Here is a 61279-nt window from a genome sequence, read left to right as displayed (position 1 = left end):
GACCAGCTGAATGCTCTTGCAGAGAGCTGACACGGACACAAAGGGTCAAATGGCCTCCTTCTGTGCTATAACCATTCTAATCCTTCTATGATTCTGTGATAAACAAATATTCATTAGTTGCGATGTAATTGTTCTATTGTAAGAGAATTCAGGGTTGCAGTGTCCCAACTACAGCATCATCAAGGAAATAAACTCGTAGGGCAGAGTCCTTATATAGTTTGGCCTGATGATATGGCCTATGGAAGGAGACTTGTTAGCTTTGAGCTTAATACTGACCAGTTATATTCCACAAGTGGCTCATTTATAGTTTCACTAGCTCACAGATGGAATTCAATGTAGAAATGTGTGAAGTGATACCTTTTGTTGGGATGAATGAGGAGAGGCAATAAAGCTGAATGGTACAATTAAAGGGAATGAAAGAGAAAACTGGGAGTGCAAATCTTTCAAGGTCGCAGGATAGATTAACAAAGCAGTTCATCAAGTTTATCAGATCCTGGACTTTATGAACAAAAATATAGAATATAAATGCCAGGGAGTTATGCTAAACCTTTAAAAAAAATCATTAGGTCAGATAAAGCTTCAGTATTGTGCCGAATTCTGGGCACCAGATTTTAGGAAGGACACAAAGGCTTTGTGGTCGAGGATACAGAAGAGATTTACTAGAATGCTTCCAAGGATGTGGGATAACAGTAATGTGGATAGAAAGAAGCTGGTTTTGTTCTCCTTACAGAACAGAGAAAGCTAACAAGTGATTTGATAAAGGTGTTTAAAGTCCTGAAGGATTTAATTAAAGTAAATAAGGAGAAAATGTTTCCCATGGCTGAAGGGTTGATAACCAGAGGGCACAGATTTAAGATGAATGGCAAAACAACCAGAGACGCCATGTGGAAAAGCTTTTTCATGAAACAAGTTGTTGGGATTTAGAATGAACATATGAATATATAAACATATGAAATAGGAGCAGAAGTAGGCCATTCGGCCCTTCGAGCCTGCTCTGCCATTCAATAAGATCATGGCTGATCTGCTTGTGTTTCGAATTCCACATTCCCATCTACCCCCAATAACCTTTGATTCACTTGCCTAACAAGAATCTATCTACCTCCACCACCTTCTGAGGCAGAGAGTTCCAAAGTCGCACAACCCTCAGAGAAAAAAAAAAATCTCCTCAGCTCTGTCCTAAAAGGGTGACTCCTAATTTTAAAACAGTGCCCCCTCGTTCTGGACTTGCCCACAAGAGGAAACATCCTTTCTATGTCCACCCTGTTGAGACTGTTCGGGATCTCATATACTTGAATGAAGTCACTGCTCAGTCTTCTAAACTCGAGCAGAAACAAACCCTATCCGTCCAACCTTTCCTCATATGACAATTCGCTCATTCCAGGTATCAATCTAGTAAACTTCCTCGGGAACGCCTCCAATGTATTTGCATCTTTCCTTAAACAAGGAGACCAAAACTGCACACAGTATTTGAGATATGGTTTCACCAATGCCCTGTATAACTGAAGCATAACATCCTGACTTTATGTTCAATTCCTCTTGTAATAAAGGATTCCATTAGCCTTCTTAATTACTTGCTGTACCTACATACTAACTTTTTGTGACCCATGCACTAGAATACCTAGATCCCTCTGCATCTCGGAATTCTGCTGCCATTCTTTATTTAAATAACACTCTACATTTTTATTCTTCCTGCCAAAGTGAACAACTTCACATTTTCCCACATTATACTTCATCTGTCAGATTTTTGGCCATGCATTCAACCTATCTATATCCAGCTGCAACCTCCTTGTGTCCACTTCACAATGGTACTTTCCTACCTATCTTTGTGTCATCTGCAAATTTAGCTATGCCTTCACTCCCCTCATCTAAGTCATTGATATAAATTGTAAAATGTTGAGGCCCCAGCATGGGCTCTTGCGGGGCACCACTCATCGCATCCTGCCAATCGATAAAAAACCCATATACGCATATTCTGTTTTCTGCAGCCAACCAATCTTCTATCCATGCTAATATGTTACCCCTACACCATGAGCTTTTATTTTCTGCAATAACTTTTAGTGTGGCAGCTTATCAATTGCCTTCTGGAAATCTAAGTACAGTACATCTACAGGCTCCCCTTTATCCACAGTGCTTGTTACTCCTTCAAAGGACTCCAAAACGTTGGTTAAACTATGCTGAGTCTACCCAATTACCTTGAACTTTTCTAAGTGACTAGCTATAGCCTCCTTAATGATCCATTCTAACACCTTCCCCATGACAGACGTCAAGCTAACTGGCCTATAGTTTCCTGTTTTCTGCTTCACTCCCTTCTTGAATAGAGGGTTTATAATTGCTAGTCTTATGGAATCTGTCTAGAATTTACCGAATTTTGGAAAATTAACACTAATGTATCTACTACCTTGTTAGCCACCTTTTAGACCCTAGAATGAAGACCATCGAGTCCCAGAAACTTATCAGCCTGCAGCCCTATCAGTTTGCTCAGTACTGCTTCCCTAGAGATTGTAGTTTCACCAAATTCCCCTCTCCCTTCCACCTCCTGATTTACAGCTATTGCTGGAATGTTTTTTGTGTCCTCTGTAGTGAAGACAGAAGCAAAATATTTGTTCATTTCATCTGCCATTTCCTTCTTATCTACAACTAACTCCCCATTGTCACTCTTTCAAAAGCTAAAACTCACTTTACTTATTCTTTTCCTTTTTAAATACCTGTAGAAACTTGTGCTATCCATTTTTACATCTCTAGCTAGCTTCCTCTCATACTCTAATTTCTTTCCCCGATTAACCTTTCAGTAATTCTCTGCCATTCTTTATATTCTGATCAAACATCTGACCTGTCACTCATCTTTGCACAGTTGTGTTTTTTCCTTAAGTTTGGTGTTTTCCTTAACTGCTTTAAATAACCACAGATAGTGGGTCCTCCCCTTAGAATTTTTCTTTACAGTAGGAATATATTTATTCTGAGGATTTTGAAATATCCCCTTATCTGTCGGCCACTGCTTCTCTATTGAGCTATCCTCTTGCGTAATATCCCAGTCCACTTCAGCTAGCTCAGCTTTCATGTGCACATAGTTGCCCCTATTTAAATTTAAAATACGAGTCTTAGACTCACTCTCCTCCTTTCAAATTGGATGTAAAATTCAATCATAATGTGATTGCTTCTACCTAGAGGTGCCTTTACTCTGAAGTCATTAATTAATCCTGTCACATTACACAATACCAAGTCTAAAATAGCCTGCTCTCTGGTTGGTTCCAGAACGTGCTGCTCTAAGAAGCTATCTCAAAAGCATTCAATGAACTCCTCATCCAGGCTTCTACTGCCAATCTGTTTTTCCAATTTATATGTAGATTAAAATCATCCATGATTATTGCCTTCACTTTATCACAAGCACCTAATATTTCTTCTTGTATACTTTGTCCTACACTGTGGCTATTGTTAGGGGGCCTGTAGACCACTCCCACAAGTGAACTTTTTCCTCTACTCTCCCTCATCTCCGCCCAGACCGATTCTACATCTTGATCTCCTGAACCAATTTCATCTCTAGCTATTGCACCAATGCCATCTTTGATTAACAGTGCTACCTCTCCACCATTACCTAACTTCCCATTCTTCTTGAATGTCATATACTCCTCAATATTCCAGACCCAATCTTAGTCATCCTGCAACCACATCTCTGTAATGGCTATCAGATCATATTTCTTTACTTCAATGCGCGCTATCAATTCATTTACTTTGTTATGAATGCTACACACATTCAGATATTCAGCCTTTAGTTTTGTCTTTTTGTTATCTTTATAACATCTAGTCTTGACTTGGTATATTCCTAGGTTTTTTTTTCTCTGTCCCTTCCTGCCATTCTCTGACCCACATTTCCCATATTACTATTTTGCTCTCCTGCCTTGACTCTACCAATTGATTTGCCACATCTGCCCAAGCTTGCTCCCTCACCATCCCACCTTATTTAATTTAAAGCCCTCTCTACTTCCCTGGTTATGTGGCTCACTAGAACACTGGTCCCAGCATGGTTCAGAACTGATGCCAGAACCCACTTCTCCCACACCAATCTTTGAGTCACATATTCATTTCTCTAATCTTATTTGCCCTTTGCCAATTTGCACGTGGCTCAGGTAATAATCCAAAGATTATGACCTTTGAGGTTCTACTTTTTAATTTAGTGCCTAACTCCTCATACTGACTATACAGAATCTCATTCCTTGTGCTGCCTATGTTGTTGGTACCTACATGGACCATGACAACTATATCCTCCCTCTCCCACTGCAAATTCCTCTCCAGCCCTGGGCAAATGTCCCGAACCCTGACACTGGGCAGGCAGCACAGCCGTCTAGACTATTGCTCCTCGCTGCAGAGAACAGTGTCAATCCCCCTCGCTACACTATCCCCACTACATTCCTTTTTGCTCTCCTCACTTGAATGGCTTCCTGTACCATGGTGCCATGGTCATTCAGCTCATCCACCCTGCAGTCCTCCTTCTCATCCAAACAAGCTGAAAGAGCCTCAAGCCTGTTGGACAGCTCAGAAGCTGACACTCTTACACTCCTGCCCTCTAGATCCCCTTTCCTGCCTCAACTGCAGTCTCATCCTCCTGTCCCTGACCACCTTCCAAATCATAAAACTCTATCCTAACGGTTGTGACTCTCTCCTGGTACAAAGCATCCAGGTGACCTTCCCCTTCCCTGATGTGTTGCAGTATCTGCAGCTTGAACTCCAGCCCAATGACTCTGAGCTGAAGCTCCTCAAGCCGCAGACACTTACTGCAGACATCTTGGCATTACACTGGCATTCAGGAGCTCCCACATATTACAGCCATGATATATCACCTGTTCAGCCATCCTTACGTGCCCCCCAGGATCGGATTGTGGGGGTACCCCAAAGATGTGCTGGGCACTCTCCTCACAAGTAAGGCTTACATGGCAATTTCCCAGAACTGCACATTTCCCCTGGCCAATTGCCCTGCACTGGGAGTCATCTGAAAATGCAATTTAAATTGCAAACCTTGGATGGTTCCAACTGGGTTACACCAATAGTTACCCAGAAAAGGTTAGAAGAAGCAAAACCACTTCTAACTTCTATGTAAAGATTGTACAGGCCCAGACCAATCCCCATGGGACTCTCCCCCAACTCCTGAGGAGACTCCCACAACCCCTGATTACCCCCACCCCCGCCCCCGCACAGGGCTTCCCCACTTCTCTGACCCCATCCAGGGATCAACTTCCATACCTCTACTTTACCACCCTGGAACTCACCCACACCCCCAGGAGTTTCCCACTACCCCCCCTCCTACAAGACTCCCCCCACTTGCACGGGACTCTTCTCCCTCCCAGCGGGCCCAACATCCACCCCCCCACACCTCCTGCAGGCCCAACCTGATCTGAGACCCGACCCACCCGCCCAGCACCAAGCCCGACACCCCCCCCAACTCCATCCTCCCTAACCCCCTCAATGCCCAACTTCCCTGAGGCCCAACACCCTGCCCCTGACCTCTGACCCCATGACCTCCAACCCTCGACCTCCTCCACCCCAACCTCCCCCAAACCTCCGATTTCCCCCCTGACCTCTAATCCGCTCCTACTTGCGATCCCTCCCAGCCTCCAAAATTCTATCCACCTACCTGAGACACCTACCTTCTCTCTGGTCTGCCAAGCACCTTTAAATTTGAACGAACCTTTAAATTTACCTGGTTCACGGCAGCTAGTGCCATAAAAAGGGGGCATGGCCTCCGTCCCTTTGACTCAGCTGCACTTTGATGCTGGGCCTTGGGGACACACTGCGCTGTGTGGATCTTGCCCAGCCTCAATTGGAACGTAGGGCGAAATAGGATTGAAAAAAATTTTACATAAGTAATTGGGCATGGAGTGGCAAGCTGACGCTGAATACCACTCCAAGGAAGTTCAGGCCCAATAATACTTCACCGATGGACTCGGCATTTTAATCCATGTAGGGACATGAAGTTGCTGTACTTCGCCACTCATTACCCCACTAAATACAGCGGAACTATAATCTGATGTAATCACATCAGATAAAAGATTTTCATGCAGCGATATCTTCTACCTCAGCAAAACAACAAAAGTATCACAAATGTTAATTGCAGGGGCACAACTTAATGGCCCAAATCTTCCAATCAGGATTGGAATCCCTATTTCTGATTCTGATCAGCCAAAGAAAATACCCACTTACCTTCCTCTGATTTTTCTGAGTAAACTTCCGATGAAGGGTCCTTCCAAACTGACTCAGCGCAGGAAACCTCAAAGACATCAGCAAAGAGAATTCACACAGAAGCCATGTCCCTTTTTATGGCACTGGCTGCATACTCTGGTAAGTAAAGAGTTAAAATGCCCACCAGCTTCTTTGAAAAGCTATAGGGAGAAGGCAAAACAAAAACAGAATTACCTGGAAAAACTCAGCAGGTCTGGCAGCATCGGCGGAGAAGAAAAGAGTTGACGTTTCGAAGGGTCATGAGGACTCGAAACGTCAACTCTTTTCTTCTCCGCCGATGCTGCCAGACCTGCTGAGTTTTTCCAGGTAATTCTGTTTTTGTTTTGGATTTCCAGCATCCGCAGTTTTTTGTTTTTATCTATAGGGAGAAGGCATGTGGGTAAGGGGGTACGTGGGTGAGGGGATAGGGTGGGCAAAGGTAAGTGGGTAAGGTTGGTTAGGTGACGCTGGGTCGGGTGGTAGCGGGGAATGGTGGTAGGTGGATGGGGCAGCAAGTCAGTAGGGTGGCAGCTGCGTGGCAGGTTGGTTGGATGGCAGGCAGGTGAGGTGGTGGGGAGCAGATGGGTGGGATGGGGTCGTCGGGTGGGGTTAGGAGGGTTGCCAGATTGGATGGTGGGGACTAGTCAGCTCAGGTCAGGGAGTCAAGTGGGATCAGGGAGGGAGTTTGGGGGGCGGTTAGTTGTTTGGTTACCCAGGAGTTACATCAGGATTTTTCTGTATAACATTTCCTGCGTAACTATCCAGGTAAATAAGTTGGAACTGTCCAAAGTCTCTGACTCGAACTCAGAGTTGGAAATTTTCACAGAGGGTCCCAGGGAACAGGGGAATTGACCACCAGAAGTTCAACTTCCCGGGCAATTTACAAGGAGTCACTGCATTGGGACTTCTGATGGGGCATCTTGGAGGGGTACGTCCGCTGTCTGGCATTTGGAGACCAGAAGATTTGAGCCAATATTCCAAAATATGTCTGCAATATTATGGGAATGTTTGAACAAGTGCTACTGCTTGTGGCCAGCAAGTGGCACTGATGTTCTTTAGAAACACAACTTGGCCCACAGAATACTAAGTTTGCATCTCAAATGTACCATTAAACTGTTTTTTATGGATGGATTAGTTACAAGATATTTCAAAGTGAAAAAATACTGCTCCAGCAGTGAAGCAGATGCACTCCAAACACATGATTTCAGCTGACCAGCAACTGCGTAAACAGCAGTAAACATAATTTTGAGATAATCCTGAATGCATTTCAGGTGTAGAAATCATTAAAATAAATCTATGGATAATTGTAATTCAACAGCAGCATCATTCTTTATCAGAAGTAAAATGTTTTGAAATGTGGCATCTACAAATTATAAAATATTTCAGGTATTTGTCTCCTCTCTAAATGACAATTCATTTTGTAATGCTGGTTAACATTGGGCTTTCTCCACTGAGCTGAATTGAATGTTGCAGGCCGCATTCTTTCCTTTACAAAATCCTGCACTACTAACACCTCCACCCTCCCCAACTTCACCGGCTCCATTTGCCTTGCCAATCCCTCGGTTCGAATCCCTCCCCTCCACACACTTCAGTGATGTATCTCCTCTAGCTCTTTGTTGCTCATATATCCTCTGTTCCTCCACTACCACTCTACTCTTTGTAGCTCAGGCTCTCAATTTTACCAGCAGTGACCAATGTTTCACCCACAATTGCCCCTCCAACAGGAATTCCCTTCCTAAATCACTCTGTCACCTTGACCTCTGGTTTCAAAAGCCTTTTCAAATTATTCACTCTATAACTGTATTCCTCCAATGCCCACTGCCATCGGGCGATTTCCTACTTCCTTTATTATTTGCTGGCCAGTGACCACATTTCTTCTATCCAGCAAACTGATCAGAGACATTTTCCTTACATAAGGTATGCCAAGAAATACAAGTGTTCTTAAAGTTACTTTTCAGAATATTGCAGCCAGTCAGGTGCGAAGGTACACAGTATTTAACTAACAAACATCTGAGCTAAACTTAATGTTGAATTTGACTTAAAACAACCCCCACTAGCAGTATGTCTCATAAGCTTAATTAAAATTGCACAGTGAAATCCAATATACTCAAATATATTAAATCCAAAACACAGTTTATCATAACATTCAAAAAATCTGCTTACTCTTGTCAAACTGTTTCCAGTATTACTTATTTGTTTTGAGTTCTGTATATGTAACTCCCAATACTTGAAAGGAATTATAACTGAATTGCTGTCTGAAAAGTTTTAATTTCAAACACTATTATTGTTTTAAAAGGAAGTTTCAACAGTGTTGAAGCAGATATAGGACTATGAATATCCAATATATATTAACCATCATGTGAAAAGAACACACTTTCTGTCATGTAATGTAAACCACTTGGCAAATTACATAATGGGTGTGATAACTGTTGTGGTTACAAACTCGACTGGTAAAGCTCACCAATATGTTAACATACGTGATCACAGTTTGTGAGTATCTTACAGGGTGTAATGCAATGTTAAGGAGACAATAAATATATTAAATGTCAAACCTTTTCCCTTGAAGTTTATGATCTTGTCAGACTCTCTTACATATTACAATCTCAGTCTCATTTACCAGAATAATTATTTCATTGCTGGCTGTCACAAAGGCAGTGACAATTTTATGTATTTGTTGCTATTTTGTGCCTTAAATATTGTTCTTCAGAAATCTGAAGGAATCACATTAAAGCTGAATATTGGATTACAGAGGTGAAAGTATATTATTCTGATACACACTATTACCCAATCTTCCACTAAAGGAACTTTGCACCTCCTCTAGCTGGGCTGAAGTTAAACTTGAGTCATAAAGATGAAAGAGTAATGATAATCAAGTCCCACTCGAACCACAAACAACCCGGTTTCATATCATTAAGCTTTGGGCTTTGAGCAGAATTGAGCTTACAAAATGTATCTATGCTTCACACAGTGGCTGTGCTCCAGCAAAAAACAATAACTCACATTTGTACAGCAGTCTTGACACAAAAAAATCCTGAAGGACTTAAAGGTGATATGAGGAAACATGATGCTGAGCCAAAGAAGAGGAGATTTAGAGAGGTGACCAAAAGATACAGATTTTGAAGAATGTTTTAAAGGAAGAGAGGGAGGCAGAGGGACTTGCAGAGACAACAGCCTCCAAAGTGGGCTTAACAGTGCTGTCAGTGCTGAAGTTAAAAGAGATCAGGTAAAGAACATTTAAACGTCAACAAGAAGAGAATTATTCCTCAAACAGGCATACTTCAATAGTTATTGCATTATGAAATAGAGGTTATTCGCTATATTCTAATTTGTTTATTTGCCTTGGTTACAGTGTTTTTCAATTAGGTCCAAATTTGTCCAAAACGATCTTTTCTTTCTAGATATATTGATCTTCCAGTGATGCTGCCCCAAACTCAGATGTGGTACTTAATTTCATTTCAGGAATCATTCTAAAGCTTGGAGAACTGAACAAGGTTCCTGTTGATCTCAGAGATATTTCTGCAACCTGCATCAGAGATAGAACATTGGTGACATTAGGTAAAACCCAAGTGCATAAAATTGCTGCTACCACACACTAAATAATGATAAAAAAAACTTTATGTCTTATAAAAAGCACAAACCATCAAATGGTTTCTGGCAGAACTAAGAAGAGAATTCTCTGAAAGGAAGATGCACCATTCATTATTGACTCACAACTGCTGTCAGAAGATGCATTTCAGAAGACATGTCTAAAGACATGTTTGCAAATCATTTCAAACTTTGTGCATTAGATTTATACTATCAATGCTAATCTTGCAAAGCACTTTACCAGGTTACACATGGAAGATTCCACACACACCTATGCAGTACATAGTACAAGATGTTTATAATGTACCTGTGTAACTTGAAACTTTAATACATTTGGATATACGCATGATGGAAGCAAACAGTAAAAGTCATATGAAAACATAATTCATAAAATTTACTGTTAATATTGTTAAAGTTGCTGTTAATGGTGTATTGTATTCAATGAAACCACTCAGCAGAAACTGGAAAATGTTTTGAATAAGTTAGAAAAACAGTTTAAACAATGTATGGTCAAAGAAAATTGATGATTGTGTTGAAACCTTGACATTTAGACTGTATTGTGTTAAATGGCTTATTCAGAGAGCAAGTACAGACACAATGGGCCAAACGGCCTCCTTCTGCACTGTAATAATTCTGTGATTCTAGGAAAACTGTGTTATGCTTTCATATGCTGTTTGCTTTTTGCTTCTATCATGTTTACATCCAAAGTTAATAAAGATTAACTTTGCACACAGACTTTATAAACACCGAGGAAATTAGGCATATTCACATTATTACTTTAAGAAAGAACAAAATGCCCACCTCTTACTCATGTGGAATCAAGAGTATGTTATGTACACCTATATTTTACTATTTCCCAGCTAACTTACAAGTGAGGATTAAACATTGTCTGTTATGTTCAGTCCTCATCAACGTATCTGCTATGTGCTTATACAAATCAGTTAAGTTTTCCACTTTGTGCTTGCCAGCATGCAACTCTCTGTGCAGCCATTTTAATGAACAGGTAAATTGTGAATAATTTTTCACCTTTCCCCTTGCACTCTATAGTCTGTCTGGTTTTCAATTGTATTCTTCACCTAACATTTGTTATAAACCTATTTCCTTTGTCACCCAGGGACCTCCTGAATACATTGTAGCCAGGAATGTTTAGTTCCATTCTTGCCCAAATCATAATCCAGTGTGATAACTTGTGTCTGCAGCTCATCAGCCTCATTTGTAACAGTCCTCGCATTAACACATGTGAATTCCAACAGCATTTTAGTCTGTTTCTTCTGCTAAACCTGTTTTATCTACACTTCTATTCTGTTGCTATTTTTTCTCCAGTTTCCTAGTTTTCTATGAATCTTGTCTCTCCTCTCTGCTGCAATATCCTGGTTCCCCTCCTCTGCTAAATTAGTCGATGGTGCCTACATTAATTGACAGTCACAAGAGAACGAACAGACGGCTTTTGTGAGACCACAGCTGATGACCCCAATTCCAAACCTCCACACAGCAGAGCACAGATTCTGTGAGATACATGCCATCATCCAATCACCATATGGTTGCTGAGGCAACGGTTCCATTTTTTGGACTGTTCAGGCAGAATTGTTTACGGTATTCCAGGCAAAATCTTCAAAATCATCATCACCTACTGAATACAATCAGACATGGTGGCATAGTGGTTATGTTACTGGACTAGTAATCCAGAGGTCTGGACTAATAATCCCAAGACATGAGTTCAAATCCCAACACAGATCTGGGACATTTAAATTCAGTTAATTACATAAATCTGGGAAAAGAAGCTAGTATCAACAATAATAACAATGGCCAAAATTTTCCAGCCCCTCCTGCCAGCGGGATCTTCCGGTCCTGCTGAAGTCAATGGATGTTTGAATGGCTCACCGAACCCAGCGCAATGGGGCCGGAAATTTCGGCCAATGAAACCGCTGCAATCCATGTGGTGTAGGTATCCTCACAATGCTGTTAGGGGCACTAAGAGATCTCATTTCTTTTGCAGAGAATTTATAGCATTGAAAGATGTCATTAGGTCTTATTTTTTCCATGCTTGTCTTTATGCTCCATAGGTGCCTCCTCCCATCTTACTTCATCTAACCTTATCAACATATCCTTCCCTTCCTTTCCATGTACTTGTCTAGCTTCTCTTGAAATGCGTCTTTACTACTCAATTTTACTTTCTATTTCATTGTTGATGAAGAACAATTGATGCCACGATGTGCAGCAATCACACACAGCAGAATGCCATGTGAATCAATGCTAACCAATGCAAGTATCGTAGAGTCGGCGATCTCTTCAGCTGGGCACCCCAGAATGTAATCCATTCCTAACTCAAGACAAGTAATGCATAAAGGATATCCTTTTGCACAAAACAATGACACTACAAAGTAGATAATCTTCATATATTTGGATGCACTGACATTTTAATAGGTTGGACTTTCATTTAACTTCATGGGCAGGGTGCTCCTGCCTGGGCAAGCTTTGGAAAACTTCCCAGTTCTCTGTACTGGCAAAGTGCATGGTTTTAACTTTGTTAAACTCTAGGATTATCCCTGCGCATAATCAGAGTCTTGGTTCTATGCCTAAACTCTCCAAGTTCATTTAAGATGTATCCCTAGAGGAAGACATTATGCACCAAATCAGACAAACAGAATCACTACCTGCGTGAAATTCATAGTTTGGTGTCTCTTAACTATAGTGATGGGGTTGCGTGCGTGTCAGACTTCAAAATAGTGCCATAGGATCTTTCACATCCACCTGGTTTAACATTTGATCTGAAAGACAGTGCAGCAATTTCTCCATAATTCATTGAATTGCCAGCCTAGATCATGTGCTTGGGTCTCTGGGGTAGGACTTGAGCTTCTAACTCAGGGGTCACTCCAACCAAGGGTGGGAGGAGATTTTTAGTTTTGGATACTCTGAGGTTGTGTGCTCTGAGGACCTTTAACTATCACTCAAGAGAGCAAAAACTATGTTTGATCTAGCCGGAGCTGTTTTTCAAGCCACATTCCATTGTGGGTTAACCCATTTTGTTGTACAGTCAGAAAAGACTGAAAGTTCTTACCAGCCAAAGCCATTGACAAACGAAATTCATCATTCAAAATCTGCAAAATTTCTTTGACTCCCTCTTCTCCCTAAAGATAAAATATATTTATGTTTTCAAATTGATTTGTCAAAATTTTGTAATTCCAAATGTTAAACCCACCAGTTATGTATAAGCACAATTTTGAGTATACTACAAGGCTTTAATATATAGAAGCTGTGCTATTTGGCTGTACAATTACTTAAAGGAATCCTGGTATTAAAAAGTACAATATTCTGAGTTTGCCATGTAATTCTCACTCTTTATGGCACTAGTGCTGGTCAAAATAAGCAAAAAAAATGTTCAGTGGCAATGTGAGAATTCGAAAGATTGTAATACTGCAGAATAACATCCAACCTGTTGAAATCCTGTAGCATATCATGGGATTGACATAACATTCATAAACCCCTACAGTCTTTTTCTTCAGTTTTAACCTACTTGTTCAATCCTTCAATCTGTTAATATTTAGGTTGGTACACTTATTTAATGCAGAAAAAGGTTATTTTTGAATAATACAAGAAAAACCTGCTGCCTGAGATATGACTCCATCAGAGAATCGTCCTGCCTTACATCCAGTAGATTGTGGTTCTCCACAATCATTTTTACATTGGAAGTCTGTAACAGACTCATCTTGTCTTATCTCAGACAGACTGTTACCTGGCTCAGAGCCCCCAGTAAACCCCTTTTCAACCTGCCTGGACTTGGTGGTGCTTTCCAGAGTAATATTCTTGCAACTTGGCTCTCAGGATTACAGGACTATGGAAGCCTTCTTAACACATCAAGGTGCAGTTGCTAGGAAGGCTATTTATCCATTTGGAGCGCGCGCGCCGGGGGTTGGGGGGGTGGGGGAGGGAGGGTTGGATTCTGTCACTCCTGCGTAAAAGTTACAAAAGTAAGTCAGGAGAAAGTCTGTAGAAATTCCAGGTGCTGGTACCTTTAGCGATCTTGATTAGCTAGAAATTTCCATGGGCACAATAACTGCTGTGTCCGTGACTTTATCTATGAGATAACTTGAGTAATTTCTACCCATAGATTATTTATTTCACATCAGAAGAAGTACACTTTGTACCAGCTGAAGACTCAGCAACGTTTGTGTAATTGTAATGAAAATTTCCACTGTCCCTTTTGTCAAACTTTTCCAATTTATCTTGTAAGAGCTTGAAATTATTACGGTATTGCAGTGGGAAGATCTCATTGGCTCCCTGACTTGCGCTGGGTCTTGCCGGTTGCCATAGTGGCTGTCAGCCAGATCCCCAACAGCAGGGTTTCCCAGGGTTCCCTTGGGCTGGGAGAGCAGTTTCTTTGGCGAGTCTGTGGGAGGCGAAGCCAGAGGCCATGAGTAGGGGGAGAGTAAAGAGCTTCCAAAGGAGGCTGGGTATTGAGTGGAACAACTTTAGGCGGAGTCCTGGACTGGCTGGGCTGGAGGCTGGTGCCGCTGCTTTTAACAGGAATGGGGAGTGGTGAGTCAGAAACCTTCAGCAGAGTGGGCCAGCATCCATTGCATGTCCAACTGGCAGCTGTTCATTCCGTGAGGCTTGTGTTTTGAAGAGCAACAGCAGGAGGAAAATTCAGTCATGAGATTTCCAGCAGGTCAGCACAAGACTTGAAGGCAAAGTGCATTATCCCAAAGAGAAGAGATCAGAATCACAAACCTTCACTCTTGCTGAAACCAAGCCATTCCTGCTTGCCATTGTTTAGCAAACAAGTCTGCAACACTGCTGATTCGAAACAAGGATTTCAGCTCTTGATCCTTTTTGATTTGGAGCGTCAAGCAACACACATCCATTGTAAGGAATTTGTTTGGTGTCAGTGGAATAAAGAGTCACTGAATTGGAATCTTCATGCATTCAGGAAAAACTGCATTACGGTATAATACGAGATAATCACCTATGGTGTTGCTCACACGGTCACAGAAAGTGAACGTGTGTGACATTGCTTTTGGTGAATGAGGTAACATGGTTTGTGAGAGGAGTTTATTGGGCCTTTAAAGCAATGCCAAGTTGGGGAGAAAGGGAGTCACTGGAAGGAATGTATTGAGAATTTTCAAGGGGTAGGTGGCACAGAGGTTTCAAGAGCAGTGAGTAACTGAGAGGATGGAGAAAGTAATGAAGCAGCAAGATTTTAGAGTATTGAAATAGTAAGGATTTGGAGTGGGTTGGATGAGGCAGTTAGAATTTGAGTTGGTAAGGTGGGGAATGAACAATAATCAGTATTTGCAGAGGTCAGTGCCATGCTGAATGTATAATGAGCTAGGTGGTGATGAATCTTTCGGGGTAGTTGGGATTAATGAAGAATAGATAGTTGTGTCATGCAGGCATTGGGGGTAGTTGGGATTGGTGAGTAGAGGAGATTAGGAATTGCTGGAAGCAAAATAAAGAAATGAAACCAAAGGACCTCCAAAAGTTTTCTAAGCCAGGAGCAATGGAAACATGGAGAAGCTGAAGACTAGTATCAATAATGAATATAATGCAACAATTAATTACCTTATAGACAAGACCCCAAACCACAGGCCGGCCAATAAAAACACACTTGGCACCAAGAGCTAAAGCTTTGAGCACGTCACTTCCGGTACGGATTCCGCCATCCAAATAAACCTCAATTCTTCCTTGTACCGTATCCACAATTTCTGATAGGGCATCTATCTGCAAACGTTCAAGTACATATTACTCACTGTCTTTCAATTCATCACTCAGTTTGGAATTAAGAGCAATGAGAATATTTGCCTAACAGTGAAATTTGCTGATGATTATTGAAGATGCAGTGAAATTTCAGTTATATTGAATAGTTTTTCTATCTCTTCCACATAATACTAATCATAAATGGAATTGAATAAAAGGAAAAGGATTATTGTTTGGCCTGTGAGGACTTAGTGAATAAATCCTAACAAACAGCTAATTTTACCTTAAGCGATTCCCTGCGTCACCGCAGCAGGGAGCTCAGTTCAGGGAATCATTTGAGGAAATATATGTTCTACTTTTTATTATTCATTTATGGGATGTGGGAGTCAGTGGCAAGGCCAGCATTTACTCTCCATCTTTAACTGCCCTTGAGAGGGGTAAGTGAGCTGCCTTCTTGAACTGCTGAAATCTATGTGGTGCAGATACATCCACAATGCTATCTGATAGCGAGTTTCAGAATTTTGACTCAGTGACAGTGAAGGAACAGGGATATATTTCCAAGTCAGGATGGTGTACCTACAGACAGCACTGTCTACTTGTACAAATGGAAACAAAGCAGCACAGTTTGACGAAGGGCGGTGAGTTCTTTTGGTATCCTGGCTAACATTTCTGCTTTAACCAACACCAGATTAACTAGTCATTCACTTCATTTGCAGTTTGTGGCGACTTGTGTGCAAATTGACTGCCATGCTTGCCTATACAATAACGGTGACAACACTTAAAGGTGAGCAGTTATTCATGGATTAAAGAAAGAAGGTGAGTAAGGAAAGAGGAATGGAGTATATGTGAGAGAGATAAGTAGACTGACCGTAGCAGGGCCTCCATCAAGTTGCCTGCCCCCATGGTTTGACACAATGATACCTTGGACACCATGCTCCACTGCCAGCTCTGCATCTTCTTTGGTTAGAATACCCTTAATAATTATAGGCAGGCGAGTTAATGACTGAAGCCAATAGATATCTTTCCAACAGATGGATGGATCCAGAGAATTGGCTGGTACTCCATACACCTCTGCTTCAGTATGATCCTGTTGCATAGAAGAATGGTTACTTTGTGGTAGTATAGTATCAGTACTTTGGAACAAAACTTTCGTTATGTGGGAAACATAACTGAGAGTTGTAGGAGCTGTACAATTCATCCAGACACTTTAAATTCTTTTTGGCTCAATTTTATCTCAATTGGAACTCGATGATTTGGGAGTGTACCGGTGGTTTTTAAACTCGATCTGCAGATAGCTTTTCAATATCAGTTATGTGGCATTAAAAGCAAGCAGTTAGTATAAACACAGGCAAATATTTGAATTTAAGGTTGTATGCTTTAAGGTATTACTACAATTTCTTCTAATGATAGATCTTAAATTAGAATAGAAATAACTGCTTACTGACTTTCATAGCTTAGTATGCAAATATGCACTACAATAGTGCATTGCACCTCTAAATATGAGAAATGTATATGGAAACCTGCTTCATGTGAGCTTCCTACACAAATACAGAGCAGCTAACCAATAAGGTGTGCCTTGCACTTCTGGTGCAGACTGATAGTTTTTTTAATTCATTCATGGGATGTGGGATTCGCTGGCTGGGCCAGCATTTATTGCCCATCCCTAGCTGTCCTTGAGAAGGTGGTGGTGAGCGGCATTCTTGAACTGCTGTACTCCATGTGGTGTAGGTACATCACAGTGCTATTGGTGTGCATACTGTACTTCTCAGTACCTGTTTCTCACCAAAAAAATGGGTACTGTGCAATCAAATTTTAGCCCTCAATCTTCAAGTATCTCAAGGGCAAGCATGAGATGGTAAGGAAAGAAGAGCTGAGGAAGAAAGGAAGAAGATATTTCTTCACTTTTTCTTGCCAGTTTTATTCATCATTTTAACCTCTCCTGTCATGAAGGTGTTTGCTCCTTTGCTAAATTATGGTTCATATGGATCATGCTATGCCTAAATACAAGTGCTAAAAGTGAATCTCAGCCGTCTCAACCAGCCCTCATCCTGTCTTCAACAACATTTAACTATGGGCTTCAGTAGACTATGCCCAATAGCAATCACGAGTGGTGATAGCATTGAAGCTAACTGGCGTGAACCTGCTGTCATCCTGGCTGAGATAAGTTAATTTCATGATGTACCTTTAAAAGGAGAAATAGCCATACCTCGAAAATGCCATCAAAGTTTTTTACTTTGAGATGAGGTGGTAGCTTAAAATTGTTCCTGATATCATTTCTCCGCTTGCCAGTATAAGGGACATCCACAGTTAGGACGATGGCCTTGTATCCATTTGCTTCCACACGGTGTACTAACTGCTCTGAGAGTTTACGGTTCCGATAAACATAAAGCTGAAACCATCGAAATCCATTTGGTGCTGCAGCTGAAATCTCTTCCACAGAACAGGTAGAGTATGTGCTTGCAATGTAACATGTATTCATGGCTTCAGCAGCTATAAAACAATCCACAAATACTGATTAAAATCCACGTCACTATTTGTTTAACTTGCTGACTCTAAGGTCGGAATCATCCCAGATTTGCACCGCGGTAGTGGGCAGGAAAAAAGGACGTTTTACCTGCCAGCCACAATGGCGGCTTTTTGCGCCGTATCATCCCATTCCCGCCTCATTAATTATGCAGCCACAGGAAACACACCGTCTCGTTGGCGGGCATCCTCTGATTTGCCTGCAACGCCGTTACCTTGCCGCTTCCTCATGCAGGCGCCATACTTAAACTGCAGCTGCGCGAACACTTCTCAACACTTGCAGCCAGGAGGGCACCGGTGAAGACATGGCCCCAAAGGCCAAGAAGAGTGCAGCCCCCCGATTCAGTGATGCATCCCTGGGACACCTTCTGGACATCGTGGAGGCCCGCCGTGATGTCTTCCAGCTCTGCTCTGGCTGCAGCAGGCCTATCAGTCTCACCACTTCAGCTTAGGAGGCTGTGGCAGAGGTGGTCAGTGCCAATACTAGATACAAGAGGTCAGCCACCCAGTGCAGAAAACAGATGAATGGTCTCATCTGTGCTACTAGGGTAAGGCAACTATCTCAACACTCTAAACTCACACACTCACGAGCATCACGCATTCACCGGCATCTCACTCATTGCCAGCTCAAGGGACATCACCACCCACTCACACACACAAATCCTCACATCACCATCTGACTTCATCTCTTCTAGAGACTGCCTCCTCAGCCCTCACCATTTTAAGACCACTTGAACAGATCAACAAGTGCCCCCACTCACACCCTTTCCCAGTATAGTCCTCACCCTGCAGCCTCTTCCTTTGCCTGAAGCCATTTCTCCCTCGTCCCCAAGCAAGCCCTAGCCCTGCAGTCTTACAGCTGGTCTGGTAGGTAGAGACCTGCCTGTGAGCCCCCTTAAAAGTGATGTGGTGGTGCCTGTGAAGCCTGGCGCTTATGACTGCGAATGCTGACCGAAGAAATGTACGCAAACAAACTTCAAAGTCCCAAGCGAAATGCAGCTCGCCAAGTGCACGCCCTTTATGTTCACTTGTGAAACACTTCGGCGTGCAATCACGCCAATGTATCCAGATGATCCAGTGTGGGGGAATGATTCCAGCAAGCAGGGCTTATAATGATATTAAGTGACATTCCCGATGTCCAGTGGTGGGAAATGCCGGCCGCCATTGATGGGCAGAGCAGACGTTTGCAAACTGGTTTCACGATGGTGTGAAATCGATTTTTGGCCTTCCTACCATGTTGTTAGCACATGTCGCCATGACGCCCGAAGCCAATGGGCACAGAAAATTCCGCCCTAAGATTTTCATGTTCTTTGATTTGAACGGATTGCATTTCTGCTTTTTAAGTTCTTGGATCTAGATTTAATTTCAGCTCATGGGAAAAAGGTGAAATCTTCCTTTTTCCTGAATTTTTAAAGTATTTATCACTGGACATTAGTCATTTTGCCCCAATAGTTATGTTCACATGGAAGCATTTGGCTTAAACGTGCTGAATATTTACATTATTCTGCTGTATGTCATTATTATAGTACAAAAATTGCAGGAAATGATGACGTTACCTACACCACGGCATAATTTGCTGTACACTTGTGCTGATTAACCCTCGCCGAAACAGATAGAAAGTTATTACAATAGCCCTTACCTTCATTAAAATCTATTGTGATCATGTATTTCCTTCATTTAAGCCAGTATCCACACTCCCTGCTACTTAGACTTAAAAATAATGGCACTGCTCGGGAAATAGAAAGCCACAAACTATGGAATATTTTGACCTTTGGTTACTTATTTGTTTATTAATATTTGCAAGTAGTGTAAAGGGACTAGTGTCAAAAACTCACATCAACTGCTTTTTGTCATGTGGCTGTGTTAACATGCCTTTGTTTACATTACTGAAACCATATGAATACAGTTATCTCTTGAAAAGAAAATGTCTAGTATGAAGTACCACGAGCTGTACTCATCTCCCCATCATGCCATGCCATGCAGTGGAAGGCAGTAGGTGCGATTCCTATGGGAAAACTGATCTCCATGCCCTGGATGGTTGCCCTTGTATCTGTCACGGAGACATCTCTTAGCATTCGGGGACGCAGACGGATCCTGCAAAATTAGCAGAAATTTGAATTAGATTGTACTCTTTAATCTATGCAATTCTATATCATATCATATCTTCCTTCATAAGCTAAATTGTCTCACTGGATTATGTATCAGCCTATACTACCTGGGTATAAAGTAAAGTATCGCCAGGAAGAAGGTTGAAAGGAAAAGTGAGAGGAAGAACGAAAACTCATAACAGAGCTGACACAATTTCTGTTCCACTTAAAATCAGGCAGGTTCCGTCACAAGCCTTTGCTGGATTTTCCACTCAGCCTTCTTCCCAGGCGATACTTTACACTGAGGCAGTAGGGGTGAAAATCCACCGTAATTGTGTTTATTGTATCACTGAATAACCGATCCATAGAAAAAAAAGAACAGCAGCAATCACTTAGAATTTGAATAGCACTTTTAATGTAATAAAACGCCACAAAGGGGAGGCGATGGTGTAGTATTGTACTATTGTAGTATTGTACTAGTAATCTAGAGACCCAGGGTAATGCCTTGGGGACCCGGGTTCAAATTCTGCCACGGCAGATGTTGGAATTTGAATTCAATAAAAATCTGGAATTAAAAGTCTACTAATGTCCATGAAACCATTGTCGATTGTTGTAAAAACCCATCTGGTTCACTAATGCCCTTTAGGGAAGGAAGGAACTCTGCTATCCTTACCTGGTCTGACCTACATGAGACTCCAGACCCACTGCAATGTGATTGACTCTTAAATGCCCTCTGAACAAGGGCAATCAGGGATGGGCAATAAAACCCATGAATGAATGAAAAAAAAACATGAAGCAAAATTGGACATGAGTCACATACGTTGATATAAGGGTAGATGTCCAGAGAGATACGTTTTAAGGAACATCTTATAGGAGCAAACAGGTAGAGAAGCAGAGAGGTTTAGCGAGGGAATCCCAGGGCTTAGGGACTCAGCAACTGAAGGCAATGGCAGAATAAAATTAGAGGATGCTCAAGAGATCGGAATTAGTTGAATGCAGCCATCTTGGAGGGTTATAAGGAGATTACAGAATTAGGGAAGGATAAGGTCATGGACAGACCTGAAAACAGGGATTGGACTTTTAAGATTGAGGTGTTAATTGACTAGGACCCATTGTAGATCAGAGAGTACAGGGTAATGGGTGAATGCTGCAAGTAAGGGAATGGGTAGCAGAGGCTTGGATGACCTCAAGCTTATGGAGGATAGAATAAGGGGGGCTGGTCAGGGGTACATTGGAATAGTCAAGTAACAAAGGCATAGGATGAGGGTTTCGGCAGCAGATGAGCTGAGGCAGAGGTGGATGTTATGGAGGTGAAATAGGTGGTCTTAAGTGATGGCTGGAATAGGGTCAGTATCACGGAAATAATGCTCAGAACCATACAGCAAAGGAAAAATGCAGGTTTGATTCCTCACCACTTAGTTCCCTCTCCAAGTATACTGAATGGCAAGGGATGAATTGGAGGTTACAGTTTGTTTGTACATGTATGTGTGTGCATTTGCACTTGTATTATGCAGACATATATGTGTGCTTGCAGGGAATGGGACATTAAAGGAAAGAAGCATACCTACTGGTCAATAGTGTCTTAGTTACTGTCTGCAAGCAATCTAACTGGGTAGCAGTTAAGGTAGACTGAGGTTAATTTATAAAGAACCAAAATACATTAAAGTAGTACACCACAGACACTTCCTAATATAATGTGATTCCCAACCTAACTCATTAGTGGCATTGCTGATAAGATAACTAGATTGGTTACCCTTGGTAATGAAAGAATACCCTTGGTAATTAAAGAATAAAGACTTAAAGGATCAGTGTTTTGTTTCATTGGAACAGAGAAGGTTAAAAGGTATCTAATAGAGGTTTTCAAAATTCTGTGTAGTCTGACAAACTGGTGTCATGTCACTCTGATGGCAGATCACAGGGCTGGATAGGGATGAGAGCAAAGAAGTGCAACATTTTTTACATGGTCCTCTGTAAGATAATGGTCAGGGAAGAAACGTAATCAATTTCTCCTGGGATTGATTACCTTCATCTTTAGGAATGCTGGGACCTTGATTAGGCTCTGAATGAAACTCTCAACAACTTTCAGTTGGGTGTAATGGGGTATAAGTGAAGGGTTTGTGGAGTAGACTGGGAACTCCCACAGACATGCCCCTTTAATGTTGGGAGGCAGGCAGAAACTTGTCCACCTTCCCAGCTTGGCTTCTTCTACAAGGCAGAGTTCCATCTGAATTGGCTTCTATCCAAATTCCACACCCCACACATAAAGTGTCACTACGGAACCCTCTCTGACTCTTGAAATTTCAAATCCTAAGGTTTCAAGGTCCTTCCAAATTGTAGCATGCCCTGCATGGTATTCTGCAGTTAAATGTCCTTTAGTGAATGAAACTTCAGAAACGTCCATTCAGTAATTTCATGCTTAACAAGACGGAAAAGTTTGATTTCACTGTATTACTAGAACTCAAACTGTTTTGGCATTTTCTTTCCTATTATGTTGCAACAATATGTTATTGTGCAATTCAACTGATTTGGGTTTCATTAGAATTTGGTAGAACACAAACCTTTTATAAGCCATCAGATTGTCATCTCTAGTACAGCACTCGTCTGCCCCAGCAGCGTAGTAATCCCAGGTGGTTTTGGGTAAATGTTCTTTAGCATACACCTCAAAGTCAGACAGACATACCAAAGACATCTCTGGGTCACACAGAGAGGATCTGAAACAATAATAGTTGCAGGGAAGTTTTAACAGGGATCTCAATCTCTAACATTTATTGCAGAAAGAAAAGACAATAAAGGGGCCAAAATAGTGATCCATGTCTTCCACAAAGCAGGGAAACATTTAGGTACAACTCACAAGTACCAAGATTCCTGAGTGGATTATGAAAGCTTTGCTTTTAAATCAGAAATCACGAACCAACTATTCCTATTATTTGTCCTGTTTATATCATGGGGAAACATTCAGACACACGTTTTTGTAGCATTTAAAAAGTTAACCGTTTTTAGAATGTTACAAAAACTTATTGTCTTAAAAGCTGTTTTGATATCCTACAAAAATCTGTGACTTCTTGATCGTTAAGTTTCTTTAGGGATTGTGTCCACAGACATGTTTTAATTCATAATTACTTTACCTGCACCTCCTAATGCTGCAGCCTCTAATGCGGAGAAGGTCAGGAACTGTAATATTATAGAAAGACCTTCACCTCCAAGCTCTTCCCTAAGTCACACATCATTCTGATATAAACATATATCACCATTCTCGCACTGTTGCTACCAAAATTCTGGAACTTCCAATGTAATACTGTGACCGAAGGCCTGAAGCTGTTCTAGGTGATCCACCAGGAAGATGGTGGTGTAATGGTAATGTCTAGTAATCCAGAGACCCAGGCTCCTGCTCTGGGGGCAGGTGATTTGAATCCCACCGCAGCAGCTGGTGGAATTTAAATTCAGTTAATAAAATCTGAAATTGAAAGCTAGTCTCAGTGATGGTGACCATGAAACTATCATTGATTTCTGTAAAAACCCACCTGGTTCACTAATGCCCTTTGGGGAAGGAAATCTGCTGGCCTTACCAGGTCTGGCTGACATGTGACTTCAGACCCACAGCTATGTGGTTGAAATGGCCCTAGCAAGCCGCTTAGTTCAAGGGCAATAAATGATGGACAGCAAATGCTGCCCTTGCCTGCAATGCCCACATCCCATGAAAGGATAAAGAAAAAAACACCAGGCATAGTGAGGGCAACTAGAAATGGCAATAAACCTGGTCTTGTCAGGATCACTAAGACCTGCAGACAAATAATAAAAGCTCAACGTCCTGTAGACCTAATGCATTGAGGAGCTGTCCATATGTTTAAGGATCATAAAAAGATTCGTGCTAGAACCTTGGAGAAAGCACAATTACAATTGAATCTAACTGTGACTGGAAAATTGCCATGTGTCTGATTGATGCCATTTGACACAGATAAATAACGGCCTGGATTTTGTGGTCAGTGGTGATGGAACGGCGTTTGTTATTCACCTCAATGATAGCTGGCTTCTAGGTTTCCCGATCAGTTAGAGTGGATGGACTTGATGAAGACCTTCATCAGTGTCTTTCAACTCCACTATTTAAAGGGACCTTATTAGGGAATTATCTCTGGTGTCCTGGCCAATATTTATCCCTCAATCAATATCACTAAAAAAGGACATGATTATCTGGTCATTATCACATTGTTGTTTGTGGGAGCTTGCAGTACACAAATGGCTGCCACATTTTCAATATTAAATCAGTGACTACAATTTAAAAATGCTTCATTGGCTGCAAAGCGCTTTGGGACTTCCTGAAGTAATGAAAGGCTCTATAGAAATGAAAGTCTTTGCTTTTGCTCCTTTCCTCCTCCTGGACTCCAGTCCTTGATACAAGGTGGAGCAGACCACTATCATTTTGGAAACACTGGTGGGTATATACTGCAGGTCTGCCCCACTTCCCTCCAGGCACCTGAACTACATTTTCAGCATCCTGATGGCTTGCTCAGTTACAACTCTGGTTCTCATGTGGCTTTCGTTGTACCTTTTCTTCAGGTTCCTCAGAGGTATCATCAGCCACGTCTTCACAGGGTGGGTCTTGTCACCAAGAAGCCATCTACTGGCCCTGTTTTGGGGTTTGAATATCTCTGGTAGATTTGACCAATGCAGGATGAAAACATCACAGCAGCTCCCTGGGAAATTTGCACAGATGCATGATGATCTTCTGCTGGTTGTAGACCAGCTGAACATTGAGACAATATAATCTCTCTCAGTTGATGAAGACTGGAGGTGCCTTGATTGCCACACATGTGCAGTTGATAACTCTCCTGACCTCCGGGAAACCAGCAAGAGCAGCAAATCCAAGTGCCCACTCATTCGTACTGGTGTCATGAGTAGTAAAGAGCATAGAAGTGTCAACCCTGGCAAACATAGCATTAGTCACCTGTGAGATGTACTTATGGGCAGTAAATTGTGAGATTCTACAAATATATCCAGGTGTTTGGTGACTTTGCCATTGCAGGCAATGCATGCCCACCTAGTCCACTTAGAAAGAGGCCTTCTTACAGGAGGTTGTAAACATCAGCTACTACCTGACAGGAATTTCTGAGCCCCCTGAGGCATTGGTGCTCAGTCATGTCCAGGAAACTGATCCTAAGCTTGCAAACCCTGTGTTGGGATATTGCCCCCTGTGAGCTAGAGTTCCATTCTCATTCCATCTGTCCTATGGAATGGCAAGTGGTTAAGGTGAAGGCTGCTTCTGCTCCTGCTGCTCCTCCAGCAGCTGGTGGTGCTGGTGTGGCTCCATTTATTCCTTACTGAGGTCCAAGGTAGAGCTGCATAAGTGGCTCCCATGCTGATCTGAAGATTGACAGCTGCAGATCAAAGACAAAAAAATCTAAGGTAGCAGAAATTATCTTCAACGTATGGAAAATCACCTCCAAAGTAGTGAAAGCACACTTTCACAACAAGTCTTGTGAGCAAGACTTTCACTTAGGCGAGGAAGCAGCTGTCAGATCTCAGTATTTAATACATTTCTTTCTGTTCAATTGCTCAGCCCTGCCAAAACCCACTGCCCTCTTACCATGTTTTCCCTGTGAGTTCCAAGAGGCACGGGAAACCCATGCACACATTGTTAAATTCCTAAACCTGGGTTAAAAGAGCAGCTGATGAACAGTTGACATATTTAATTATGCCAGTCTGTCTGTCTGTATATCTGTCCACTGTCCATTGGGATTTCCCATGCACTGCAGGTCACTCTCAGATTAAAGGTGTAAGTGGGCAGGTCCTACCAGCTTCCTGACATGCTGGCAGTTTTAGCTGTTTTAACCTGCTGTGGACACAGTAACCCAATCACTTTGAAAAGTTCAAATTCCACACCACCACCTCCCCAGCCCCACCACCACAACTACCACCCCTCCCCCCTCCCCGCAGAGCCCAGACCAGAAAGTTTAAAGCAGGAAATGTAAATTAGATTTAAATGATATACAGAAAGAGAAATAAAGATTGGGAAATACAGCTGGGTATTAAGAGAGGGTGATAAAAGGAAGACACAGAAATACTAAAAAAAGAATAATTTTTCTAAAAGTCTCCATTCATTTTTTTAAGTGGAATAAGACTCCACGCTTTAAAATATTTTTCAGGTCCAGAAGGGCTGTTCACCAATAATTATCACATCAAATTATTAAAAATTCAATTATTCCTAAATGCACCAACCCTAATTTTTCCAGCTATCCTTAGTGCAGAACTATTGGGCAAGTAGGTTCACATTGTTGCAGTCATGTCAGTATCAAATCTATCAGCAAGGACTGTGACAGCACATCCTGTGGGGGAGCAGAATATCTCTGACAGCACCTGCCAGGCTTCCACATTGAACTGCATACATGTGGTCATCAGAACCCCCTAATGCCGGTCAGCGCTGATTGCCTCACTGTTATAATGACAAAATCAGGGTCATTGTGTTATGAACATTGATAGTAAGTCTCGAGAATGGGAAGGAGATCATGGTGTTATAATTCATTAATCTCTAAAGGTGAAAGACATGTGCTGCAAGAATTTGGCGAAAGCAAATAAAATGTTAAGACCTACTGTTACGATGTTCCAATACCATAGAATGTGCCACTCTAATTTACACTTCCTCCTTTTATAATACCTTGTTTGGGCTTCATCTAAATACTGTATCCAGTTTTGGTCCCCTCACATGGTTGATGACATAGGGCTCTAGGGGAAGATTTAGAAGATAGCCACTAGATTGATACCTAGGCCAGGATTTTCCGTGCCCGCTGGCGTCGGGCGTGTTCGGTATCATAAGTGGACAATATGGCGTGATCGGTTTCACGACGGTGTGAAACCAGTTGGCGATCATCTGCTCTGCCCTCACTGGGATCCTCATTGTAATAATTCAGCATTTCATTATTAGGCCTGCCCACTGGATCGTCTGCAACATAAGCGATGTACACCTGGCGGGCTGCACTTTGCTTGGGACCGCAAGGTTTGTTTGCCTCCCTTGCTTCAGTCAGTACTCTCAGTCATCAGTGCCAGGCTTCACAGGCAGCACCATATCACTTTTAGGGGGGTTCATGGGTAGGTCCTTACCTACCAGATCAGCCATATGTGGGTGGCTTTTCAACGGCTGAAGGGCAAGATCTTGCTTGGGGGAGGGGGAGAAGTGACCTCAGGAAGGGAAGAGGCTGCGGGACAAGAGCTGTGCTGGGGAAGGAGGGTATCCTAGGGTGTGTGTGGGGGCACATGTTGGTCCGTGCAAATGGCTTCAAGATGGTGAGGGTTGAGGAGGCAAACTCTAGTGGAGATGAGGCCAGATGGACATATGAGGGTATTTGTGAGAGAATGGGTGGTGATGTCCCTTGAGCTGGCAGTGAATGAGATGCCAGTGAATGTATGATGGGCTTGAGCGTGTGAATTTAAAATGATGAGATGGTTGCCATATCCTGGCTGCACAGATGAGATCATTCATCTCCTATCTGCATTAGATGGCTGATCTCTTCTGTGCATCATTAGCACCAACCACCGTTGCCATTGTCTGTCATGCTGGATTGGTGATGCCGCTGCCCAGAGCGGGGTAGGGGACATCATGGCGGGCGTCCAAATGGTATTCCAGTAATGCATCATTAAACCTGGGGGCTGCTGTCTTTTTGCCTTTCGTGGACAGCTTCCCTGTAGTAGTCGTGGGCTTGAAGCACTGAGATGTGTGCGCGTGCCTGGACTTTAAATATGGCACCCGGCATGATGAAGTGGCAAAGTGATGCTGTGGCGGGCGAATGAGAGCCCACCTGCCATGGAAACGGCTGTTTCTCGGGAATGCATAAGTAATGCAGGTTTGGGATGATACAGCGTGAAAATCTGCCATCACAACCAGCAGCTAAAACATCGTTTTACCCGCCCGCTACTGCACTTAATGGAAATCTGGGACGATTCCGCCTCTAGTATAAAAGCCTTTAGTTACCATGATACACTTAGAGAGTTAGGTATTTTTACTTTAGAAAAGTTTAAACTTCAGAGAGGTTGGATTGACAGCCTTAAAATAATGGGGTAGCTTATCTTGCATAGAAAAAAAAAACAAATGGGGAAGATATTTCAAGTATTTTATTGGGTTTCAATTCCAATAATGAAAACATGCAATTTTCATATCATGTATCAATTTATTAGGCCATAATGTTTTTAATTCATTCATGCGATGTGTGCCCATCCTTAACTGCCCTTGGGAAGGTTGCAGTGAGCTGCCTTCTTAAACCACTGGAGTCCATGTGGTGTAGGTACACCCACAGTGCTGTTCCCTTCCTAGGTTGTTACCAGGTGGTCCTTCCAGTTTCATTCCTTTTAGACTTTTTTTTTCAGCAGTTTGATACAACTGAGTGGCCTGCTAGGCCATTTCAGAGTGAACCACTTTGAAGTCACATGTCAGCCAGACCAGATAAGGACAGCAGATGGGTTTTTACAATGATCAACAATGGTTGGTCACTTTTAATTCCACATTTTTTATTAAATTCAAATCCCACAATCTGCCATGGTGGGATTCAAACCCCGGTCCCTAGAGCATTACCCAGGGTCTCTGGATTACTAGTCCAGTGACAATACCACTTCACCACCACCTCCCCCTGTAATCTGGCACCTTAAAGGTGTTTGCTGTCAGTTAGACTTATCCTTGTATGTTTAGGTTTTTAGATTTTTTTCCCCAGGGCAATAAAGTGTGAATTGATAATGTCTCAGAGAGAAACCAGGCACCTGGACTCGAGTGAATAGGGCAACAACTGTGTATTTCCTTAACCAATCAGATTGATGGATTGTGAAATTAACAGCACACGGATTGAGGAGGAAGTGTAAATTAAGACTGGGTGAATTTAACATCAAATCAGGTACAAAAAGAGAAATAAATCAAGAGAAAGGAAGATTAGATTAAGAGAGAAAAAAAGCAGTAACATGAAAAAAATCAGTAGGTTTTACATTTTAAAAATCTTCAGCAATTAAAACATGAAGGAATACGACTCTACATTTGTAATAGATCATTTTCAGTACCAAAGCGATTGTTGGCTGTAATTAAGACTTTATCGTGTTGTTTAAAGGGTACTTAAACTGAAATAGACATGTGTTGAGTTTGGTTTATGCCCACCACGGAAGTACAGCATATTCACATCATTCAATGCTTTTCAATGGTGATTTCAAAGCTGTTTCCGTGAATCTAACAATGGAAGCTAACTCAGACAGCAGCTTTTGGATATTTGAGTTAACTATGCATCTGCCTCTTGCCAGAAATTACTGTACTGCTTGTGTATAAATAATGATGAGTGCCATTAGCCTCACTATTATTTTGACAGCAAATCATGTTCCAAGTATTTTTCTCCACTTTGGTTATATTTCAATTGCACAATTTATATTACACACTATAAGGTTCCAGCAGATGACACTGAAAGTCCCTTGCAATACAAACATGCCATGATAAGAGCTATGAAACGCTCCAAAGTCCAGAAAGGCAGCCATTTATATTAACTTATCAGCTTACTTAATCAATCATTCAATGGTTTGTGAGAACCAAAATACTAACATACCATTTCATTTAACTGGCTATTTAATGAACTGTAAGGGTTCAACTTTACAAGTTAATACATAAATCGTGCAGGTTATGATCCTCTTGCTCAAATTCCTGATTTCGACTTTGGTCACACAAAACTCTGTGCTAGGAGCACTAACTTATAAAATGTAATGCTGTAAGTGAAACAGACAAGTTGTTAGCTACTTCTATACTTCAAATGTCTATTGATTAGCTGCAATACCAGCAGAAAAGTTATTCAACTGGCACAATATAATGTTGTGTTACACAGCTGTATTGACAATTTAACTGTCTCATGTTTAGACTGGTAGTAAATAATACAAAAAGAGCGAATTATTTTGTTTTTGCTCAAATATAATGGACATCGATCAAAATACCAGTTACTCTCAATTTTAAATTGGCCAATTTATTCCAATAGGAACTTGAAAATGGGAATGAGAGAAAAATCGAGAATCACAATGTATTTGCAGTAATGTCCATTTCACACAACTCTAACTTAATTGGCATGTGACCTGCAGTTACTAAGAGAATGTAGCCATATGTCATCTCAAGGTCAAAATTTCTCAGCCACAAAGATGTTCCTCTGGTGAATTTCAGGTTTGACAGAGTTAGGATTTCTGGTAGAATCTGGTAGAAAGAATCCTCATTCTTTGCTCCAACTCTCACCTGCCATTAATTTGCATAGAGGCGTGACAGGTGAAAAGTACTTCCAGCCAAAATTCATGATGTTTAAGGTAACAGATGGGAAGCGAATTCCACACACTAATCTCTCTTTCACTGAGTGACCTGCAAGTCAGGTTGAACCTGGCACAAATCTGGATCAGAAGTCTATTTGAGGCCCACTGAAGGTTCTTGGTCTGATTCATGCAGTCTTAAAGAAATTGTGGCACATCATGGTTCTTTTTGGGCCCTCTTTAGATCAAATATGCCTTTCTTAATAAAATTTCCTACCTCTTGGTGCTGGCTTGGTGCCAGACCCTGCTACCCCCTGATACATATGGTGCTTGAGTGGTCATAATTTAGTACAAGTGTAATAAAAGTATTGCTAAGGTATGCAGTAAGTTTCTAGAGAGTGAAGTGAAAGAACCGCTTGCTCTTTACATCTGTTTACTATTGAATAACTTTAAATGATTAAAAATAAATTCTGCTTAGCTCTTCAAACAGTTTCACACATGGATTCTTTTCAACAATTCTATTTTAGGGGCGAGTGTTGCTTCAAGTGGATCATAGTTGACAGGTCTGTTAATATTATTGTAACTACATTTGAGGAAAAGGTAGAACTTGCAAAAACAAGTAATAAATTAAATGAAAATGCACAATCATTTTCTCATTGCAGATGTTGTCAGTTTCTGTCTTGTAAATACGTATGTTTCTGAATAATCATGCATTATATATCATTGGTTCTGACTGTTAATAAAGAGGTATCTGCACTTAATTGAGCATTCATTCACTCTTTAAAAGTGTATTAGATTTGGCTTCAAACCAGCAATTTAGCAAAAATCTGACCTGATGGAAGAAAGGTCCAATCTCTGTTGATCTCCCCACCTGTAAATTAGATCTCTAATGTACAGACGGAGGAAGTGGCAGAATTCAACAAGTTAAGCAGAGTCCTGTTATCAAACAGGAAGAATACAGCACAGGACCTTCCTCAGGGTCCTAGTGCCTTTGGAGTAATAAAAGTGGCCCATTTTCGTTCATGCTGACTTCACAGTGATTGTTTGAAAACAGCCAAACTTAAAAGTTCAAAAGAAACATTTTAAACATGTAATGAACACATTCAACATCAGTGATATGTAGTTAGAGATGTTTTAAAATTAATTGCCCATCTAAGGCAATTTTAAGTGACACTGAGATAAGCAAACTTTATCTGCATGTTCCTTCCCAAATGCACTCTGACCTCATTTGATCAATGTACTGTGGGTCAATAACAAATCAACAGCAATGCAGATTCAATGGGCTGAACTTTAACTCCAAAAAGCAGGTGGGTTGGGTTCTAGCAAAGGTTAGAATGCAAAAAATATGAAACAGGAGCAGAATCTGCCCTGAACTTGCCAAATCCAGATTTAACGAAGGTGGGATGGAGGATGGGCGTACAACTCAATTGCGGGAAGCAGGACCACAGCTGGATGGGTTTTCCTTGTCTCTCCACACATCCCATTCTCCACTCCTTCACACATGCCATTGTCCCTATTGCTGCACATCCCATTCTCCCTCTCCTCATTTAGATCCCAGTCTATGTCCCCTCATACATTGCATTCTATTTCTCCTGGTCCAGTCACTTTCATCCAGCTTAGATCCTCTCCAGCCCTCATAGGTTGACCAGCTGCATAGGGAATTTTCCCAAGTCTCTCCCATTTCCACAACTCTTGACCAATGAATCCAGAGTGCTCTCACCTCCTGAAGCTCATTCTCTCCTGGGGCTCAGAGACTTTGTCTGGCCCATTGTCGCCCACTCTCACTGTGTGCTGCTTACCTGCCATTTTGGCCCCATAGAGCTTGCAGACCCTCCAATTACAGGTTCTCTCTCTCTTCTTCTGCAATCATAGATTCACTCTTTACTGTGCTCTCTTCTCCAGTCATGGATGCCCTCTCTCACATGCTCACTGCTCCTCCAATCACAGATTCTCTCTCTCCAACACTCACTGCTCCTACAATCGAAGATTCCCTCTCCCCTGCACACACTGCTCCACCAATCACAGATGCCCTCTCTCCCACTCATTGCTCCTCCAATCATGGATTCCCTCTTGCCTGCACTCACTGCTCCTACAATCACAGATACCCTCTCACCTGCGCTCATTGCTCCTACAATCACAGATTCTCTCTTGCCTGCACTCACTGCTCCTATAATCACAGATTCCCTCTCCCCTGCACTCATTGTTCCTCCATTCACAGATTCCCTCTCCCCTGTACTCATTGCTCCTCCAATCACAGAATCCCTCTCTCCCACACTCACTGCTCCTCCAATCACAGAATCCCTCTCTCCCGCACTCACTGTTCATCCAATCAGAATCGTTCTCTCCCGCACTCACTGCTCCTCCAATCACAGATGCCCTCTCCCCTGCACGCATTGCTCCTCCAATCGCAGATTCCCTTTCTCCCGCACTTACTGCTCCTCCAATCACAGAATCCCTCTCTCCCGCACTCACTGCTCCTCCGATCACAGAATCCCTCTCTCCCAATCACAGCTGCACTTCTCCCACTCTCTCTCCAGCTGTTCACATTTTTGTAGTTGGTGTTCAATTCTGTTTCATCCCCTGCATGGTTCACTGTTTTGACCAGCCAGTTTATTTCCATACAGGATACAATTAGATTGCTGTGCAGCTATGCCTGCATGCACCTCAGAGGGAACATTGGTCACATGTAAATGATATAAAAGAACAGAGGAAAAGCTATTACCAGAGCAAGCTGGCTACATTGAAACAGCTAAGAATGGAAGTGAACAAGGGCAGTCCCATAGAGACGGTCCATAAACGAGAGTCAGTGGAGGAGGATGGATTGGTCAACAATGCCAAAATGCTGTGGATAGACCAAGGGTGAATAACGCACCAAGGGCACAAAATTCAGTTATGTAATGCCAAAATCTTAGGCACTACGGGTGTCATTTCAGGTCTAACATGGTGTCTACACTACACATTTCTGGTGCGAGCCGCAGTTGATGCCATTTTGGTGAGGGTGTTAGTGGGGGTGCAGGGAATTTGCACCAGAAAAAAGCAGAGTTGGCAGATATAACTTCAGTCAGTGTGTAACACTGATTTGACTGCAGCAGTGCCATTTTTAAACTCCATGCTCCAACTAATACCTCACATAGTTTGCACAGCCCCAGCTCAGCCCATCCATCCTCCACCAGTGTTATTTAAAGGGGTCATCAGCAGCTTTCAAGTTGGTTGCTGATCAATTTCTACTGGCTGCTGTGTTATTAGAAGTGTTGGTTTGTACTGCACGTTAAAATTACTGCAGTCTACAGGGAGTGGTGTAGCATATAGTGAAGACTTTGGTTATATTGAATCACTTGCCCCCAGATATGGGTGCAGTAGAAACTTCATATCTGCCCATGAACTTCAGGGAGTAATTCTCCTACCTCAATCTCAGCAAGAGTGCCCATTGAAATCTGTTGCAGCTTTAACTGCAGCCTCACAGAAGGATGAGAATATTTACAACTGGCAATATTTACAGCATCTCACTGTTTTCTGTGTGAGGTTGTATAATGGAGAACTGTATGCAAAAAGAGCTGAATATATTTCTTTCCCTAGTCAGCGAAAAGCAGGCAAAGCAAGCATGTGACCTCATTGCAGGCTTCCTCACTTTGCAGGTACTGCATGGAATCTATTATTGGATTCCATATGGAAATCAGCCCTATGCATATCCTTAGTGCTTGTCTTCCATGTGCCTTTACCGCAGTAGTTGCAGCATGGCTGGTGAAAAGCTGCTGACTTTCACCGGGAAAGAGTGCAGATGGTCCTGTGGGACAACATAAAGCAGTTCTGGCCCTAGAAGGCCCAGCTGCATACTATGACGCATAAGTAAAATGTAATAACAAATGCCCTCACGAGTAACTAGACTTAAAATACAACTTTCATGAGATGTTAAAAAAATCATTCTAACCGAATAATTACAAAAATTAGTTATTTTGTATTTTGCATTTTATTTCTGCTTTGCTCTTGATTTTAAACCTGTATTGAATATTTCATATTATTTTGTATTGCATCTTACTTTGTAGACATTGATGTAAACCTAATGGTGATTTTGCTTTAATTAATTAATCAATAAGGATCAGTGTTTTCCCAAGACTTTATTTTCCATTTTGGCCATCTGGTGTATGGTTTACGCCTCTGTTTTCCCTTTCTAAGCAAGACTACTAAAATAAAAGTTTTTAAAAAAAATTTTATGCAGAAGTCCTTTTTCTTACGGCATTCAATGACCCTTGGACTACAAGCCAGGACAATGAATAGTCTTACATAGTGTGGTCAACCATGATGTGGAATCAGGAATTGAAGTTTGATTGATGGACATACATCTTGATTGACAGCAGATCAAAGGTTGCATAAACAACTTGAATATGGCAAAGTCCATGAAAGCCTGCAGAGCCTGTGAACAGAACTGATCAGGGCGTATGTTTACCAGACATATTTTGGAAATGTCTGAACAAGGTCTTGAAAGGCTAGAATGCAGCCAGAAATTTGGCTTAAAGAGACACTGTTTCCAGGATTCACTGCTGCAGTCAGAGTGGAATAGCTAACCACTGCAGACTACGGGAGAAAGGGTGGAAACAGAATGACTGACCGTAGTGCCCACCCACTGTGAGGTTATTCGGAGACTTGGTGATGTATGAACCAATGGGAATTTTACCAAATTAGGTTCCTGTCCTGGAACAGACTAATTTGGAGTTATCCATTTTGGGGAGCTGTCATGAGCAGATCAATTTGGAGTTAATGTTTGTAATATATTATATATCGCTGTAATATAGTATGTATAATATGTAAGTAGAGTTGTTTTTCTTCTTTCCTTTTAAAATATAAAGTGTTTTCTCCTTTCAATAAAGTTATCTATCTTTCTTATTACTCCTCTCTTTTATATTATCAATTATAATTGCTACTCATTATTATTTTAATTATCATTAGTCAATATTCAAGAAAATTGTTGTTTTAATACATTACTTGGCATTATCACTCATTTCTGTTACGTCTAGAGTACGGCTCCAAACCTAAGTGAGACTCCATTGGGGCTCTCATGTCCCTCCCACAGTGCAATTCTAAAGGGGGTGCAAGAGCAGGGGGACCGAGGGGTATATGTGCACAAATCTTTGCAAGTGGCAGCGCTAGTTGAGAATAGGGTTAAAAAGAAAAGGGGGTCCTGGGTTTTATAAATAGAAACATAGGGAGGAGTTTTCCGTACCTGTCGCCAGCCGGCGTGTTTGGTGGCATGAGCGGACAATATGGCGAGAAGGCCAAAAATCGGTTTTACGACATTGTGAAACCAATTTGCAATCGTCTGCTCTGCCCATCAATGGCTGGTCGTGTTTCCAGCCATCAGATATCGGGAACTTCATTGTAATGCATCTGCATATCATTATAAACCCAGCTCACCGGAATCATCCGCCAACGCTGGATCATCTGAGCACATCGGCATGATTGCACTCCGACGTGTTTCACAACTGTACATAAGTGACATGTACCTGGCCAGCTGCACTTTGCTCGGGACTTCAAGGTTTGTTTGCCTATCTTGTTTCGGGGCAGCACTTACAGTCATCAGCACCAGGCTTTGCAGGCAGTATCACATCACTTTGATGCAGGACACCCAGGCAGGTCTCTACCTACCAGGCCAGCAATTAGGCCGGGGTGGCTTTTCAATGGCTGCAAGGCTAGGGCTTGCTTGGGGAAGGGGGAGAAGTGGCCTCAGGCAAGGGAAGAGGTTGCAGGGCGAGAGCTGTTCTGGGGAAGGCGGGGTATCCCAGAGTTTGCTTGTTGGTGGGGGCGGGAGGGGCACAAGTTGATCTGTGCAAGTGGCGTCAAGATTGTGAGGGCTGAGAAGACAGTTTCCAGAGGAGATGAGGCCAGATGGAGATGTGCAGGTGTGTGAGACAGTGAGTGGCTATGTTCCTTGAGACGCCATTGAATGAGATGCCAGTGAATGTGTGATGGGCTTGAGTGTAAGAGTTCAGAGTGATGAGATAGCTGCTTTACCGGGGCCACATGGATGAGATTATTTATCCTCTTTCTGCACTGGATGGCCAACCTCTTCTGTGCAGCATTGGCACTGACCATCACTGCCATCACCCCCCAAGCTGGGCTGGGGTAAGACTGCTGAAAGTCCTGTGGCCAGAGCAGGGTAGGAGGACATCACTGTGGGACCCCACAGGGTCCAAAAGGTATTTCAGGTACACATCTCTGAATTGGGGGTGCTGCAGTCATCTTGCCTTTTGGCACCATGACTTCTGCACGGCAGTCCTAGGCTGGAAGCATTGAGAGGCGTGCACGTGGCTGCACTTTTAATATGACACTTGGCATGAGGAAGTGGCAAAGTGACTGCCTGGCGGGCAATTGAGAGCATGCCCGCCATTGAAACGGCATGTTTCCTGGGAATGCATGATTAATGAGGCAGGATTGGGATATGGCGTGAAAAGCCACCATTCTGGTCAGAGAATAAAATGTTATTTTTCCTGTCTGCTACCGCACTTAGTGCAAATCTGGGATGATTTTGCCCAAAGAGTACAAAAACAAGGAGTTGTGGTGAACCTTTATAAAACACTGGTTCAACCACAACTGGAGTATTCTCCAATTTTGAGCACCACATTTTAGGTAGAATGTGAAGTCTTTAGAGAGAGAGCAAAAAAGATTGACGCGAATGGTCCTAGGAATGAGAGACATGGGGAATGATTGGAGAAACTGGGGTTGTCCTCCTTAGAGAAGTTTGAAAGATGTTCAAAATCATGAGGCATCTAGAAAGAGTTTGTAGGGAGAAACTGTTCCCATTGATAGAAAGGTCGAGGGGCAGAGGACAATGATATAAGGTTAATGATAAAAGAACTAAGGACAACATGAAGAAAATATTTTTGCGTAGGGAGCAGTTAGCATCTGGAATGCACTGTATGAGGGTGTGGTGGAGGCAGATTCAATCATGGTTTTCAAAAGGGAAATGGATCTGAAGAGAAAAATTTACAGGACAATGGGTTAAAGGCAAGGGAGTGGAACAAGCTGATCTGCTCTTGCAGAGAACCAGCAGGGACACGATAGGCCAGATGGCCTCCTCCTGTGCTGTAACCATTCCATGAGTCTATGGCTTGAATTTTGTGTTCCAAGGTTGGGCGCGTGCCCGACTTGAATGCACGTAAAATTGCGAGAAATGACGTCGGATGCACAGCCCAATATCATGTCATCATGCTAGCGTGCAACATTACGGCGGGCATGCACAGGAGTCGGAAGCATGCCCGCTGGCAAATAAGTGGGCAATTAAGCCCATTAAGGAGGTAATTGTCAGTGATTTTATGCAGCCCGTCAACGTTTATGGTTGGCAGTCGGGTCAAATGGCCAGGCGGCCTTCACGTTTTCACTACAAAACACATCCAGGACGGGATGAAAATTCTGGGGTAAAATAAAATGAAAAATGTTTGAGGGATGATCTGCCATGTAGTCTGCTGCCAGCTGCTTACATTTACAGTATTGTCTCAGTTTGCAGCAGTTTATTCAGCTCATTTCATTTTTATATTACTGCAGCTCCCTGAGGCAGCTCCACAGCAGCCGTCAGCCTTCAGGGAGCATGAGCCCACACTCTCCCTTCTCTCGGAGCCCGGCCTCTTCCCGCGGCACCCCCCCCCCACCCCCACCAGCAGTGCTGGGCCTTTCTCGGCGCACATTTCGTGCTGACTGGCCATTAATTGGGCTCAGGTGCCGATCACGGGTGGAAAAGCATTTTGCGTCCGCTTCAAGGCCCGCTAATCGCGCGCACTCGACAAACGCAAGATTCAGGCCAATGATTCTAAGATAGCAGCAGCTTGTGGCGGCACCAGATATCTGGCCTCTCTCAGTGATTAGTTCTAGCACCACTCCTATTTAATCTGTGCGTAAGTGATCTGTCTGTGGCTAACTCGTTGAAATTCACTGAGCCTGAACAGAGTGCTTTTGCTACTTATGTTGTGACTTTTCTACTCAGCAGCTTGAAGAGTGGATACAGATCAACCAATATCTTTTCAGATCATCTATCAGGTCGGCTGTAATAAATCACACACCCATGAAATTGACAAGCTCTTTAATTATGATCAGCTTGGCTGCCTTTGCTACCTCCAATTTCTACCCCTTACTCCTTTCAACCAGCCTATCAACTCAACTTCCATCCTTACTTCACTTCACAGCCTCTCTCCAGCTTTCCACAGCCATTATCAAACTCATCTCCTGCATGGTCCATGACAGGGAAGCATGGGCTGCACATAATTAATGAAAAGCTGGGCTCCCTGTGAGCCCAAGCACGTTGGATCATAGAATTATTCCTTACAACACATCAAATGAGTATGTTAATTACTTAATTTATATCTTAAACTCACACTTGCAACTTCATGGCCAATATTGTACAGCCCTCCTGCCCAGCGGGATATCACGGTCCCGCCGAACTGAGTGGCTCGAAGCATCCGCTGGTGGGTGGGTGGGGGGGGTTCAAACACTGTGGCAGGGCTGTAAAATCCTGACCCATGACTTTATGGATGGAAATTCTTCAGGATACAATCCAAGAACATGCCCGCTGATGCCCTCCAGCACTAGCCCCACTGAGATCTGGAGGTCAGTTGGAGGGCAACTAATTAGCATGAAATTAGTCTCAGAAATTTTGGTCCTTATAGATGCATTATTTCCTTATTAGGTATCTTAGCTTGTCAGTTTGGTTATGCGAGAAATCCTTTTAACATTTTCATTCCTATGTTTATACTTTTTAACATGTGAGAGTGAGATGACAGATGCACATTGTGTTGTATAAATATAGGTGGATGTGATATTTCCTAGATGATCTAAAGATTCATGGCAGACACAAATTTGAAGAAGGTGTCTCTAACTGTAGGGTGAATGATTTTGAGGAACAATGGAAGACACTCTTTCAGATAAGTTGTAATAAAGAAAAATGGGAGAGTTTCACGATGTGAAATGGGAGAGTTTCTGGAGCACTCGGTCCAAGAGGTGGTTTCTCTTCAGGCAGGCAATGTAGTAGAAGATATCAGTTGGATCCAGGTGACCAGCAAGCAGAAACAGGAATAGGATTGAAGCGTATGGCCTGGGTTTTCGATACAAAGGACAGCCTTTCCATTGTGGCGAAAATGGCAGGTGAGCCCGTAAATCGTGTTCCCCCCCCCCCAACCCCCGGACATGGCGCTTCCTGTTTTCATGGCAGCAGGAGTGGAATCGGGCCAGGGATCCTGCATGCACGGTTTACGGAGGCAGCTGGCCATCTAAATCATCAGCCACCTCCATTGAAGCAGGATTCTGGTAGGCCAGGAGCGTGAAATTTGACATTTACAGATTAGACCAGGTAAGAGCTGGTCTGAACTTGGTGGATTCATTTGGATAGCCAAGGTACCCCTTTGAAAAGCTAAGGTACCGCTTTGGATATGGTCCCAGGATATCTTTGGTGGAGGTCAGGTGCCCTTTGAGGTACATACGAACATACAAACATATGAATTAGGAGTAGGAATAGGCCATTCAGCTCCTCGAGCCTGCTCCACCATTCAATAGGATCATGGCTGATCGGATTGGGGCCTCAACTCCACAATCCATCTATCCCCGATAATCTTTGACTTGCTTGGTAATCAAGAATCTACCTACCACTGCCTTAAAAATATTCATTAGCTCTGCCTCCAGTGCTCTTGGGAAGAGAGTTCCAAAGATTCACACATTTCTTCTCAACTCCATCTTAAATGGGACACCCCTTATTTTTAAACTGTGTCCCCTAGCCCTAGACTCTCCCACAAGGGGAAACATCCTTTCAGCATTCACCCTGTCAAGTCCCCTCAGGACCTCGTAGGTTTAAATAACTTCACCTCTCAATCTTCTAAACTCCAATGGATATAGGCCCAGCCTGTCAAACCTTTAGGTAGGTGGGGTAGGTCAGGTGCCCTTTAGAGTTGTTAAAAATAAGCATAAATGTGTGTAAAAATGTGCATAAGTTTATTACTGTCAAGCTCATTGGAACTGTCACCACACCTGTCAAAATCAACTGTCAAAACTGTCAAGAGGACCTGTCAAGATCGTCAAGATGAGCTGTCAAGATCGTCAAGAGGAGCTGTCAAGCTGTCAAGGCATTTAAAAGACATGCCCTTTAAATTTCTGAAGAAAATGTCTGGGGTGTTATGAAAAATTGCTCGTTATGGATACATGGGTATAGGTTGATATGGGGAGTATGGGGGCTAATTGGGGGTGAGTACAGGGGCATGAGGTAGATGGAGGATATGGGACTCCATGAGGGCTTAAGGTGGCATGGGTTGTCATGGATGGGACATGGGGAGTGTGTGGTGGGGAAGGGAGGGAAGGGATTTCTTTGGTTTATTGTTTTTTTTTCAATCTTTCATACAATGCCAGTGCACAGAGGCAGGCCTTCCAGCCAGCTTGCCTCTGCGCCTGGCAGCCTCCTCACTTATTCTGGGGTTGGTGGGCTTGACTTCTATTTCACCTCAATCCCCCACCCCCTTGCTCCCCCCGACCAGTGCACACCACCACCAACATCCCCTCCGCCCCTGGCCGAATTAAAATTCCAACTTCTGGGGCTCGTTTTTCTTGGGTCAAGTTCGTGGAAAAAGAAAGGTCACGACTCAGCATAACTGACCTGGGAGCAAAAATCCGGGCCTTTGTCTCCTTTTTAGACACCATTTTGACAAAGGAGGCTTACAACAAAGATAATGCCATGTGAAATTTAGGGGAATACAGTTTTATGGAAAGAGTGATAGTTGGAACATATGAGAAGATGGGCATTTTACTAACCACCTAGAAAGGTAAGGTCCTATCCAACCAGCTCCCACAGCAAAAGAACCCCCAGCAATTAAGATCAATGGCGAGATCCTGGAAAATGTGAACTGTACCTATGCAGCCTCCTCTTGATGAAGGCATAGATAGCGAAATTCATCATGGCCTCCATGTGGCACCTCAGCCTTCAGCCGGCTGAGGAAAAGAGTATTTGAGGACCAGGATCTCAAACCTGAGGCTAAGGTCGTGGTTCATTGGGCAGCATTCATTCCTCCTGCTCCAATAGTTCGGAGACTTAGACAACCTACAGCCGGCACCTCAAGGCATGTGAGAAGTACCACTAGCAATGCCTTTACAAGATCCTCCGAATCCAGAAAGCCAGTCCAACAGCAGCATCCTCTCCCAAGTCAACTTGCCTAGCATTGAGGTGCTAATCATTCAAACCCAGCTCTGCTGGGTGGGATATGTTGTTCGGTTACTTGACACCAGACTCCCGAAGCAACTGCTGTACTCAGTTATTGAAGGTGACACCCAGGAGGACAGTGGAAACGCTTTAGGGATGTCCTCAAGACATTCCTGAAGAGGTCAAACATACCTGCCAACTCTTGAGAGGCCCTGACTTGTGATCAACCAAAATGCAGAATGCTCATTCAGGACGGCATGAAACACATCAACAGACTTTGTCAGGAATGTGCAAGGCAAAGTCGAAGTGTTGGAGGAGCGCACTAAACCTCCAAACAACTCATCTACCCAATCCTTCAAGCACCACATGTGGCAGAGTCTGCAGATCACTCATTAGACTTATCAGCTGTCTTGGAACCTATCAAACCGGAGTGAAAGCAAGTCATTCTCGATCCCAAGGGACTGCCTAAGAAGGATAGTTGGAGGACAAGAAATTAAGGATAGATATGAAGATAAATTTCTCAGATTAAAAGACGTGGTTTTCGGTTTGCAGCCACTCTAATTTGTTTTGTTTAAATTATAAGATTTAGAAGTTGAAAGCACATTATCAAATTTACTGGTGACATTGGATTCTGCAGCTGAGCAATTGGAACAAGAATTGTGAAAGACTGCAATGAGACCTAGATAGACTAGCAGGATGAACAGTTGGTGTATGTGCAGTTCAGCATAAAATAATGTGAAACAATACGTTTTTCAGTCAAGAATAAACCTTAATATATTAATAAATAAACCTTAAATGGTAAGATTTTAATTGAAATAGAGAAGTAGAAGGACTTTGCACAACAACAAAGGTCATTAAAAGGTTATAAGTTGTTTCTACTGGTTAGTGGAACAGTAACGAGAAGGCATAAATTGAATAATCATAAGAACAGGAACAGGAATTAAGCCTGCTGCCTGTACTGCAAATCAGTTTAATCATGGTTAATCTGTATCTCAGCTCCATTTACCCACTTATGCTCCATTTCACTCAAAACCCTTATCTAACAGAAATCTAGCAATGCCAGTTTTGAAAACTTCAATTGACCCAACTGTCACAGCTTTTTGGGAATAAAAAATAAAAAATACCTGCAAAAACTCAGCAGGTCTGGCAGCAGCGGCGGAGAAGAGTACAGTTGACATTTCGAGTCCTCATGACCCTTCAACAGAACTGGTTCAACTGAGGACTCGAAATGTCAACTGCACTCTTCTCCGCTGATGCTGCCAGAACTGCTGAGTTTTTCCAGGTATTTTTTATTTTTTGTTTTGGATTTCCAGCATCCGCAGTTTTTTGTTTATACAGCTTTTTGGGAGTAAGAGCTCTATATTTCTGCCACCCTTTGTATCAAGAAATGTTTCCTGATTTCACCCCTAAGTGGCCTAGCTCTAATCATGCCCCCTTTTTCAGAGAAATAGTTTCTCTACTCAATTCCTTAATAATTTTTAAGTCTCAGTAAAATCATCCCTTAACCATCTAAACTCAAGGAATACAAACCAAGTTTATGCAACCTTGTCTCCTTAATTTAACCATTAAAAGAATTAAAGAGGCATCAAGAAAATATAGGTCAGAATTTTTGCTCGTTGGGCAGGTGCACATCTAACCCGAATGAGCGTAAAATGATGTGCGATGATGTCAGGCGAGCGTCCCAACATCATTGCGCATTCACGCAATATTTTGGTCCGCAGGTGTGTGCGGGAGTCAGCAGCGCATCTACCGACAATTAAAAGGCCTATTAAGGCCATTAAAGTAATAATTGAATTAAATTTTTCACTGCCCATCCAACCATACGTTGGGCAGGCAGGCAGAAAGGCCAAGCAACCTTTGGGTTTTTTAGGAAACCCCATCCACAGGTGGGATGAGGTTTCCAACAGCTATTAAAAATTAAATGAAAATTTAAACATGTCATTAATAACCTGTCGCTGCTCATGCGAGAGTCAAATGGGGGGGTGGGGGGGCATGTTTTTTTTAACAATTTAAAATTGTTTATTTTTATTTCTTAAAATCTTCAACTCCTTGAGGCAGCTCTGTGCCTCAGGGCAATAACAGAATTACCTGGAAAAACTCAGCAGGTCTTGCAGCATCAGCGGAGAAGAAAAGAGTTGATGTTTCGAGTCCTCATGACCCTTCCACAGAACTGAGCGAATATAAGGAGAGGGGTGCCCCTCTCCTTATATTCGCTCAGTTCTGTGGAAGGGTCATGAGGACTCGAAACGTCAACTCTTTTCTTCTCCGCCGATGCTGCCAGATTTGCTGAGTTTTTCCAGGTAATTCTGTTATTGTTTTGGATTTCCAGCATCCGCAGTTTTTTGTTTTTATCTCTGTGCCTCAGGGAGTTTTTCCTGCATGCACCATTGTGCATGCACAAACTTAAGTGCTCACCCTCCTCCCCCCTCACACAGGTAACACTGAGCACTGCAGCACGTGTTTTACACTGCGCATGCCTTAATTGGCTTGCCAGCATGAAATCTGGCCCTGATCCCCACTGAGTCCACCTGAGGGCAAAATTCTGACCATAGCTACAGAGAGGACGATTGGAATGTCCAACTTTCTGCCACAACTCATTGCTAGAGAAAACACTATAATCCCTTTGAATGGAATTTGATAGTTAAGGATATCAGGAGTGAGCAGCAGTGTGAGATTAAACCAGTTGGATCATGTGGAGAAAAGCACATGCAGAGAGTGCATGAGCCATGACCCATTTCTGTGCTATGACATTCTATTATTCTATGAAATGTAATAAACACAGAAGCGTAAGTTGTGCACTTGGAGTAACCAAATCATTACACTTGTGGTGGTTCTACAAACCGAAGGTGATGTGGCTAGCCAGAGTTGAGTCCGTGCTGCCAGCGGAACCAGGTCAGGATTGTCAATGGTCATTCACATTGGCAGCCAACGAAAATAAGTTTGGGACTGCCAGTGACAGCTGAAATGTAGTTGGCAGTGGGAGTTATATTAGACTGGGTTAGGATTACCAACAGGAGTTGGATCAGTACTGCCAATAGGAGTATAGTTTTTGATGAGAGATCATCTGTCATTTTTCTGGATGCTATTGCCCAGGAAGTTCAGTCATGCTGTCTAATATGACCTTTATGACCCGGTATATACATTGGACTTTGGAAAATCTTGACTATGAATTTTAGGTAGATTTTGTTAACTCCATACATGGATCAACAAAATGTTCACTATTTGTACTGATTTCATATTTGTATAAGTGCCTGAGAAATGTGTGCATAGCATTATGGTAAGGAGGACCCAGTCTTTTTGAGGCAAAAGAGAAAAAAAATGCGCATTTATGAAATGTCTTCTAACTTTCAGAAAAGACTCTTACTTGGTCATTATCAGATGAGTGTTTATAGGAGTTTGCTGTACACAGGTTGGTTGCCATGCTGTCTCCAACAGGCACTATACCTAAAATACCTCATTGGCTGCAAAGTCTGCTGAGATATCCAGAGATAGTGAAAAACACTATATAAATGCAAGTCTTCATTTTTTTCCGAAGTGTTTTGGACATAATGGAGTGGAGCTACTGACATTATGTAAGTAAAAGAAGAGCTCTGTGCACTTCTTCGAGACATGTCATCAAATATTTACCATCCACCTAACGAGGCAGACATTTAGACTGCCTCAATACTGTACTGGAATAAAAAATCTGTTATAATAATAACAGCTTGAATTTATAAATCACTTTAGGCGGAGGAGGTGTGGTTAGCAGGGGATGTGATGGTGGAGGAAGGGATGGTGATAGATGAAAGGGATAAAGGTATAAATCGAACCATGGGTGATCAGAAAATAGGACTGAGGTACCTAAAGGCATATGGAGTGGAATTCATGAAATTTAATCGAGTTTTTGAAAAGATGACCAATTGGATAAATAATGGAAGCCTATATATATATATATATAATTCAGAAGATGCTTGAGAAGGAGTCACAGAAAGTTGAGGCAGGATCATTTTAACTTTAAACAGCAAATTGGATAAATATCTGAAGCAGAAGAAGAAAACGTTGTAGAGATCAAAGACCACTTTTGTTCCAGAAATGAGATGATGAGCCAAATGGCCTCTTTTTGTGCTATAAACACATTTGGTTCAACGACTCTAAAACTGTTTTGGAGAACCAGGAGTTGCTACAGAGGATATAAGATTTGAGAAGATTGCAGTGATGTGAAAGGGTTAAGTAATTAAGAGATTTGAAGATGTGGATGAGTATTTCACGTTGAATGTTTTGGGGAAATGGAGCTAAGGTAAGTCAATAAGTTTCAGTAAGCATAACGTACAATGGGACAAAACATGAGTGACTAAATCTTTGAACAAGTTAGGGATTATGCAGGTTATGTGATCGTAAGATTGCTAATCAAGGAAACTGTAAAATTGGGGTATACAATCGGCTTGGGTACTTGCATAAAACAAGCGATAGTGAATCAGCAGCCCATTTTGCACTCTGCCCAATTTTCTTTTCACTTCATTTATTGTCAAGGAAGCTAACACTGAACTATGCTACTCAAAGCCTTTAATCATTAGTAAGATTAATTCAAATCTCTTACTAAGTTCTTTAATATTTTATAGCAAAGGATGTACAACATATTTGTGAAATTGTAATTTTCACTGGAATAATTGCTATTGCAATTTCCAGGGTCTACAATCTGGAAAGAAGCTCAGAAGTAGGGTAAACATTGTCGAAAAATTCTTATAATTGAATAAATTTACATCTATTTTATTTTCTTAGTGTTTATATTGGAACAGGCTCAAGGAAGTGAATGGCCTACTGCTTTTCCAGTAACTTTCCCTCATTATGCACATTACACACAGTTTCTATTCCACCATACTGTTCATCGTCAATTCAGAAAGTTGAAACAATTACAAATGTAAGTCAGTAAAATTCAGAACAAGGAAAATGTAAATCTGATTGAGTAAATCAGACCATTCGTTTTTTTTTGAGTTAATAAAGTAATAGTTTAGGGACTGCATTTTCCTGTGTGGATAATAGATCTGTTTACTTTATTAAAAAAAAGTACCAAATGATCACAAAAATTAAATTAGCTTTAAGCAGTTATCATTATAGAATAAAATTGACTAAAAAGTTTGCACTTATATACTTGCAATGTGGTTGACTCTTAAAACGTCCTTGCAAACCACTCAGGCAACCCAACATTGACTGACGCACTGAAAACATCAAAGGCACACTCTTCCCAGCTGATCCTGCAAAGTCCTCCTCACTAACATCTGAGGGCTTGGCTAAAATTGGGACAGCTGTCCCACAGTCTAGTCAAGCAACAACATGACATAATCAAACTCACGGAATCATACCTTACAGTACCAGCCTCCTCCAACTTCCCTGATTATGTCCTGTCTCATTGGCAGGGCAGACATGCCAGAGATGGCAGCACAGTGATATACAGTCAGATGGAATTGTGCTGGGAGACCTCAACATTAACTCTGGAATTCACAAGCAAGGATGTCTCCTGCTGAGTACCATCTACCACCATTCACCAACTGATAAATCAGTGCTCCTCTATATTAAACACAGTTTGGAAGAAGCACTGAGGGTAGCAAGGGCACAGAATATACTCTGAATCGGGGACTTCAATGTCCATCACCAAGGGTTGCTTGGTAGCACTACTACTGATTAAGCTGGCTGACGCCTTGAAGGATATATCTGCAAGACTGGGCCTGCGGCAAGTGGTGAGAGAACCAACAAGAGGAAAGCCCCTATGTGACCTCACCCTCATTAAATTAACCTGCCACAGATGTATCTGTCATGACAGTATTGGTAGGAATGACCACCGCACAGTCCTTGTGGAGACAAAGTCCCGGTTTCACAATAAAGACGTTCTCCATCGTGTTGTGTGGTACTGCCACCATGCTAAATGGATAGATTCAGCACAGATCTAGCATCTCAAAACTGAGCATCCATGAGGCCAATCATCTCAGCCCCATGACATCACTGTAGGTGTTACTCAGGGTAATGTCCTAGGCTCAGCCATCTTCATCAATGACCTTCCCTCCAAAATAAGGTCAGAGTGTGGACATTTGCTAATGATTGCACAATGTTCTGTACCATTTGCAACCCCTTAGATGCTGAAGCAGTCCGTGCCTGCATGCAGCAAAACTTAGATAACATTCAGATAACATTAGGTAACATTGAGTTGATAAGTGGCAAGTAGAATTTGTTGCAGGCAATGGCCACCTCCAACAAAAGGGAATCAGTTGCTGAATCTCCCACTATCAACATCCTGGGTGTTACCATTGACCAGAAGCTGAACAGAAACAGAAATACTGTGGCTAAGGAGCAAGCTGGGAATTCTGAAGTAACTCACCTCCTGACTCCCCAAAATCTGTCCACCATCTACAAGACACAAGGCAGGAATGAAATGTAATATTCTCCATTAGCCTTGGTGAGCGCAGTCCCAACAACATTCAAGAAACTCAACATCATCCAAGACAATGCAGCTCACTTGATCGACACCCCAATCGCCATCTTAAACATTCACCCTCTCCACTGCTTGCTCATAGTGACAGCAATACATACCACTCACTATGCCTCCTTCAACAACACCTTCCAAACCTGCAACCTAGAAGGACAAGGGCAGCAGAAGCATGCAAACATCAACAGTTGTGAGTTCCCCTCCAAGTGACACAATGTTCTGACTTGGAAATATATCACTGTTCCTTCATTGTCAAAATCCTGGAACCCCCCTCCCTAACAGCACTGTGGGCGCACCTTCACCAAATGGACTGCAGCAGTTCAAGGCAGCAGCTCACCTTCTCAAGGGCAATTAGGAATGGCCAACAAATGCTGGCCTTGCCAGAGGTGGTCACATCCCAAGAACAAATAAAAAAAATATAGTTTCTTCTCATGTCTCTCCAGGCATGGTTCATAAACAATAAATTGCAATATCACCAACTGCTATGTAGCCAGATGTGACAGCTAATTTGCTCAGAGCAAGATCCTACAGCAACATTCAGAGGAATGATTAATTAACCTGATGTTGCATGTTTTAAATTGAGAAATGTTGGCCAGAAAATCAGGAGAACTCTACTGAGAAAGTGGTACATGGTTGGAAGTGCCATCTTTTGGATGATATAGTAAACCAGATCTACCTGTTCACCCCATGACGCTTTTCGATTAAGTGCAGCGAAGAGCTCCTGGTTTATCCCTCAACCATTATTACAATGTATTGCAACAGTAGCTACTCTTTAAAAGTACTTGCACAAAAAAAGTATGAAAGGTCATCGGCCTCAAATATTAACTCTGTTTCTCTCTCCACAGGTGCTGCCAGAACTGCTGAGTAATCCCAGCATTTTCTGTTTTTACTTCAAAACTACTTAATTGACTATGAAATATTTTAGGGTATCCTAAGTTTATGGAAAATTCTATATAAATGCATGTTCTGTCTTTCAATTCATGAATAAGAAACAGTACCATAAGCATTTTCAAAACTGTCTAGATTTAACTTTGTCAAATATGTAAAAGTAGCTCACAATATATAAGACATATCACCATAAATACACATGGTTATTAAGATTATGTATCCAGAGATCATAGTCCCTTCAATAAGACTGTATCACCAAGAGTTCAAAATATTAATGTCTTAGGACTGCAGAACCCTGTTAAGTCAACAATTCCTTAAAAGGTTTTATAGCAAGGTAATTTCTAGCACAATTGCTTAAAATAATTAAAACCAAAATCCAAAATAAGAGCCAAAAATTTAAAACCTAAAGTTGGAGTACACTTATAAGGCTTTGTGGCAATAATAGCAGAAGAAATTAAAGATGATTTTCCATCCGTATGACATTAAAAAACATCTTTAACTTGTTTCCTTGTGCTATAAAATTACCAAAATACTCGAGTTAGATTTATTTATCTTTCCCATCCTTCCACCCTGCTGGGTGTCACAGACCGTACCATGATCAGCCAAGTGATGTCAGAAATATTTTCACTCACAAGATGTCAACCACGCTGCGGAGATATAAGTGCTAATTGGATATGACAATTTCATTATCCTCACTCTACCTTGGGTTGATATGATTTAGATATTCTTACGCTTGTTGACTTAACAAATACATAGCACTTTGCAAAATGTCCCAGTTTTATTTAACAATGTCATTGATATAGTGTTAACCTTACGGGAATTCCATTCTATTCGATCAACTCCATTTTGAAGAAAAAATACATTTTGTCCGGTGTTTTGAATCAAGAGGTAAAGAATGCATAAATGTCACTGCTGATTTCATTCAACGATTCTGATCCCAAAGAGACTGACATACTTAAATCCAGTCACCTCCACCTCCAAACCCATCAATCTTTGAAACTGCGACACACGCCAGAAATAAATAACAAGCAAGGAATAAAATAATCCAAACATTACGTGGTATCTGTATGTGTGAGAAGCAACTGTTGCTGCATCGTGACCCAACCTAGGCCCACAACATACAAGCCGTCCAAATCGGAACATGAAGCTACTGTGAAACTAAAAAAAGGGGCGGAGGCACACCTATCAATTTATTTGTGCGGTTGCTTATAGTAAGCGATGGAAGGACCCGAATCTATATGGATGTAAATCAATCCTACCTTCAATCTCCAAGTCCTAATTTTCTGGTATTTTGAAGCTGTTCTGTTTTCCTTTATTTCTTTGTTAAGAATAGCATAAATCAGCAGCATCGTTCTATTCCAGTGTGCTAAAAACCTAAAAGGATCCAAACACACAAGCTGTCACCTAACCAGACAGTTTAGGGTTCATGTAATACAAAAAGTACAAAAAACTATCAGGGATTAACTCTCTGTGCAAAGCCAAACAGTGCTAACCTTTGTGTTGCAGAGGCATGGGCTGCCAGAATTGTGCTGAGCCTGTGCCATCAAGGGAAGTAATCCCATCCTTTTGATTACTGACTATTGTGAATCTTGCTGTACAGCTAACCGCTGCTGTTCTGTCATGCTACTGTGTTGTGCGGAATGATTAGCACTATTATCTGTCACAGGGTGTCTTTCTTTGTTTCTTTCCTATGGATTTAAAAAAGAAATCTTCTTACAACCCACCTCCCTGACCCCTCCTCCCTATGGCCCAACACCCCTCCACATCCATGATATCCTTATGGACCAGGAGACGAAGACAATTCTGTTTGTGGCTATCATTAGGGAAGCAGTGGATGCTTTATTGATCCACAAACCAGGAATCCCACTTTAGAAGATCAAAAGGGGCCCCTTGCCTGACAAGTTTTTTTTGCTTTTCTTTTCAACAGGTTCTGCTTCAGATGATGAGTGTGTTCTCCAGTGCAGGTCTACTTAGAGTGTAAGGGCATTAAGACTAGGAAGTCCAGAAGCAGAGTGAATGCTCATTTTCTTTGGCAGGCTTCATGTGCCCATCTCTTTGGTTGTGAATTTGGGAACATCTAATGAACAGGTGCATATTATTCTAAATCAGGTAACATGACCCCTTGACCCCTCCTTGTTTTCCCCTTCCCTGCTCATGTACACCCTGCACTATCAGGATTTAGACACCTTGTTTTGGAGACCATTATCTTTGTGGTTGTCTTTCATCCTAACTCGCTAAAGGAAAATTTGGCAGGACACCAAAAAAAGGGCATTGTGATTATAAGTTGGGTGTTGTGCATGTGTTTGTCGTTCAATAAGACAAAAGGAGCCAAACCAAAACTGATCTGGCAAAGGATTGTACCTGGCTTTATGCAGATTCCTGAAATTCAAGTGAGCATAATCATTCCTGAGTAGAACAAAATATGTGGAATGATGGAAATTATGTTGAGTTCACAGATCCCAAATAGAGTAAGCTACTGTGATCTAATACTGCAGATCCCTTCCAGGGATCAGCAACACAGAATCGGCCTTGCAAGTGGATGACCACTCAGGGCATTCGGGCCAAAGCAAGTGAGTGAGCAGCAGGATGCATGCTCTACTTCCCCCGTGCTCTGCTCCCTTGGTGCGCTTGCTGCACCCATGCTCCTGTGTTTCCGAATATGTGCTCCTCTCTCTGGGCTCAGGCTCCCCCTGTGCGCCTGCTCTCCCCGTGCACCTGCTCTCTCCAGATTCCAGCTCTCTCCTGAGCTCCTGCATTCCTGTGGTCCTGCTCTCCCTGTGCTCCTGCATTCCTGAGTTCCTGCTCACCCCATGCTCCTGCTCTCTCTGTGCTGCTCCCCCCGTGCACATGCTCCGCCAATGCACATGATCACCCTGGCTCCTGCTCTCCCTGTGTTCCTGCTATCCTCATGCTCCTGTTCTCCCCGTGCTCCTTCTCTCCCCATGCTACTGTTCCACCACACCCCCCTCCTTCCACGCACATACTCCCCCAGTGCAAATGCTCATTCTGGGCTCCTGATCTCCCTGGGATCCTGCTCTCCCCAGGCTCTGGCTCTCCCTGGGCTCTGGCTCTCCCCGGGATCCTGCTCTCCCAAGGCTCTGGCTCTGTCTAGGCACCTGCTCTCTCCTTCCTACTGTACTCCCTATCTGCCTGCTCTGCCCATGTGCCTGCTCTCTCCATGCTCCTGCTGTTCTGTACTCATGTTCTCTCCCTCCTCCTGCTCTGCTCAAGTGCCTGCTGTGCCTGTACTCCTGCTCTCCCCCTGTTCCTGCACTTGCCATGCTCCTGCTCTCTCTGTGCTCCTGCTCTCCCTGTGCTCCTGCTCTCGCCATGTTCCTGCATTCGCCGTGCTCCTGCATTCGCCGTGCTCCTGCACTCACCATGCTCCTGCACTCACTGTGCTCTTGCTCCTGCACTCACCATGCTCCTGCACTCACTGTGCTCTTGCTCCTGCACTCACCATGCTCCTACTCTCCCCATGCTCCTGCTCTCCTCATGGTCCTGCTCTTGCCATGCTCCTACTCTCTCCATGCTCCTGCTCTCATTGTGCTCCTGCATTCACCGTGCTCCTGCTTTCCCCATGCTCCTGCTCTGCCTGTGTCCCTGTTCTCTACATGCCCCTGCTCTCACTTTGCCCCTGGCCCCCTCCCTGCCCCTGCTCCCCCCATGCCCCTGCTCTCCCTTTGCCCCTGCTCCCCTCCATGCCCATTTCCCCATGCCTTTGCTTTCCCTTTGCCACTGTTCTTCCTTTATCCCTGCTTTCTGTGCCCGTGCTCTCCCCACAATCCTGTTCTTTCATTCCTTCTGATCTCTCTGGTTCTCGTTCTTCCTGTGCCCCTGCTTTCCCCTCCTTGCACTCACTCCTGCAACTCCTCTCCCCATGCACCCCCTCTCCCCCTGGTCCCACTCTCCCCATGCTCCCGCTCTCCCCCTGCCCCTGCTTTCTCCATGCCCCTGTTGTTCTGTGCTTGAACCATGCCCCTGCTCCCACTTTCCCCATGCTCCCACTCTCCCCATGCACCAGCTCTCCCCATTATCCTGTTCTGTCCTTCCTCCTGCTTGCTCTGGATCATGCTCTCCCCCTGCTCCTGCTCTTTCCTTGCTCCAGCTGTCTCCATGCACATGCTCTCCCCACGCCCCACTCACCCCATGCTCCTGCTCTCTCTGTCCCCTGGCTCTCCCAATGCTCCAGATCTCCACATGCTCCAGCTCTCTCCAGTCTTCTGCTCATTCCATACTCCTGCTCCATAGTCCTGCCCTCCCCTCCCCCTGCTTTCCCGCTGCTCATCCTCTCATCTCCCTTACCCCATGCTCCTGTTCTCCTCCATTTCTTTTGTCTCGGTGCTCTTCCCTGCTCCATGTTTCCACTCTGTCTCTGTGCTTCAGCTCTCTCCAGGCTCCTGGTCTTCTCCTCCTCCTGTTCTCCCCTTTTCCTCTTCTCTCCATGCTCCTCTTTCTATGCTTCTTCTATCTTCGTGCTCCTACTCTATCTTTCTGTCCTCTGGCTCTCCCCAGGCTCCTGCTGCCCCCTCCTCTCGCCCTCCCACTGGTCCTGCTCTTCCTATGTTCCTGCTCTCTCTGTTCTCCTGCTTTCTCCAATTGTTCCTGCTCTCCCCATGCTCCTGCTCTCCCCATGTTCCTGCCCTCTCGCCTCCTGCTCTCTCCATGCTCCTGCTCTCCCCTGCTCCTGCTCTCCCCTCCCCCTGCTCTCCCTGTGCACCTGCTCTCCTCATGCTCTTGCTCTCTCTTCCCTTCTGTTCCTGCTTTCCTCATGCTCCTGCTCTCTCCCCAGGTTCCTGCTCTCTGGCTTCCTGGTCTCCTTGAGCTTCTGCTCTGCCTGTGCTCCTGCTCTCCCACTGCCACTGCTCTCCTCAGGCTCCTGTTCTTCCCACGTTCCAGCTCACTTCAAATACTCCTGCTCTCCCTGTGCTCCTGCTCTCCCTGCACTCCTGCTTTCACCATGCCCCTGCTCTCTTTCAGTGCTCTCACTTTCCCCGAGCTCGCACTCTCCCATGATGTCCACTGCTACTGCTCTCCCCGTGCTCCTGGTCTCCCTGTGCTCTGCTGTCTCCCTCCTCCCATTCCTGTTCTCCCATGCTCATGCTCTCTCTCCATGCTCTTCTGCTTCCCCTGAGCTCAAGCTCTCCCAAAGCTCCCACTGCTTCTGCTCTGTCTGTTCTTCTCTTCCCTCCCCATGCTCCTGCTCCCCACATACCCTGGTCTCTCCCTGTGCTCCTGGTCTCCCCATGCCTTACCTCTTTCCCTCGCCTGCTCTCACTCCACCTGCTCTCTCCCTCCTCCTGATCCTGCTCTCTGCAAGGCTCCCACTCTCACATGCTCCTGCTCTCCCCAGGTTCCTGCTCTCTCTGTGCTCCTGGGCTCCCTGTGCTCCTGCTCTCTCCCTCCTCCTGTTCCTGCTCTCCCCTTGTTCCTGCTGTCTCCACTGGCTGTTTTCTTGCTCCTGCTGTCTCCATGCTCCTGCTCTCCTTCCGTGCTCCCGCTCTCTCCTTGCTCCCACTCTCTCTCAGTGTTCCTACTCTCTCTATGCTCCCACTCTCTCTCAGTGTTCCTGCTCTCTACATGCTCCCGCTGTGCCTCCGTGCTCCGGCTTTTCCTGAGCTTCCACCCTCCCCGGGTTCCCACTGCTCCTACTCTCTCTGTTCTCCTGCTCTCTCCCTATGCCCTGCTCTCCCCATGCTCCTGGTCTCTCCCTTCCTCGGCTCTCTCCCTCCTCCTGTTCCTGCTCTTTCCAAACACTTCTGTTCTACCCACGCTCCTAGCTCTTTCCCTACCCTGCTCACACTCCTCCTGCTTTCTCCCTCCTCCTGTTTCTGGTCTCTGCAAGTGCTCCCGCTCTCCCATGCTGCTGCTCTCCCCATGCTCCTGCTCTCTCTGTGCTCCTGGGCTCCCTGTGCTCCTCCTCTCCCCATGCTCTTGCTTTCCCCATGCTCCTGCTCTCCCCATGCCCCTGCTCTGCCCATGCCCCTGTTCTCCTCATGCCCCTGCTCTCCCCATGCCCCTGCTCTGCCCATGTCCTGCTCCCCTTGTGCTTCTGCTCTCTCTCCAGGTTCCTGCTCTCCTGGGTTCCTGCTCTCCCTCAGCTTCTGCCCTGCCTGTGCTCCTGCCCTCCTACTATCCCACTGTCCCGGTCTCCTCAGGCTCTTGCTGTTCCCCATGTTCCACCTCACTTCAAGTACTCCTGTTCCTCCCCTGCTCCTGCTCTCCCTCCTCCTGCCCTCCCCGTGCTCCTCTCCCTGCACTCCTGCTTTCTCTGTGCTCCTGCTCTCCCTGTGCCTTAGCTCTTTCCCTCCCCTGCTCTCACTCCTCCTGCTCTCTCCCTCCTCCTGTTCCTGCTCTCTGAAAGTACTCCCACTCTCCCATGCTCCTGCTTTCCCCATGGTCCTGCTCTCCCTGTGCTCCTCCTCTTCCTGTTCTTCTGCTCTCCCTGTGTTCCCGCTCTCTCCCTCCTCCTGTTCCTGCTCTCCTCAAGTTCCTGCTCTCTCCATGCTCCTGCTGTTTTCTTGCTCCTGCTGTCTCCGTTCTCCTGCTCTCCTTCCGTGCTCCCGCTCTCTCCTTGCTCCCGCTCCCTCTCAGTGCTCCTGCTCTCTCCATGCTCCTGCCCTCTCTCGGTGTTCCTGCTCTCTGCATGGTCCCGCTGTATCTCTGTGCTCCTGCTTTTTCTGAGCTCCCACCCTCCCTGGGCTTCCACTGCTCCTGCTCTCTCTGCTCTCCTGCTCTCTCCCTATGCCCTGCACTCCCCACGCTCCTGCTCTCTCCTTCCTTCAACTCTCTCTCTCCTCCTGTTCCTGTGCTCCTGTTCTACCCCCGTTCTTGCTCTCCCCATGCCCCTGCTTTCCCCATGTCCTGCTCGCCCCTAATCTTCCCAAGCTCCTGCTCTCTCTACTCATGCTCTCTTCCTCCTCCTGTTCATGCATTCTCTAAGTGTTCCTGCTCAACTCATGCTCCCGCACTCCCCATGGACTTGCTCTCTCTCTGCTCTGCTGCTCTCTCCTCGCTCTTGCTCTCTACCTGTGCTCTCGCTCTCCTCTGGCTCCTGCTCTCCCCAGTTCTCCCACTTTTCATGCTCTCCCCATGTTCCTGCTCTCTCTCTCTCCTTGTTCCTGCACTCTCCAGGCTCTCATTCTTCTGGGGTCCCACTCTGCCCCTGCTCCTGCTCTCCCTTCCCCTGCCCTCATCCCACTCTCCCACTGCTCCTCCTCTCTCCGTGCTCCTGCTCTGTCCATACTCCTGCTCTCCCTGTGCCCTGCTCTCCCAGTGCTCCTTCTCTCCCAGTGCTCCTACTGTCCCCATGCTCCTAATCTCCCCATGGTCCTGCTCTCTCTCTCTCTGTGCTCACACGTCCCGTGGCTCCCACTTTTCCTGGGCTCATGCTGTACCCTCCTCCTGCTTTCCCACAGCTCCTGCTCTCCCTGTGCTCCTGCTCTCCCTGTTCTTCTGCTCTCTCTCATTGCTCCTGCTCTCCTTGTGCTCCTGCTCTCACTGCACTCCTCCTTTCCCTATGCTCTTGCTCTCTCCCTTCTCCTGCACTTTCCCTCCTCCTGCATTTTCCCTCCTCCTGTTCTTTCCCCCCTCCTGATCTCCCCGTGCTCCAGCTTTCCCCGGGCCCCTGCTTTCTCTGGACTCCAGCTCTCTTTGCTTTACAGCTTTCTCTGAACTCTAGCTCTCTTGGGGCTCTCCACCTGTTCTGCTAGTTCTTTTTCCATGTTCTGTTCTCTCTTCTCCGGGCTCTTGCATGCTTTGTGCTCTCATATTCACCAGGGTCACACCAAAGATAAACTGACTCTGCAGTGAGAAGCAGATATCTCCATCTTACCGTCGGTAAGTATCTTGTTTCTTCGAAGTATTATTAAAACACTTTATAGGTGGCGCATTCATACCATGAATAGAATATAGTCCTACATAAGTATTATAATTTAAATAGGGGTCCTGTCATTATTCACCCAATTTAAAAAATGTTTGAGAACCATTGATCCAATAATATCTTGACATCAGTGTACTGAGCATGTGGAGGCTCTATCAGGGAGCATCGTGGGTGTATGGCAGCTTATTTTACCAAGTGCTGACTGACCCCAGCCATGACCCAGCTGTTCTTCCAGTATGATAATAGGAACATTGCTGAAATCTGCTGATTCAGGGAGATATTGTGCTGACACCTAAACATACTCAACACAGGGAACAAGTTTCTGTTCATTGTATATAATACAAGCCTGTATGTTAAGGGACTGCCACCGTTTTGAAGATTAATATTGATTGTTGACTAATTTTTAAATATTTCGCAAATATTGGTTGACGCAGAAAATATTTTCAATGTTTAATACATACACATTCACGGTCCATTGATATAAAGTATTCGCAAAATGATCTAAAAAGTAAAGTGTACTATTTAATACATTGACTTATTTTACGCTGTACTGAGTTTTGGTGTCAAAGGTACAGAAAATAAGGCTTGCACAACGGATTGGGCACTATCACTTGCTGCTGTTGGTCAGTTTCAGACAGCATGGAATAAATGGGTGTCTGAGATGCATATGTTATACAATGGACATTCATTAACGTCACACAAACGAAGTGCCCTGCCGACCCTTTGGGGGAAAATTGCCCAACTTTGGGGTTCCAGGCTGCTTTTACATAATGGAGAACTATTATGAACTTTTGTGACTAAATGTCAAAGTTTATTGCAACGTGAGTATCAGATAAAGACAAAATTGTTTTAGTTCTCAAAACAAAAGGTTAATAGAAACTATATGGAAGCTTCTGTGGAGGTTGGTGCAATATATAATCCTTTAGCATTTTTAGAAAATCCACTTGTCTGTGAAATAATGTAAGCTTGGAAGTTATATTGTACAATATTGTGTTTGTAACATTATTTCAACAGACAGAATCATGCTTGGTCTGAGAAATCTGCATTCTTAGCTGGTAATGTGATTTCCATGAAAGACGGGTTGAGTGTGGCTTTGGGTGATTTGAAATCACAGTGCTTGGCATTTGCAGTACAGGTAACCGGATACCTTATCTGGCATTCCAAAATTCGGAAGGACCCGGAAATCAGCTACATTGGAAGCTGGCACCCTGGGTAGCAGTTTGAATAAAACCCTTTTATTCTTTATTTTCATACCTTATTTTATGTATTATAAGTCCATGCTAGGCCTAGGACCCAAAATACCTGCATATAGAGAGGGGAATGCATTGCTTGCTTTTCCGGAATGAGAGAATGCAGAGTGCATGGTTTAGCCAGGATAGCAGATTCCCCAGGGTGCAGAGTGCTACACACATCTCAGTTTGCATGTGCAAATTCAGAGGTGTACTGCAACTATAAAGGGCTCCACTCCCTCAATGTGTAGCTGCTGTGCACCCATACCCAATGCATCACGCAGGTTCAATATCCAGTATCCTAGCAGCAGTCATGATGACTTTATTCCACTTCATCCACTGTATCACCAACATTCAAGCCACCATGACAATTCAAATGGTAGCTTCTGAGTTACAAGGACTATCCACTGACCAGATGGCTCATGCTGGAGGACAAATTGCTGGATTGCCGTGAAATCCCTAAAACACCTTTCAATACTGGTATTAGCACCCAAGATGGCAGCAGTCTGAGTTTGCCTGACTTCAGTCTGAGCTTCCACAGCAGCACTCAGGTATTGGATGGCTTCTGCTTGTGCTACATCATGGTTCAGTCTGCAAGTGTGGTAATAAAGTTTGCCACCATTGCCACAGAGTTGTATCCAAGCTCTAGGTAAAGCCCTGTACCAGGTTGGTGCCAGGTTCCTCCATGCTTACTGATAGTAACTGCAGGCTTTTTGGAAGGCATGCCAATGTACCAAGCATTTCAGCATGTATACTCATCAATCTTTTTCTGTTTTCCTCATCTGACTCCTCTGCATCAGAACTTATTTGCGACCTCACCCTCTGGCAAGTTGACAACTGCACTACCCTTGACCTCTACCTTGGATGCTGTCCACTCATGCCTGGTGTCTCACCATAGGCAGCTTTGTCCTCTAGGTTATCCTTTACAGTACATACAATCTCGGTATCTGAACTGAGGGTTGCAAGTGTAGGAGTGAATGACGACGTTTCTTCAGCAAGTCTCTTCTTTCTTGTTCATATCTTTCTCCTGCACCACTGCCTGGCTAGGTGGCAGTTCTTGGGATCTGAAAGGAGAAAGTCTCAGAGATAAGATTGTGGTGAAGGAAGGGGGGATACTAAGAGGTGCAAGTTTATGCCATCTGCGGCATGGAAATCAAAAAAAACTTTTGAGGTGTATGAAGAGGATTGAGATTGGAGGATGTGATTGTGAGAAGGGGAATTGCACTGACATATTGTCATCTTCAATCCTTTCAGCCCTGCCAATGGCCATGGCCTCAGTATGGCTGCTCCAACGATGACATGCTCCATCTCCCCTGTACTATAAGGGTCTGCCACATATAGGGTTAACATGGAATTGAGTACCGTCCACACAGTGATATAAAAGAACACATGACCCACACCTAGGGATCAGTCTAGTGTTGGGCAATGCCATGTTTACAAGCAAGCTTGGAGACAGGTCCTATCTTGAATCCTCTACAGTATATGTGCACATAGTTCTTGTAGTTAATAAATACCATAGTTAATCTTCTTAAGACTATGAAGAATTCATTAAGACTTGCCTAACATCATCCAACATGCTACAACATCCCCCAACGGTTGTTTGTTGCTACCTGTGATATTGTGCCACCTCATCCTACAAGACAGAGGGAAATGTGTCAGTGAGTTTGGTGTAATCTGTTTGGGTAATGTGTCTGTTATGGTGAATAACTGGCAATGCATGCCAGCTGTGAGGTGTGAGTGTGAAGCTGTCAAACTGCTTGGCAGAGACTGCTAGTAGGCAAGTGACAGGGTGGTGGTGCACTGAGCAGTGTGTGCAGACTGTTATTCATTTTTAAGGACATGGCATTTGAAGATGTTCTCACTGACCTTAAGCACTTATGTGACATCATTGAACTCTTGTGACACTACATCCCAGAACCTCGGGGCTAGCCCCAGTGCTGACATTGATGGTGACACCATTGGCTCCCACTGCCTTTGTGGTGTCTCTCTGGCTCCCCGTGAATAGAGGGCCGGTCTCCTCTTGTACACTTCCTGTCTTTAGGCCTTAGTGCTGCACTGGAGAACCTGGGAGTCCTTTCTTTACAATGCCATTCTCTTTTTTCCAGGGAAACTTCCAGCACTTGTGTCAGACAAAGTGTACCTCCCCTTTAAGAGGTGCAGGCTGGCTTTAAGGAACGCAGACGAGCTTGATCTTGCCCTAGTCTCTCACGATTTTGCGCCCTCTGCTCCAGCATGCAACCACTGAACAGTACGCTTCCCATAGGCTGCATACGGCAAACATGTAAATAAGCACGCAGCATCAGAAGTAGCAGACGTGAGTTGACTGTGCATTGCGATTCCACACCCATTTTCAGAAATGATCACATTTCCTAAAATGGTTGAGGTTAATCATTCTTCCAAATTGTTTTGCTGATGAAATATTTGTAGCTTGAAATGAAAAAATAAATCAGCAGAAAAATCAGTAGGAAAAACAAAAGGATGCCAATATTAAATCACAACTTCTTTTGACCCATTTGATTTTTGAAACAGAGGTTCATTGCTGGTGAGGCATGCCAAACAGGTATCAACGGCATCCAGAAATAATATAGCAGACCCCACCTATGGGGGTTGTAGGAGACATGCCAAAATTTTTTTGACAGAGAAGCATGTCATGCAGAGAATAGTTTTTGCATTTTCTCTACAAACAAGAGAGCTATAAACTCCATATATTTGAAGTGGAAGTAGACAAGTGACAGACTGATTGAAATTAAAACCTCCCTTAAAGCATTCAACATCCTCTGTGTAATTGGAATTTAACTGGAACTCTTAAAAACCATTGTTTCCACTTTCTCTTTTTGCTATTAAAGTGAGTGATTGGTCGATTACGGAGCTCTTTACAATCCATTGTATCACAGGATTTATGCATTTTTTTAGCATTGAGTATTTTAGTCCACATGATAATGACCACATGAATATTTGGTGCAATTGTGCAATGTTCATTACTAAAGGGTTTAAACATATTAAAACCTCTGTTAAAATAGAAGAAAGAGGAATGTCATATAAATGGATTACACAATGTTATTGCAAAAGTCCTTCCAAGGGTATTCAATTTTTTATAGAACCAAAATAAAATGCAGGCTTGAGTTTAATTTAACAGCACTCACCTGCTCAGACAGTTACTATGTAATAGGGAATTCTTCATTTGCTTTAACAGCAACGGAAGCAATTTAAAAATTCTAATTATACTTCGATTATATTCACATAACACAAAAATGAAAATAATCCATTTCATTTAGATACAGAAAACATATAGTTGGTCTCTCTCTCTCTGTCTCTTTCTCATTTCAT

At 43.5% G+C, this 61279-nt stretch overlaps 1 protein-coding gene across 6 annotated transcripts; it reads right to left on the bottom strand.

Annotated features, from left to right (window-relative positions):
• Positions 1-9525: 9525 nt before the first annotated feature.
• On the bottom strand, positions 9526-50205 carry hao2 (hydroxyacid oxidase 2 (long chain)). 6 transcript variants are annotated; one of them, XM_041211552.1, is made up of 8 exons: positions 24643-24732; positions 22658-22810; positions 19955-20106; positions 17696-17979; positions 16358-16576; positions 15355-15513; positions 12854-12923; positions 9526-9733 (listed from the first exon to the last, which is right to left on the bottom strand). In XM_041211552.1, exons 1-8 carry the CDS (start codon positions 24669-24671, stop codon positions 9678-9680), a joined length of 1122 nt encoding a protein of 373 aa, XP_041067486.1. In that variant the 5' UTR covers positions 24672-24732; the 3' UTR covers positions 9526-9677. The 6 variants fall into 6 exon arrangements, 4 of the variants coding, with proteins under 4 accessions (XP_041067486.1, XP_041067488.1, XP_041067487.1 ...); XR_005945868.1 differs by lacking the exon at positions 12854-12923 and having other exon boundaries at positions 15355-15509; positions 24643-24735; XM_041211554.1 differs by lacking the exons at positions 12854-12923; positions 24643-24732 and adding an exon at positions 50101-50205.
• Between the last annotated feature and the right edge of the window lie 11074 nt (positions 50206-61279).

The sequence above is a fragment of the Carcharodon carcharias genome, chromosome 18 (assembly GCF_017639515.1).
Source record: "Carcharodon carcharias isolate sCarCar2 chromosome 18, sCarCar2.pri, whole genome shotgun sequence".
Taxonomy (NCBI): Eukaryota; Metazoa; Chordata; class Chondrichthyes; order Lamniformes; family Lamnidae; genus Carcharodon; species Carcharodon carcharias.
Note: the sequence above shows the minus strand (reverse complement) of the source record. Positions and strands in the feature narration are given on the sequence as shown.

What these genes read in the sequence shown, in the direction of transcription:
- hao2 (XM_041211551.1), bottom strand. Translation starts at nt 24,671, where the DNA reads ATGATACCTCTGAGGAACCTGAAGAAAAG. An exon ending in AATCTGATGGCTTATAAAAG is followed by an intron (nt 20,107 to 22,657) that starts GTTTGTGTTCTA and finishes CTAATTTTGCAG; the next exon opens with GATCCGTCTGCGTCCCCGAA. An exon ending in TTTGGGGTCTTGTCTATAAG is followed by an intron (nt 9,734 to 15,354) that starts GTAATTAATTGT and finishes TCTCTGATGCAG; the next exon opens with GTTGCAGAAATATCTCTGAG.